The sequence below is a fragment of the Dicentrarchus labrax genome, unplaced genomic scaffold, assembly GCF_905237075.1.
Source record: "Dicentrarchus labrax unplaced genomic scaffold, dlabrax2021, whole genome shotgun sequence".
Classification (NCBI taxonomy): Eukaryota; Metazoa; Chordata; class Actinopteri; family Moronidae; genus Dicentrarchus; species Dicentrarchus labrax.
In genome coordinates, this window is record NW_026136709.1 from 8,302,614 (window position 1) to 8,374,702 (window position 72,089).

A 72,089-nucleotide genomic window follows, 5' to 3' on the forward strand; every position below is an offset into this window, starting at 1 on the left:
CTGGCTGGCTTTGCCTTTTTTTGATGCCTTCACAATTTGTAAACTCTGTACCATCATGACGTTTAAGTGAGCTCTGGCCTTATAAGGCAGAAGAAAGGCTCTTCAGAGGTGGGTGAGGAAAAAAAAAAAAGAAAAAGCAACAGGTTTTGTTTTGTTTGCTGCCATTCTGCCAGTATAGCCTCGGTGCCAAGGCAAGAAAGAGCTGAGCATAGTTTGCATCTGCAGGCACTTTGGTGTACCAAGCAGGAAACAGAGGCAGATTAAAGGGGGATGCTTAAAAAAAAATCATAAAGAAAAGATCAAAAAGCCACACAAATTGATATTTCAGGGATGAAGAGAGGGATTTTTAACATCTTTCTTTTCATGTGTGCTGTGATTCAGTTAAATAGGCCGGCTGTGATGTTCATTTGTGTCTGTCTTCCAAAAGCCTGCTTTCACCCCTACCAGGGGTATTGGCACACGAATAGATAGCATGTATAAATCAACGATGCTGTGCGCCACTTCAGGTGTCAGGAAAAAAATATGGAACTTTATGAGAGCTCTTTTGTCGAGACACACAATGGCTCCAAATGTGATCACACACTCACGTTGTTAGCAAAAGGCGAGCATGGATAGAAAGCAAAGAGAATAATGAGAGACCTGATGCACACTGCAGGCTCTCTGGCCATAGACTGATGGGCCAGGGAACTCATTGCATTAGGGAGAGAGGGTTGGAGGAGTGGAGCACTACACAGTGAAATAGTCACCACACACACACCAGTAGAAATGCATCCCACAAACACAAATTACCTGCCAGCATCAATCCCAGCTTCTGTATGTCACATTTATGTGAAAGGTTAAACAGAAACAAATGGTTGATTTGGCCCGGCGCTGAAGCTTGGCAGAAGGCAGACTCTATTTGGCCGGGAGTTCCCGGGACAGAGGTGACCACAGTCGCAAAGGGGCACGACTGTGTGTGCTTAAATTCTGATTTAAGAGCCACGTTAGAAAAAGGCATAGTTGTGGTTTATATGCAGATGGACTGAGTAATAAAGTAGTTTTGTTGCTAGATGCGGTTTACTGTGACACTACTGTCTCAGCTTGAGAAACACCTCAGTTAACCTCAACTGCTGCTGACAACTCACATCCATTAGATTAAGTGACTTTTCACACCCCCACAGCAACTATTTCTCTAAAATAGAAACAATGTGACACTTAAGGCATTAAGGTGACAAACTGGTGTGTTAGATGCTTATGCACTGTATATATAAATAAGAGCTCCAATCTAAAGAATTCGGCTCATTTCACTACACTGTAAAACCTGACAACACATTTTAGTAAAAGACGTCAGCTGACATAACTTAATCCTCCAAAAAATTGGAGTCACTCTTTCTCAAAAATGAATTGTTGAAACAATTACAACTAACTTCTTTTCAGTGCATTTAAATGTGTCCAGTATTTTAGGTACAGGCAATATAAATCCAGTTTATTTCATTGTTCCATTACTTCCAACATTTCCTTTATCACCAATAGTTAAATGAGAAGATTTATATTTAGGGTTGCCACCTAAAATTATATTGTTATTGTCAGACACTTCATTTTCTTCATTCTTGTGATTTTTTTACGCCCAAATTTGCAAATTTTCATGCATCAATTTCCATTTAATTTATGCAATAAAGTCCACTGCTACTCTCAACATGAATGCAAAGGAAATGAAGAGTCAACAGAAATAAAGCCAAGTTGCATCAGTTACATTATGGATTAAAACATCAGATCATAGACATAGGGAAAATGTTTGGTCTGGAAAAATAAACTATTAAGTATATTTGGAAGAAGCAATAACCCACTGCTAAACCAAAGACTACTACGGTGGATGACTGAACAATACATTTAATTCTTTTTTTCCTTTTTTATGTGAAAGCAATCACATTTCCTCTTGCTCATTATAACACTTCATTTTTAATTGCAGGTAAACAAGTGTGTTTAAAATGTTAATCAAAATGACATGAGCTTCTATCAGTGACTGAGTGACATGGCTCATGGCAAGGTGACTACACATCAGGTGTGACCTCCGTGGCTCTATAACATATGAACCTTGAGGCCTTTTACTAAACACATTTATATTCACTCTCGCTGTATCCTGGCACCTTATCAACCAATGAATTGCCCGACTGACTTTTATTCTTCTAGACTCTTTGAAAAATGAGACAAGAATGTGGGAGACAAACATGTTTTCTGCACATACTGTCACAAGTGAGTAGACTTGACAACCTTTCTTACAAGGTAAATATACAAGTGCTGGCAGCAACTTCATGAAGGGTCGACTGATGCTGAGGACGTACAGTGGGAATTGATGCACACAGCAGCACAGAAATGGAAATGATTCTCCTGGGAGGTCGATGTGAGGATGAGTAAGCGTTGCAGCTGGACCTGCTGTACTTTTTCCACCCTCAGATACGAAGCCTGACCTACCTACTTCTAAAACTACTACTGCAATGACTGCTGCTGATAACAAAACTAGCCTACTACTGCTTCTAGTGGTGCAAGACAACAACACTTTGCTGCGTGAATTACCGCCACCTACTTTAAATCAGTAGAATAGTATACAATTAGGGATGTACGATAACTTTTTTTTAAACCGATACCGATAACCGATAACACACACACATATACATATATATTTGATCATGACCTAAGATCATGACATTAATACTATGAACAAACCCAAAAATACTTTTGTCATTCAAACTCTTATCAGGTTTGATGTATTGAAGCTCGTGCTACTTTTACCTCCTCGTGGAACTTGGAACATTTGTTACAAATAACAAGCGACCTGTCTTCTTCAGAAACTTTGAAGAAGTCCCACACAATCGACGCCATGTTGTCTGTTTTCAAACGTAAGCACGCTGTGCTGCATTCATGGTGTGACGGAAATTCCCTGTTCCCACGTTTGCTAGTCGTTCTTTCAGCCTTTTTAAGTTCATGTTTCTATTGTTTATGTGTAACTTGGAAAAATACTGTGGATATCAATTCAAGTCAGCAACTACCAAAATTATGACCGAGTTAACGAGTCCTTTTCGACATGAGGGGATATTCTTGAATTTTCCCAGTCAGAAAGAGTTTTTCTGATTATGCCAACGTCACTTGAACGCAGCATTCACTGCAGGACATTCAGGTCTCATAGTGGGAGCAGGGCGCTGCCGTGCTGACAAAATTATATATGTTATCAGGGCTATTCGTCATGATATCGGACTTATAGGAATGACGTAATAATTTCCTGTTATCGGCCCGATAACTATACAATATTTGGTAGGAATACATACAGTGTTGCCAGCTTACTCGTGTGGGTCCCTATGGTGTTTGTAAAAATCTAAATGGGGCCGACTCATAAGGACATTGCTGCACACCACAGACTACCTTTCAGTTCAAAACTGAGGTGCAATATTATAAGGTTAAATGACAGATAAATGATAACACATGAAGGTATTAGTAATAATAATACATTAATATAACGTTATAAAGTATAATACATAGAGGCCTTTTTTCTGCATTGAGCACTCTTCGGGTTAAACATGTGGCAGTTAGTTTGTGGGAACTGGTTTAGTGATAGTGTGCACACAACTAAAGCCTATAAACCAAAATAATAGTAGCTTTAGGATGACACCTGGGGACAGATGTATAAACGATGTGTAAGTACAAAAACCATACATATGTGTTTTCCCAAACACAAAATTGTATTTGTAAAATTAGAATGTGCGGTAATGTGCTCACTGCATGCATACTTCAAACCAAGCGAACACACAGTTTCAAGAAATAACTGCGGGTTACAGAATGAGTTGGACATGAAATATAAGTTGAAAGCTGTAACCTTCTAGTAAAATAATGCTAATTTCACTGAGTGTTTATTAATTTGCAGTCTACACAGCGTTCTTAATTTTAAAATCACTTGTGAGCAGTGTTGGGCAAGTTATTTTTAAAAAGTAATTAGTTACAGTTACTAGTTACGTCTTCCAAAAAGTAACTAAATTAGTTACTCAGTTACAAATTATTAGTTATCACTAGTTACTTCAGAAAGTAACTATTGTGTTACTTTCAAGTAAATTTTTAAATGCCCAAATGTGACCCCACCTCCACCCCTCTTTAACGGAACTTAAAATACATGTACATATTCAATTATTTATGATAAATCTGAATATTATAATGAAATGGACACTTAATACAATACATTATTAACAGAAACAATGTACACAAATCTAAACTACTTTAATGTTGCTGTGGGACAAAGTGAGACTAGCCTCCAATCAAATGCCATGTATGTAGATATTATGTTTAAATAGTGGATCAATACAAATAACACAATAGATGTTTTGGAACTTTTGATATTTATTGCCCCTTAACAGGCCACAACCGGGCAAAATTAAATTATGCTTGTTAAGCACTATACCAAAAATAAATAACAAATATAAACACTCTTTGTAGTGCAAATAAAACAAAAAAAAAAACTTCAGACAATTGGTAGATATATACTGTACTTCAAGTATTTTCTTCCTCGAAAAAGTAGAACGGTGTAACAATATGAGGTGCTTTCAATCATAACTGAAAAGTACAATGTATAGCAAAACCAAGGAATCCAAATACAAACAGGTAATACAAACAAAATAAAAAATACATCTCCATAAAAATAAATTTCTTTCTCTGACCATTGAAAATCTCACTTCAAGAGGCTGCAGCCAGCCAACAAATAAATCTAAATGAAATGATGCTCTTTAACTAATGTACCAAAAATGTATTCAAACAATATATACACTCTTTTTAGTGCAAATGTAATAAGATGCAACACAACTCGCCATACCTGTCTCTCGTTGACTGACTCGCTTGTGTTGTTCATTGTGTGTCCGACTAGGCGTGCTTTCGAACACCCGCCCAAGTCTACCTCTGATTGGTTTACCAGGAAATTTTACTCAACCTCAGCCAATCATCAGCATTTATGCGCTTGTCTCATGCACTGCCCACTAACCAAGGAAGAACAGTAAAAAAGTCTTTGCCTCTCGGCTCAGAGATCTAGTTGGTCTGATGAAAAAAACAGCTTCAATTATAGTAACGCACCGCATTTTCTGGCAGTAATGGTAACAGCGTTATTAAGATGGGAAGAGTAATCAATTAGATTACTCGTTACTGAAAAAAGTAACGCCGTTATATATAACGCCATTATTCCTATCACTGCTTATGAGCAATAAAATATTTAATAATAATAATGATTGAATGATGGTTTATAGGTACATGTGATGAATTATTGGTATGGGTACTATAAATAACCACAGCTGTGCGCAGTGGTAGCGCCTAATGACAGCTGTTATCAAACTGTTGGAGAACCTCCCAGATGCAACACAATCCCTTTTTCTTCTTTGCCGTTCATTTCAGTGACAGGTGCAATGAGTCGGGGGGGCGGGCACAAGTATCAATATGCAAACGGATGTTAAGGGCGTTTCTACATCCATTTATGGATAATCATGGGAGTGGGAATGCAGCTTGTGCCTGTGCGCCTGTTTCCACAGTGACTGAGGTGTATAAAACAGGGTACAGCGCTGCTTTATAAATGCATATTTCTGTCTTTGTGCGTACACACAGTTTTAGTCGTGAATCTAAACAGAGTTAATGCATCTGGCCCCTTGCAGTACAAGCTTGGGTTCCTGAGTTAAAATCTTCTTCTTCACTTACATGGAGCATATTATAAATACATAGATGTGTGCAATCAAGTTACAAACTAATTTCTAATTTCTATTAATATACTGCTACCACTACTACTAAAGCTACTATTGTTGCTACTTCTAATGATTATTATTACAACGATACTGCAGCTGCTTCCACTACTGCCTCTGCAACTGCAAACAGTTGCCATTTGAATTGTAAATTATATTATAAATTCATTAAAGCAGGATTATCAGTTACAGTTGTAACCATAGTTTTAAATCTACTAATACAATTGTAAAGCCTCACTGTGCTAAAGGTGATTGATTTGTGCTCAAGGAATTGTAATAATCAAATCAGCCCTGTAGTTAAACTTTTCGCCTCCGCAGATACAGGAACATGATGGCATTTCCAGCGTGCTGGCTCATCCCATTCCCCTTTTCATTTAGACGTATTTTTTTCAGCTCAGCCAGATTAGATGTACTGATGCACTGTCTCAAAATGTTGTTATTGACGTCTTTGATGAGTTAATTACACATTTGCATAAAGGTCAGAGCAACAACAGACGTGATTCACTAAAGTGTGCAGTAGGGGGTCTAGTCCCGCCTCCCTTCCACGACGCACATCTCTCCCCTTCAGACTTCATGCTGGAGTTTATCTTCACATACACGTCATCAGGAATGGCAGATTGTTCCTTTTATAGATGTTGACAGTGTTCAATGTTGCACGTTGTTGAAGGTGTCGCACACAAAGAGGAGTGACGCTGAAGGAGAAGGCTCATGGTGACAAGCAAATCAGTTATGCAACAACAGTAGACTATTTCTGATGCTACTTAATGTGTCAATAAACCGAACAAAACATTAGTACCCCACCATCGAACAACAATTAGCAACCGTACCTAGTTATGGTGGCAGGCCTGTCAAGCTTTGGATGTGTCCAAATGTGACACACCATCATGGATCATCAGATGGTTAGAATTTTGCTTGTAACCTGTGGTTTTAGCCCCAATAGTTAAGCAGAATTTAACGCATGTAGCCATTATTTGCATATTTAGGACCCTTTTAACAGGATTGTTTCAAAATAAGTCCGGTTGAAACATTTGAGTCAGCTGGACAAAGAGTTTTCAACCAACTCACAGAGTTTGGCATTAGCTTATCTGCTCATTCAGCCTGCTTTTGCTAACTTTTGTGTGAAATTGAAGACCAACTGTTTAAAATATTACTTCTAATTCCTTTATAACTGTAAACTGCACTGGCCTATGCAGGAACAGAAAACTTGTTTTGGGATCAAAATGAAGGTCATTGCAGCCTTAGGAATATTTATGATGTGTTTTTATAGAAGGGGTTATGATGGCAGAAAGAGACAAAATTCAAAGAATTGTCCCAGCTGAGCTCTTTACAGTGTGGGCCGGTGTAAAATTAAGTTAGGACGGTCTACAGGGCCTGGAGAGATGGTGAGTTTTGGGAAGACTTCAGAGCAAGAATACGATAAGAATAACAGCTCACTACCCACAGCTAGCCAAAGGGGGACAAACACAGAAACCATACCTGTAAGGAGTAATGAGAAAAAAAGAACAGAGAAAAAGAGATCACTGCATGCTGGAGACACAGGGAAACGCAACAAATCTGGAGTATGCGGCGAGGATGCAGAAGCAGCATTGATTCAAATGGGAGTGACAAATCATTAAACCCTAGCTGTGCTTTTGCACTTTGAGAAACACGATCAACAATTCACAGGAAGTTCATTAATTTCCTACAAAGCCGATCGAGGGACTGGGGGAAACGAGCGGGCGATGTCAACAAGCCTGTCAGCCAAGATTTTTGCCTCAACTGAACTTTACACAGCAACTGGCAGTCAGACTTTGAACAATAATTATGCCCGGTTACTGGATGTTATTTAGAGACTTAAGGAAAGCACATCTTGCTGTTTATTGCAGTAATAGGCAGTAAGGGCAGTAGATGATTCAGTTCAGATTTGCACATGCCAAGTTATCATGTGACACATTTCACCCTGCTCAGTTAATGTTCATGAATGTGAACCACACAACGTTTCTGATCAAAGGAGGCTATTTTGTCTTTATTCCATGTTACAATTATTTTGTTGTTTATGTTCTTAAACAGGAAATTGTTGCATTATGCACTGTAGTACCTGCAACTTGTATATATATATATATATATATATATATATATATATATATATATATATATATATACTATATAGACAGTATATATACCGTATATATGATATAATTTTATATATACAGTTTTACATTATTCATGTAAATTTGAACATGGGAGTGTTTTTGCAGTTTCCCTGTGGAGATTTAACCACTAGTAGCGATATGATATGGAGCAATATTTTTATGAGTGTGTCCCTGTCATGTTTGTTTGTATCTTGGGCAATATTGAAAATAAACATTGTAAAAGTTATAAACATAACTTTGTTTACAGGAAAACTCCACAGGGTGCCTTTAATTTGACTCATACCGCCATTAAACCAACTGTACAGATATAAGCTGGCTACAGCTAAGATCTGTGCCAGTGCTGAGTTTGTGTGAAGTTGAAGTGAGAGTGCTGTGAATTATGTGTTTCATGTAGAAGTAGTACTGTCAAGCACATTTTACCCATGGTACACCAGTACATCACACTCACGTTTTTCAGTCTGCCTAACTTTGAAGGGGGGCTTAAAACACAGCAGTAGTACTTAATATACTGTATTTAGCCAAAGTGAAGTACTTCACGGTGGCAAAGCCTCCATCACATCACATCAGGAAGTCAGCTTCATGCAGGGTGTGACACAGAAGCAGACTGATGACTTTTTAATACAATTTACAGTCTTGCATTCACCTCCAGCAACGGTCTCTGAGTTATATTCACATATTAAAGGCAATCAATGAAATTACGGAAAGTGCTGCTCATTTTAGCACTTTCGCTCTTGGCATGTAAAGGCTCGTTTTAATAAAGGAGCTGACGTTAATATCAGTGTTAATCAGTCTATAATCAGTGAAGGGTCCATACACTCAGAGCTGAGCTGTTCACTAGAGCTGCCAACGTCTTCCTGATAGGCCCAGTTAAGGAAACACAATGAATGACTCTGCAGTATACGCAACAGATGCCTCATATATGTGGACTCCCACAGACAATTATCATCATCATAAGAACATTGGGCGCATCTGACCACCGACCCCAGAGTTCTTAGACAACTCAAGGCAGATGCAGTGACTGAGTTGTATTCAAATGGTTGCAAACCACAACTTCACCACTAGATGCCACTGAATCCTACACACTGGTCCTTTAAATGTTTGTTTTATGGATATGACGCTGTTCACACAAATGTTCATATGATCACACACCCTACTACATTTTCTCTAAAAGTGTTTATTTATTCAGCCAGAGCAGCTCCAAGTAAATTAAATTACCAAATACAGAATGTTCAACATATTTTCTAGTTTCCACAGTAAAAAATCTACTGATTACATTTACATTACAAATAGAAAAGAATTATATTAACAAGAATAATTTAGTGTCTTCTTGATTTAATTTCCATATTTATGTGAACTGACAAGGAGCATATTTGAGATGTATTCCTGCAGTGGAAATTGTGATCTAATGTATCAATGGCTAAGTGAGGGAATTATAATCTGATTCATATAAACTTTTTACGGTATGTGAGCAGGAATGACTGTAGTTAAAAGTGAATCATGTTGTGAGTATACTGCAATCTTCTGGTAATCATATACTTATGAATCATCCCTTGAGTTCACAGCATGCAGTACATACTGATTAGTATGCTGAGTGGGTTAATCTAAACATACGGCAAGGCTGGACACAAGAGTTAGGATACTGGAAGAAAAGACTATTGAGTTCAATCGGCTGGCCTTGAGGGAGTTACAATTTAACTCTAACATGATAAATAGATGTTTAGATTCTCTGCAGGGAACAGTCTTGTTCCTTATTTTTACTCTAATAATAGCGTCAGCCATAACAGCGTAGGAAGCCTCATGCAGAAATGTTCCAATGACAAAGTAATTGTGCTTTAGGTGCTTTAGCAGAGGGAATAACTATTAATAGAGTAATAACTGGATTCTTTTTTAAAGTGGTGAAGGAACATATATTTTCACCACCATGAACAAATGACCAGTACAAGCCAGAGTGTCCTTAAAGAAAAACATGTTTCATTCAATGTATGAGACAATATGTTAATTTTATGACGGCGTGTTGGCAGCAGTCCCGAGCTGTGCTTTGTTGTCTATCTGTATTAAATTTGTGAAATGAGGACAATGTCAGGTTGAGCTCATCGGATGCTGTATTGAAATACGGCATCTCAAGAAATAATGGCCAAAACACTGACAGCTCGGAAAAGGAAAATCATACTCTTGTTATCAGCTTTATTCAGTGCAGAAGCAGCTTCAGCAACGAGTCTCTGGAAGCTTTTTTGGCTTCTAAAAAAAAGCTTCTTAGGCTTCTTAAACCTTGTCTTCTAAAAGTTAAACATTTTGAGAATTTTTAAATATAGCAAACAAAACAGGAGATTAAACACATGCAAGAACACACTGGTACAGAGTTCTCTGCAGGAAAAACTAAGCATTGCTTACATGTAAGAAGACATTTCATGTCATCCATTATCATCCATAACAATGACAAAATAACTTCCATGTTTGAGCTCCATAATAATGCTTCTACCAGTCCGGAACAGACCACACCAGTACCTGGAGGGCCATTAAATCCAACTGGAACTAGAACTGACATGCCCATAAGCAATTGAATGTACATATATTCTTTAGTTTTGCACAGTGGAAGTGTTTACAGGCACAAAATCTAAGAGCTTCATTACCCGAATGTGTTGACAACCCAGCCAGTGATGGTTTAGGATTTTAGGTGGCTGCTTCTTATATAATGAGGACAATGTCATAATTATATATATTTTCATAGACAGAATGGCATAATCTTGATATCAGGTCTCATATCTCAGCCTGCATCGGAACATGTAATAGAAATGTACCTGAATACCCAATAAATGTCATCTTGTTTACTGCTGTTTGGTTTCTCTTTGACATGGGTCACAGAATTGTGTTGTCTGAGAAGAGAACATAATACTTTACTGGATGTATTACACCTATACATGTGTTATGGGGTGACCTGTAAGAAAATTGGAAGAGTTCTGCAGACACACAACTCACAGTGTAACACGTCATTTTCAAAATGTGAAAGCCTGCAGGGAGGTGGTGGGACTGCCTTCTCTGACTGTGATAAAAGTTCTTCCTTGCCAACAAACCTCCTACGATCTCGTGTGGATACCAGTTCTATCTGAAGGACAGAAGCAGAGGGGAGCCCAGGCTGGGGGTCCAGGTACACGTCTCCTGCTGCGACCTAAAAATGTTAGTCCTAGTCAAGTCAAAAGCTCTTCCCTCGGGAATCTACGATTTCAGAAACACAGGTCAAGGCTCAAGGTAAACCTCTATACAAGAAACCATTGTTTTATCCTGGTATTTATGATTTTACAGTACAATCTGTGTGTGTCGTATTGGAAGGCATTCAACGTTAATAGGAAAACCATGCAGCAAAAACAAAAAAACAACAACAAAAAGCAGTAGAGGCAGGGACATGCAGTTCATGAAGGCAATAAAGATACTTTGAAACTCTTATGGCCTGGACACACAGCAGGTGTGAGCAGTGCGTGACGGTTGCCTCGCTGACCTGCTGCGGCTCACAAGCCTGTGGCGTCCACACTGAGTGTTTCTACTGCTGCGTCGCTACTGCCAGCCCGATCTTTCTTTGCCTTCGATAACGTTTTGTTAACAGATGAAAGGGTCGGCAGAAACACTAGAGAGCTTCTAATGTGAAACAGATACAGGGGGTGTGGAGGAGGCTTTATATGTTGCTGGCATGATGTCCATATGACTATGACTTCTTGCTTGGAACAGTGTGAGGCTCGCAGACAGAATAAGCAAGACCTCAACTCTCTATTGAAGCGCGTGGCTCACGTGGGCAGTGCGGCTGCTCTAACCTGTTACGTTACATGGGCGCCAAAATAAAAAGCAAGACTTTCCGTGACACACACACACACACACCACACACACACACACAGTCAGACGTGTGCAATGTGTCCAGGACATGAGCCTCCGATTTCCAAAGTTTCTGCCAAAACTTGCGGTTCTCATAACTCCAAACATACAAATACACAAATGAACTTCCATCAATCCACTTACAAATATATAGAACAAAGATCCTTGCATCTCCAGAACATGAGAGTCATTCTGTTTTTAAGTCTTCTCCAGTATCAACGTAACCTAGTGATAGTTATCTGTACATCAATGGGATCATTGCAAACTGCTTATAGCTACTTCAGCTAGCTTTCATGGCACCAATTTACCAAAATAGAGGCTGTTAAGGAGCCAGTGTGTCAGACTTTGAAAACCTCTGATCTATATATGATGGATAAGATGCAGGTGTTTATTGTATCATTTTTTTTTTTATTGTAGTGTTACAAGATGTTTTAAATGTTAAATACTTCTAAATAATGCCAAAAAGGCTCTGTTATTAAAATGTCAAAGACAAATCCGCACAGATCAGAATAAAGTTGCTTGGATCCCTGGTGAACCTTTAAACTTCCTCAAAACTGAACACACTCCCAACAAAACACGATATATCAAGGACTGCTGTGTTCAACAGCACTTTTTTCCCCCCGTGTGTTTATGACCTATCGCATTCACTGTGATTTGCGGAGCTGCATTTATGTGAGGTGGGTAGTAAAGAGAATAAGTAAAAAGTTTCTCCAAACAAGTGCTGTGCCTCGGAGGAATTCTCCTTGTGTCCTTGAGAGGCATCATGGAGTGTGACTTAAAGACTTTTTATTCCTCCTCCGCTCCCTCATTTCACCCCTCCTCCTTCCCTCTATGCCTCTCTATGTGATTCTGTCCCTCCTGTCTTCTCTCTTCCTCCCACCATCTCTTGGTCGCCGGAGGGGGCTGTCTCCACGCTCTGATTGGTTTTATTGGCAGTAGTTCAGTTGTGGAGGATGCCGGCGTGGCTCTCGATGCCGTGCTAGATAAAGATGGATCAGCACATAACATTAGGCAAAGCAGTTCTCTTTTCCATCTCATTAAAAAGACAACATTTGATGAGAATAGGAACATCCTCCAGTGTCAGAGATATTCATGTTATGTTATTCATCTCCTCGCTGTGTTTTATATGTACTCAGGGGACGTGCTTTTTAAAAGCACCGGACTCACCGCACTACTGCTGCCCCAGATGAATTTCTGAGTGTATATTTTATTAAAGGACACTTGACTGTGGCCAACATCAACGTGTCTCCTTTTCAAGTGTTAAAAGAGCCAGCAAGTGCAGCAGAGCCATATCTGTCATGATAAATAAACAAGCCTTTACAGCGCTACTTAAAATGGTTTGCATGTTGCAACTGTCATACTTAATAAATATAGTGCAAGAAGATGTGGGATGCAGAGGCTCATAAAACAGTAGCCTAGCTTCTTTCTTTTCGTTTTTTTTTACATTTTTAAATAAAGAGCTATTCATTCTTACTAATGAAGATATCAATACAACAGAAGCAGTAAGGTTTAAAGGAAAGGTGTGATTTTACAAGAAAATTATAATTTTTCTTCTTTTTTAAGAGTTTGTTTTAAAAGACAAACTTTATTTTAACTATTAACTACTACTCACTATTTATATTGAAACCAATATAAACAATTATTTAGCTCAACCTCAATTCAATTATAACAAACTGAGATTTAAACTATGCTAAGATTTAGCAGGAAATTAGCTGTTATCATTTAGATATGTGGGGTTACTAACTAAATTATCAGAAGTTAGTTCATCAAAATTTCAAAAATATTCTTTTTAGATATAGATAACTGGTACAGATAAAATGAGTAAGTTTCGCTTTAGCTGAGGCTAAACGTGGATATCTTATAAACGTTAGCTACAACCTGATACAGCTCTATTGCTTCAGCTGTGTAACATTAGTCTCTGTGTCTCTGTGATGGAAGTTCATTCGTGGCATATTATTTTGTATGTGATAAACACGCAGCAACCTTCGCTGCCAAAAACTGCAGATCCTGGAATGGCCACTTGAGGCTGGATACTGAAGTGAGTCAATCTCCATAAGTCCTAATATTAAAATGACTTCACTGCAGAAATAAACGTTTTTGATCTCTATAGCTAATTTTCCCATTGATGACAACTGTAAACGGGGTTGAATTTTATATAACTCGCCCATTCAAATTATATCAAGGCTTAAAGTTGCATAATTAAGGGAATGGCCACTTTGAGTAATAGGCGGGTGCCGTCGCAGGTGGCTGGTTTCAACAACCAGGGTTCAGTTGGCCATTTTTGGATTAGCTGGGAGACGGTGGAGTCAGGACTGCCAAGATGGTGACAGCCAGAGCAGACCACACTGAGCTCCACAATGACTCTTCAGAAACATATGGTTGACGTCATGGAGACTACATCCATTTTCAATTATACTACGGTCTATGGCGATAACGGATGCTGAAAAGTTAACCCTTTTTACTCTTTTTGACCAAATATGTATTTACTTTGTGAGGCATAATGCAACTCAGCTTCTTCCACTGTTGTTTGTGACTTGGTCTTGACCCACTTTTGACCAGGTGTGGAAAAAATAGGACCTGTCTGACAAGGTAAAGAGAGAAAGAAAAAACAAAACAAAAGTAAAGGTGGGGCAGGTGAGAGACAAATAGCATGACATTTTGTCTATCTGCGAGATATGGTCAAAGTGTTTTCAGCAGCAGAAGGAAGCAGCGTGGAAGCCAAAGCAAGGCTGCGAGGGTGTCTGACATTTGATGATGGGGGGGGGGGGGCAGGTTTGTCCTTTACAAGGTGTAGGATGCAGGTTCAAATTGAGTTACTGCACTGCGATTGATGGAGAGATGTCCAGTGGGAGAAATGAAGAGAGAGAAGGAGGGAGAGTTTACCTCCCACAACAAACTGATGTTCGGCGGCGCACCATCGGTCAAAATCCAGGAAGTTGTCTGTTTTGACTGTGCACATCATACTGTATATGCCTTGACACATAATTATCATTCCAAAGCATCTACACTGTAGCTTATGTTTTTCTGCTTATTGACACTTTGATTTAAGAGTTTCAGCATAGTCGAAAACTCAAGCAGCTTTTATATCATCAAATTGCCCTAAAGGAGGAGGAAAAAAGCCTCCAGTTTTCCTGTCAGTGGGTGCTGCTGAGGCGCAGACCGTCAACAAAGAGGCTGACAGAGCCAGAGAGGAGAATAGCATCCACCACCCACTGAGGCTCCGCAGGAACGCAGCTATTTGAGTGCAACAGCTCCAATCAACATCTATTTAAAGACTGTAGTGTGGGTTCAAGTCCGCAAGTATCCTCTGCATGGGAACTTGTGAAACTAGACAGTTGAAACAAACATTTGATTGTTGTTTGGACACTGGACTGAGCAGGCATGTCATGGAATATAAAAAGGAGGTTAACGTGGGATTATTAGGCACAGATATAAATTAAAATGTTGGCGTTTTTTTTATTTATTCATAATTGAAAGAGAGGGATATGGTAGACTGTTAAAAAGGTGTCCATTAATGTGGCTGTATCAAGTGAAATGCATGCGCGTTGGCTGATCATTAACATTAATTAAGACTAATCTCATTCTCAGCAAGTTGAAGTGCATCTGTGGCCATGGCAACCCACTCCCAAATGGTAAGTGTCAGCGTGGCCTGCTGTCTCTCCCCTTCTTCCGGCAGTCATTGTGATTTGTGGAGCAATTACCACACAGCTAGAGGAGAAGGAGCACTTCAGCGAGACGAGTCAGTGTCCCACCTAATGCGTGACATCCTTACCGTGTCTGCTGGCATGCACACTCTCTAGTGATGGCAAGGACCTGAGTCTGGAGTAGAAATTAAACCACATGTTATGTGTCAGTTGAAGCTGGAGAGAGGTGGAAGAGTTTACTTTAGGTTAGAAGATATTGCTTCACGAGTGTCGAGAAAAGAGGAGCACGCAAAGCTGAGATATGAAATGAAAGTCAAGCCGAGAGTTTGTTGGTTTACTAACTGGGAGTTAAAAATAGCACTGTAGCTCAGTGAACGTTTTCCCGGAACAATAGCTAAATCAGAGTGGCAGTGTGTGGGAAATCTCTCAACAAAAGACACCCTCCCAACTACCAAGGTTTATTTTTGCTCTCTGAACACACTCTGTTTTAATTGAAACAGTAAAAAATGTATTATCATTTCATCAAACATCTTATGTTTTAACTGCACTTCTTTATTGTCATGTTCTTTCACAGCAGGGGGATGGTGTGTCATTGGATGAGGTGGATTACTCATACTGGGGAAAATATACTCACACTGTAGATTTTGGATCCAATGCTCATGATCATTGTCCACCTCCATAGTTTAATTTGGTGGTATGCTAACATTTGCTAATTAGTAACACAAACTACAGCTAAGGCTAATGGGAGTTGAGTTTTGTACTTCCATCATCCCAAATGTTTCCAACAATGTTAAAACCCAGAGAAATATTTATTCCTGTAGTCGCCGGTCAATGGCGTCATATGCACTTTTGACTTTTATCCACTTTCAGGGCACATTTTTACAACACACTTTTTAGATCTTGGTCGTTGTTAACTATATATTTTAACTGGAAGGATTTTAGTCATCAGATGTGGGATTCTTAAGTTATCAGGGAAACAAGCTGAGAAACTGCTTTATTCTGTGTTTAACCGGTTTATATCCATTTGTTTTGAAGAGGAGGAAACCTCTGCAGATAATTCAGCTCCCGCTAAAAAAGCCCCGAACAATGAACACTGAAGGAATCCTAACTGGGAGAAGCTTACTGCAATGACGGCTATGGTGGTGAAGACAACAACTTCCATGATCCGACGCTACTCATGACGCCATGACATGTCGTTTCTTGTTCTGGTTTTGATGTGACAAACTCCCTAGCACCAGAAATGAATCACCAAAGTTATTAAAATTCCTCCTGAGGGAAACACGAGTGTGTCGGAAATGTAACAGCAATCTATCCAACAGTTGTCGAGACATTTCACTAAAAGACAAAAATGTCCACCCAAAGTCTATAGGATTCATCTTGTTGGGGCTGTGAGTGTCTGGACCTCATATCCCTGCAATCCATTCAAAAGTTGTGGAGATGATGATGACTTGGACCAACGTGGTGAACCAACCGTCCATCATCCCTCGAGCCATGCCACTAGGGTGGCTAAAAGGCCACTCTGGGAAGTAGTGCAACATCTTATACTTAAAGATAAACACATAGTCTGAGCCACAGAGAAAGGTTTGTACCAAGCTCAGTTTGAAAGTGTAACAATAGCAATCAAAAGAATAATGTTTGACTGCAGTTTCAGTGTACATCCCTACAGTAAATAGCTACAGGATCTCTTGGGCACACTCCAAATCCTGAAAAACAAAGTGAGGTATGTTTGCAGTCTGCTGACTACACTAGAAAGGTTCTTTTAACTCCATTGGAATACAAAGGAGCACTCTGCAGGACTTTTGTTTATGACTTGATGAATTCCTTCTTCTGCCAGCAGTCAAGAACAGATGTGCTGGGAGGTGGGGTGGGGGGTTTTATGAACACTCCCACAATACAGATCAGACCAGATCAGCAAATTCAGAATGTGATTAAAAGGTTTTTATTGTTTTATACATGCAGGTGATATTCAGAGTTTACATAATAACTGCATTAATAAGGGTAAAATGTCTCTTTAATGGTCCTTGTAAGGATATTCATTGTGCATGTTCTTTATACATATCCTGTAGGTGTATAGAAACATAAATAGGTAATGAAGATCTTTGCATAAACAACAGTCTCTTGATAACAATGAATCAAATACACATTCTTTAATGTCTTCATCCATTTAGTAAATAAACAACATATGAATCATTCAGAAGAATCACCTCAGTTGACTTCTCTTCGCCCACAAGCTCTGAACTACTTCTAATTACTCAGTAGAAGTCTGGAAACTGTATTCATTAACACACAACAATGGTAGTTAGTAAAACACACTGTGTTAATGACTTCTCTGCTTCAGAAGTTCTGTTTTTAAATGTTGTGTCGTACTTCATTTTCTTGTCACTGTCACTGGACCAGTGCACCGTTTTAACTCAAGCATCATGCGTGTTGTGTACTCAGGCATTTTTATTACATTCACACGCCATATGATCTGAAGTCAGTGGGGATTGGACATGTGGGTGCTAACAGATCTAATGTTTTACAGTATGTATTATGGAAACCAGCTGCCCTGAGCTGACCCACAGGGAGTGTTATTTGTTGACGAAGACAGCAAACTGAGCTTTTAACAGCCTCTGGGCTAAGCTGCTTTCCAGCCATGTATGAAAAGTGACATCGGCTGAGTCCCCTACGGCACTAGGACTAAATGTCCATAGCTGTGTTGTTACCAACACAGGACCGGTTTAACTAGCGTGCTGGATCAGAAAGTGGGTTAGCAGTGAACTGGAGGCCAATGTGAGCAGTTCAGTGTGGATTTATACTGCCATCTTGTGGTTGAAGAGCAGATGTGAACAGTACTGACAATATTAGTGTGAGTGTTTTTGTTTCAATCCACTGATTTTATACATGAAGTTCAGTTTACTCTTTATAATCAGTCGTGTGAAAAGAGACAACGACCCTAATGATGTCATAGTGAGGTCACCAGGATTATCAGGCCACTACAAAAGTTTAAGCAGAAAGCATATGTTGCAAGGTGGAGGGATGGAGTTTGAAAGACATGGGGAGGAAGGCTTTAATGGAAGATGCTCCTGTGTTGCATTATGGGAAACTTATGAAGCAGTGTTTTTGGAGGATATCTGGGCCTGATCAACAAAACTAATATGAAGCATAAGAAATATTACACAGTCCACATAATAATCTGTTGGTGAAACCCTCTGCAGGCTGTCTACTGACATGATCAAAGTAGCTTTAAAGTGTGAGTTGTTTATGTTGGGGAAATACTCATTCAGCGTTTCCAAAAGGAGTGCATTATATGATTTTTTATCAGTGGGGAAGTTTCACATATATTCTGGAAAACAAGAACCAAAACAAATCACATCCCAGTTGATGAAGCTCCTGTATAGACGTTCCATTTCATCAGATGTGACAGAATTGCATCAGGAAACAGTCTGACCTCAAATGGATCTGTTACTGGTTCATCATTAAACGTGTTAAAGCAATAGAGCTTGTTATGGAAGACTGAGAAATCCACAGGGATGGACAGGTAAGGAGGGTGGACAGGGGTCACGTGGCAGGTATTTTATATCGGCCTATATATATATCAGATAGGCTGTAGCATGTATGTAGTAACATAAACTGCATTTGTAATAATTATTACATAATTATCTCTTGGGAAAGCTTCAAAATCAAGTGTATTTCTATGTTTGAGACTTGTTATACATAAATTATAATAAGGCTAATCAATATATATGTGTATATATATATATACACATATATATGTATATTCCTTTCTTTTTTTTACTCCTTTGCTGATGAATGAAATATGTCTGTATGATAAAGACCCCCTTTCGCCTTGTCAAACCTAAATAACACCAATAACTTTGTCTTTAAAACAATGAAACCGTATAATGAGGGTGTGCACCACTGACATTATATATAATATAATAATGTAATATATGTGCACGTTGAAAGAGAGAGAAAGAGAGAGATGGAAATCGGACCAGTAGACAAAACATCTTATTTAGCCGCTAATAGTGCAAGAAATCATGAAACATACTATCAGAAATGTTGTTTTAGAGTACTTATTTTGATTATTGCTCACAGTTTATTGTGGAAGTAATTATGTACAGCATATTATCATATTATAAAGTATTTCTGATTCTAACAAGTTCCGGCTTTAAAATCGTTCCCTTGCGCATGCGTATTATAGCCGCCGGTTTGCAGACGTCCAGTGCTTTGCTTCAGTGTGAGAGGTTTGTGAGCTGTATTCAGAAGGATTTCTCTCTTGACACTGAAATCTTCTTTGATATCCAGTCAGCCATGACAGCGTCAGAATGAACGTTTTTATCGTCAGTAGATTTTAGTATCGTATTTTATTGTATTTAAACCACAGTTTAGACTGCAGTGTATGCTTTGTTATAAATACTAGACCAATACTTGCTCCCAGTAGCAGATATGATTTGTTTAAGCGTAACTCCTCCCGCGTGGCGTGACGTACATATCCCAGTATGCTCCGCGGCCCAGGATATGTGTTAAACTTTGACAAATTCAGGCTTATAAACAGCAAATAAACACGCTGTATTACCATGGATATTATCTTAAGATGGTCAAACTGTGTACATTCGTTTGTTGGCAGTAACGTTAATGTGTCTGACACCGTGACTGAGACCGTGACACCGAGGCGGAGCTATAAATACTGGGAGGCTCCCGTTGCTCTCTCGGTTGGTCCGATGGCGGTGAGATTTCAATTGATTGCTACAGTGAGTTACAGAACCTCTACGTTTCTTCTCTCCCCTCCCTCACCGCCGACCTTGACCAGCCTTTTGACCATTTCACCTTCATAGTTTTAATGTTTTTAAAGGGCAAACAGTAATTCATTGAAATATGGATTTTACAAGTAAATTGCTCAAGCCTCTCTAAAGGGAAAAGACTTTACCAGGGCAGGAAGCCATGGATATACTGTATAATAGTCACACAGCATACACAATGCAAAACAACAACAAACTACATGTGTGCAAGCAGCAATGTTATTCAACTTTATTATATAGTATAGATTTGATATATTCTAGATTTCTATTATTTTATTTTTTGTTATATTTTTATTTTATTATATTTGGCTATACTGGCAATAGCCCTTTTGTAAATATATTACGCTTTCTTACATGCCTTAAAATCAAGCACTTATGAACTTGTGAGAGAAACGAGACAGGCTGCAAACTTGTTCAAATGGAGCTCAGATACACTCAGAGTGGCATTGGGCCTATTAAAGGGGGGAAACTAACGACAACACAACCGGGCCACAGTGCCCCCGTTGGTGCCGTTTGCTGCATTTAAACTCCCTGGTCCCTGCCTAGTACTTACTTGTAATTATTTGACGTGCCTCCCCCTGTTTTGAGCCCCCCCCCCTCCCCTCTCATAAAAAACAAACAGTCCCTAACTGCCTATTTAACAGTATAACTAACACTGATATACTGTATGTGCTGGCCAAATGATACAACTCAAACTGGATCAGAGTGGGTTTCCATATTGAAACAGTTGAACTGTGTCTGTGCTGTTAAAATGTAGCCTGGTCGTTTAAAAATGACATTAATTAGCTATTTTGTTACTTAACATATATTGTGAGGTTGTGATCAAGAAATGATTATGGGCAGAAACTCATTCATCCTCTAGCGTCCTTATTACAGCAGTGTGAACACCGTAACCTAACTTTACATCATTTTCAGGGCTGTCAACATATTCACACAGACAGCAGAACGTGACAGCTGTTCTTGATGCCATGAAACATTTTTGTTTGGGATTCTTATGCACCAGCGTACCGAGGCAAATTCCTCATATGTGAAAACTTACTTGGCAGTAAACCTGATTCTGGTATTGTAAAAGACAACATGACAATATGAGCGCAACAACAGTTAAATCACTCGTCAAACGAACCCACATCATGAAGAAGGTTATGATGTTTATTAGAAATACCAACCAGACTGGAATCATACAAAAGCAGCAACTGATATTTGTCTGAATAACTGTTTTAACACTCCAGATCTACGTCCTTTAGGTTACCCCCCCACACTTCCCATCGAGCCCCTTACTTTCCCAAAACATTATCAACTCAATCCTCCAGAACCTGAATTTTTATCTCTGAGCCAATAAACAAATGTATACAGACAAACAATAAAGCTAAATCTATGTGTGTAGGTGTGTATTGTGTGCGTCCGTCTTCTTTCACAACAGTCCCAGTTTGTATTCCACCATCATGTGTGGCTCGCCCATCATTTCACACTGGGCTGGATCTGCAAGAGAGACATAAACACGGTGTGCTGTTCAGATATCACATTCACACAGTTGTGTTAATGATTGCGTGAAGGCGAAGGGGGGGCGAGGTTCTCACCGCTGAGGACGTCCTCGAAGCCGATGGCCTCGTCACTGCCACGCAGCGTATCCAGAGCCAGGTTTGAACTCTGTAAGAACGGCAGGCGCTGGATCTGGAAGGAGGAGGGACAGACAACAGGAGTTATGAAGGAGAAGAATAAAAAGCAAGCTAAAAGGGAGAGGGGGGGAAAGGAAAACGGTTGCTAGGGCTAGGGATTGGGATTAAGAGAGACATGCCGTTACCTGTCTAGCTGCCCTGTACTCCATCTGCAGTTTGAGTGGAGCATGAAGACCCTGGATGTTTCTGAGTGTAGAGAAATTCATCTTGTCCTTGTTCAGCTGGAACTGCACACCACAGAAACACAGAACAACATTCAGTACCACAGAGACAACAGTGTCATCAAACAGAAGAAACAGGGCTGTCTGTCTGCAGTCAGGAGAACGTCCACTTTAATGTACAGGTAATTTGGTTTTATGGTTAAAACACAAAGATGATGTGTTTGGCAGACATTTTTTTTTGCATCGAAGGAGAGTCGGGACAATCTTTAGATAATCACTCAGTCCTGAGAAGACGTCTAATCTATGTAAACTTTGTGGGAGCTTTAACTAATGGTACTTTATTCTCTTACAGTTCCAATTACTCACATTCTTCTCTGACAGCTCCAGTGGGTGGCTTGGGAGGAGCTCATTCTTTACACTAGAAAAGCTGTGGAGCAAAAGAAAGTGAGATCAGCATAATAAATAATAATAAATAACAATAAATAGTAATTTGGGTTCAAGTTAGGACCAAGCACCACCTGTTACAGCAACCCCCCCTTGACAAAGATAGTTTAGTCACATAAAATCACACCATAAATATTCAAACTATCCATTGTATCCGGTCATTCTCAAATCAAATAAGTTTAACACTGCGCAGGGAGGAATTTGTAAAGTAGCACCACAATGTGTATTTACTGTACAGCTCATATAAAAGCACAGCCTGACATTCATATCAAGCTGTGTGATGAGCAGAAAGTTTTACACTTCATAAAGAAACTGATAAACCTCTCTGGTTGACAAACTGTGAAAAGTTAATGCTGTTTCTAAATTACAGTAAATATATCTACGGGGTTTTTTTGACCTGCGATTATTTTGTTACTGAAATGGTCAACACACATTAACACTGATCCATCTGCCATCATCTAACATCGGCCTGGAGGAATTATCCGTCCTGTTTTACAACTGACTGGATTTCTAGTTGTAATGGATAATCAGGAGCACAAGTGAAGTGTTGCTATAATTTGATTTAAAAAAAAAGTGAATAAAGACCAGAACATAAAGTGAAAAGCGGATATTAAAATATGATTTAACGCAATGTGTAAATAAAGTGCCACAAATCCAACTAAAAAAATGCAATAAAAATAAAAATATTTAAACGAGAGACACAACCACCTGTCTCCACCCGCACATCAGCACAGTTTATTAGTCATATATATATATATATATACACACAGTACAGAGGTTAGCACTGGGTGGTGTATTCACTGTCTCACCCGCTCCTCAGGGAGTCCCGCACTCCGTACGCTCCCTGCGGACATAAGCCTGCCACAGGTACACTGTCCTTCAGCTGAGAGCGGAGTCCTCGGGTGTCCTGTACAAACACCAACAACACATATTCACCGTTTACAAGTGCTAATATCCAGTTAGCATAGCTCACTTTACAAACACTGAGAGCTAAACATCACCTAGCCAACCCTGAGCGCTAACTAGCATTAGCTCGAGTGACTAATCAAATTCCCGACCAGCCGGGTTTTAAAGGACACAAAGACAGAAGACAAAGTTGCGAGAGGTTAAATAAATATGCGTATAAGTACAGAAAACAACAGTGTGGTAATCTCTGTGGTTCCGATGGGATAAATGATAATAAATCATTTTACAGCCATACCATTGTGATTCCGCTTCTTCTACTTTCTTTTCGACACACTGAAATATCCGGTCGAGTTGAGTCGCGTTTTCATGACGACACATCCTGTATGAGCCGGTGTTGTGAACAATTGATCAATAAAATAGGTTGTAGTCTGGTGAAAGCATAACATATGTACCCTGAATATGTACTTTCTATGTTTTTTAATCACGTAAATAATGTACATCGCGACTCCACCACATTTTAAAATAACTTCAACACCAACACTGGTCAGAGTAATGTTCAAGAACTGCGCATGTCAGCTGTTTGATATCAGGGGGTATAGCTCAGTGGTAGAGCATTTGACTGCAGATCAAGAGGTCCCCGGTTCAAATCCGGGTGCCCCCTCTTTTCCACTGTGATATGCCGATTGGACCATCGTTATTTCCTCTGTTATCATGAGCACCTCGCTATGCTTTTACTCCAGTGAGTGAACCTCACATATTTGATAACATTCAGTTTATGTCTCACTCATGAGGGTTGAAGCTGATGAAAGTTGTTAATTCCAGTATCTCTGGCACAAGATCACGTCAACATATCCAACATTTGAAGACACAAGCCTTTTCAGGGTATACGCCTTCCTTTAATATACACAACTGAGACAAAAGTCAAGGAAACACATGCTGAAGTACTTTCTATGTTTCCTGCAGGGTGTCACAAAGACTGAACAGTGCTCATCACTTTATACATGTGCAAGTCTTCTAAATGTTATACTTAATGGCATATCACATATATTTATGTATTATTTATATGGTTAAGAATATATTGTCACATGTATTTAAATATATTTAAAGCATACATTTTAGATGTCAAGAATCTCTTGTTGCCTTTGGTTTAATATAACTTTGTTAACAGAGAATGAACTGAAGTGTTGTTAATTCTGTAAGTGGAGAGATCAGAGAACAGTTTTGACAGTGAAATCTCTAATTGGGAAAAAGCTGACTGAAGGAATGGGAATGATGAATAACACTACTCCAGGACATACACTATATGAAGGCCGTTATGAACTTGATCAGTTTCTCTTTGGAACGTTCTTCAGGTACTCAGCCCTCCGTGACAGTGGAAGCAGCTCCTCCAGTGTCATCATGGTGGTGTAGGATCCATCCACCTTGGTCATGAAGACGGCATATCACCAAACTGAGAGAAAATGAATAAATCTCTGTTATAGAAAACATCAAAATGAGATGAGTAGTCAACAGAACTGTCCCGATGCTGAATCATTTTTAGACCTGCATTACCTCTCTGTTGACCCGTGGCAGGCGCCACAGGAAGGGATCACCCGGTCCTCCAGGTCACTGTAGAAAGACACTTTTTAATCAAAGTCTGGTCTTTCTCTCAGCAGCAACTTGACATACAGTAGATGCCACTGTATTGACGCCATCCATGGGAAATTTCAATTAAAATCGGAGAAGTGTTTTCTCTATATCCACACAGAAAACATACATGTAGTACCTAGAAACAGCTATAGTCTTAAATTTCTTGTATCCCTCAGAAACAGCCTCGTTTATAGCAGTCCTTTCTGCACACAGACCCAGGTAGAAGCATGCATGTTCAACAGTGCAACCTGTTAAAAAACAAAGAAATAATTTATTTGAATTGATAAAGGTGTGTTTCTGTCAGGAAAATATGGTAGTTTAAATACAGAACTTATATTTCTTATGTTTAAACAGAATAAATGCATGCTTACTGTACATGTTGCTCCTATGACTATTTAAAAATGTTTCACGTGTGAAGAGCTTTCCATCTTCTGTCAGAGGGCTGACCCCATTCTGAGTTGGGTGTAAGGGCAGTGAGAGAACTCTTTGGCCTTGTGGGACTCATGAATAAGAGATTTGATCCAGTCATCTGCATCACCAGTCTTCAGGTTTGCCATTTCAGCTGCTTTGGTTCAGTGCTACACACATATATACACTTACTGTACAGCACAGTACAGAAAACAACGTCTTTAAAGGAAAACAATTAAGTTAGTTAAGCTATTAGAAGTTCCAATCGAAGAGCTAACATGTAAATCATGACTGCAGAATGGTATAAAGGTGCTGCAGAGAGAAAGACATCCTTTAACACACTTAAACTGACCTGTGCAGGTGTGAGAGGAGGGAAGTCAGTTGCAGATTGATTTCTTCGAGCTTTGTGTTGAGATCCTTCTTTAAGTAGTGTCTTTCATTAAAATTACCATAGACTCACTCAAACTGATGGCGATACTTCAAATTCAAATTTAAGTGTCTTTCGTTGGCGTCCAGGACACATGTTGATGCCTTTACTCTAATCTATATATTTGGCTATCAAACAGTCAAAACATTCAAATGACACCCGTCGGTCTTCTGATATTCAGAGCCATTTTTGTTTGAAACATAAATCAGCTCTGTGTGCTGTAATAACACACATCACCATAAGAAAATCACATGGATCACTTTATTATTTTAGAATGATTATTGCATTGATAATAACTTGATTGCATAGCTAGATTCTTTGGAAGTGCACAATTAGCACATTAGCACTGACATGGTTTTAACAGCAGTTCATTTATTCCGTTTTACCTAACGGTCTTCATCAGACACAACAGCACGTGCATCTAACCTGGGTGGATAGGAATGAATATCTGTAAGAGGAAGACGAAGACAAAAGAAAAGGGAGAAGAAAACGGACAAGAAGGGAGAGAAAGGGAAACAGAATCTGTTAGACCCATGCTGATGGAAATACAGCCTTGTTAGTCCTAAACTTAAACAGCAGATGGCAGTACAGCAGACACTATGAAGCATTCAGTAATAACAATAAGGGATATTTTTACCTTTACTGGGCTCAGAGGAGTGACTGCATGCCAAACGTCTCCACTCCTCCGTATAACTGCACAGGCAAAAAGAGCAAAAGATTAAAAAATATTACAAAACGATGAAGATGAATTTACTTTTACCCAGTTCTGATTACAACTAGTCTATTCAAGACTGTCCCAAACTTTGAGGATCTTACTCCTGAAAGCTGAGAGTGTTGGTCCAGGCCAGGAGCTCATCCAGCTCCCACTCCAGTATCTCATCATCTCCCTTCTCTGCAATGGTGTCCATCACTTCCTGAGCCGAATTCCCCACCATCGTCGCCATGTGTCGATGCGCTGGGTGAGCCTGCTGACGACCCTGGTTGTACCTGTAGGTAAGGGAGAGAGGACGTACACACAGGACTGTGCATAACGCTGCCACAGATGTTTATTGACCACATTTTGTAATAGAACGAGGGGAATATTTGTAGAAGAAGCTCATGGTGGCTCATGTTAGCTAACTTTACTGTAAATACACATTGTCAAACTCACATCTGCTTCAGCCATTCAATCTTCCTCCTTTTCCTCCACTGGTCCACATCCTGTTGCCGCTGCAACCTGGAATGGTGGAAGTCTTTTTTTTTGTTAGCCCCGATCTCTGTGGGCTCACCCATGGGAACCATCTATCAGAGAGAAGAAGCAGCGCATTAACACAGACTTCCATTCTCATTTTGTTTCATTAAATACATTCAGCTCACACAAAGTCCCTAAGATAAATGTTTATCAGACTATTTGGTATGATCAAGGCAACCAGCTGCCATAAACTGCTGTAGCTGTTCTTTTGTATTATCTTTGGACAAATAACAGGCAGAACAGAAAATGATCTCCGACATGTTACTGACCCTGCAACAGAAGAGCCTCCAGCTGTTGTTCTCCATACGCTGGTACCATCCTGAGTTTTCCACCTGCACAAGAGGCCGGCCATTGTTGGTGGGCCGGGCCGCAGGCTTCTTGAGGCTTCGCTGTGTGTAGTTCTTTGGGCTGTTGGCACACACGTCGGTGATGGGTCGATGGGTGAAGATCTTGTAATAGATGTTGGGAGGAAAGGTAATCTGAAGGCAAAGGGTTAAGTGAGAATTTAGCAGGTTATCATACTCACATAGTTGTTGGAGTAGTTTATCACTATTTCCAATTTGGCTCTCACCCCTCCGAGACGAAATCTGATGTACGCCCCAGCAGCAGCGTCCAGCAACTCTGCCTGCCACAGGAAAATCTAATCTCACCATTTATTTTATTTGTTGTTTTTATTCTACAGAGAGCGTGGTTTCTGTTACCTCTCTAGGGTTGACAGTTTTGAGGATCGTCCGTGGATCCCCCTGGTTGCAGTGGCTGATAAGCTCTTTGAAATACCTGAAGACCTCTCTGTGCTACAGTTTGGGTTGGAAAAATAGTTTTTAGTTTATACCTGTGCACGTTTTCCTTTAATTTCTGCATGTACAAGAGTGGGCGTGGCCTCAGCAGCAGCACCCACCACATAACTTTTCCAGGCTCTTTGAATTATTCTAACTGCTATCTGCTGGGGGCCCTCTTCCTGTGAGCTGGAGCTGTGTAGAGAAATGAGAAGATAGAACAGGATGAGGAGGAGAAGAGAAGATAGTCAGGTGCAGTAAGATTTTCATTTTTTTCGTTTTACAGTCATTTATTGGAAGCAGCAACAAGAAACTTCTGTTTGATTTCTGTTGATTCTGGACAAAAGCAGTAATGTTTCCACCATCTTGTTTAATTGATTTCAAGGGGAATCTGACTGAATCCAACCCTGTGGCAGGCATCAAGAATAACTATATAGAAATAGCCAGTCTTCTCTCTGATGGGCTGGTGTATTTATAGATAGAAACGTCTCATTCTAAGGTGATAACGCACCAATGATGAAATTACTAAAAACACACTAATGAAAATTACATTTAATTTCGCCGATATAGCCTGCTAAATGTTACAAACTGGACCTTTATGTGTTTAAATATTCTGCACTGTAATACTTCTATTCCATCACATTTTAGAAGGAAACATTGTACTTTTTATTCAGAAAAATATATGATAATAATTATTATTAATAAAGTACATTATATATTAATGATTTATATAATATAATATTATTTTATTAATTAAAAATATATTAAACAGCTATAGGAAGTAGCTCCACATTGCATTAATAATAATAAATAATACAATATCTGATATGACTCTTAAAGGAGTCATATTGTTACTCTGCTGCATAATAAGTTGATGCTATCAGTACAGTTTGCTGATACTAATATGGTGCTTTTACTTTTTTAATTTGAGCATATATCATAGAGGTCCGTCGGTGTCCTGGAGTGTCATATTCAAAGTCAATGTAATGAGTTATGGTATCATTATAATGAGGTCCCAAAAAGGTTGAGGAACCCTGGACTAACATTGTCAAAGTGTCAGCAGTGTAACTGTAACGTTAGTAACAGTGAAGCTAACTCCATGTTGGGAGTTAACGTTCATTTAGCTTAATTAACTATTAGCTAAACAAAACACAGGCCACACACAGTATTTAATAAACAGCTTACAAAAAAGACCTTGTTTTTATACATACACACTCAAATAGACACACAGCCAGACAACAACAAAAATTACCTCATGACTTCCTCTGAATTTAAGTTCATGTTCATGAGTTGACCGACTATTTCAATAGGTTACCTGGCAACGTAGTGCGTCAGTGTTACAACAATAAAGCACACGTTGTCCACAATAGACTTTCAAAACAAAAGCTCATCCCATACCTGTACCTATTACAAACATCATAAACATAGGCTACTTACTTTGTGATATTTACTTCACTGACTTCAGCAGCGGGTGCGGCCCAATCTGAAAAAGACTGACAATGCATTTGTGTTGTGGTTACGTTAGTTGAATATTTTGAATACAGTTGGTTTGTGTTTCTTGAAAACATTAAAAAGTCAAGGCAGAGACGAGTCCTCACTCCTCACCACTGCCAAGGGGTTATCGACGGTACGCAGTAGCCAGGCACCGGGGGGCAGAGTGGCCTGTCTGTATTGTCGCTGATTCCGCCCCTTCAGTACCCCCTTAATAGGGCCCCCACCAGCCGCTCTGGATGCACACAGGCTCAACAGCGGGAGTTTTAAAAGCTAGCAGCCTGTCTGCTGTATCTCTGTTTAACTACCCAAGTTAACTATAAAAGTGTAAAATATATATATATATATATTCAGAGGAAGAATTTTGTGGCCTCATGTGCTTCCAAACATATTCTCATTCAACAACTCAGTCTCAACCCTCCATGTCTGACAGAGTGCCGCTGTTAGCTCTACCATGTTATCTAGCAGCAGGTAGCTCCGTGCAGGTAGCTGAGAGCGACCGATGGTGGACTATGTGGATTTGGATAGTTAACGTAACGCTACTGTGGATTCAGACTGACTATGAAAACATCACTGGTAAGTTGTTTAATATATTCATTATTTGAGATGACGGACTCATAGATGCTGACTGTCTGTCCTGTTGTTTGTTGTTGCTTGTGTTGTTGACCGCCGTGTCTGTTTGTTGTTGTTTTATTATTGTAGTATCATAATAATGGCATGACACACATTGCTTGCATACTTGAAGCCTTTGTTTTCATAAGTGGGTTGATTATGTGGTTTGATTGTGTAGGCCACTGGTTCCCAACCTAGGGCTCGGGACTCCCACTAGGGGTCGCCAAAGCTTCATAGCGGGTCTAATTTTAAGGTTTGCTAGAACACTTAAACGGTATACAGTAGGGGTCTATCTCAGCATTTGGTTCACTTCTGTGAAGAAAAGTAAATGTAAAGTACATTGTTAAGTAAATTGTCTGATAGAATAATGGCCAAATGTCAGGGACAGGACTGAATTTGTCAAAAAAAATAAGCCTATGAAGTCTGTATGAATCTTAAACAAGTTTAAAAAAATACATAATACAGACAGAGAAATATATAGAAAGTTCCTTAAAGAGGAAATAATCTGCTCAAAATTCATTCAAATCACTCACAACATCTGGAAGTTTCTGAGTTCACTTCTTGGGTTCATTGTACAGTTATAATATGAAATATCCATAATAAATATATCTATGAAATATGTCACTTAGTCAGGGGTTGTCAATTTAATACATGCTAGAAAAGTGGTCCTTTTTAATAAAAAAGGTTGGGAACCACAGGCGTAGGCTGTATGGGTTGTATGTTGTTGTGATTCTTAAATATCGGCAACCTGTTGGCCATGAGATGGAGCTCTTTAACAAGTAACTTCTCTTTGGCTTCACCACCGTTCACATGTTACACATTGCTGTCAAACTTGCTCATGCATGCACCACACACCCCAAATCACTAAGAATCTTTTGCACATGTGTAATGAGTAATGTTCTTTCCTCTAAACCTCCTGACTTGAACAGCCAAGCCTTCTGCCTCCCAATCCATTTACTCAATTAGTCGGTCAGACAATGTCACGCAGTGTCATCAGGATGTGAGTGATCTCTCTCTGGTTATAAGCAAAGCAGACCTATTGGGGTTGTTTAAGTGACTTTATGCGACTGACTGTATTTAAACATATACTGGGAGTCTTACATCACAGAAAGGCACACATATGCAGTAGCCTAAAGCCTGTACACAACACCCAATTACAATCAGTTTTTACGGCAGTGAAATTTAATGTATTTACAGTTTTAAGATGTCTGGTTGTTATGTAGTGAAGTAAATAAAAACCACACAGGATCATTTTCACGGCAGCAGTCTGAGGCCAGCCCAAGCCACATATGCAGAGTTTCTTGGCAATATAAAGTTTCTCCATTTTATTAAGGCCTGTCACTAACTTGTGACCAACCAAACGTGCACCGAACCCAACTGAATCAATTACAGCTGAATCCAGTCACACCACAAAAAAAAAATATTCAGGTCCAATTCCTGCCATTTCAGCTGTGACAGTTTCAGACTGAACGTTTCAATCAGTGGAAAGTGAATTCACAATGAGAGTCGAACTGTGTATTTATTAGCCGCTAGATAGTAAAAACTTAAATTTCTGTGGCTCACAGGAAACGGAGGCGATAGTCCTGTTTGCTCTCCAGAACAAACAGTGCTCATAATCCAGAACCAGAGCGGTGGCTGATATGACTTGCTAACTAGACAGATGTCCATTATGCAAATGCGTTTCCTCTCCAAAGCCTGTGGGCATGTAGCAGAACTCAGTTCACGTTTATTCCAAGCAGAAGTCTTCCACTTATTTCAGTCAGTTTATTTCTCTCCAGGGGCAATTCTCTGTCATCTTGACTCCTACAAGAATAGACATTTATATCAGCCCTATTTCCACACTTTCAACCCGTAGAGAAAAAACATTTTATTGGCTCAGACTCCTGAAATATAACTCTAGGACACATATATTTTACTTAAATTTATATATTTAAATATTTTGTAGACCTCTGCGTTGATGGGGTGACTGATAATGTGTGTTGTAAAGGAAGAAGAGGGGGAAAAAAAAGTTTTTATCAGACCCAATTACCCACAGTACGTTTGGAAAAGTGTGTGAAATTAGTGTGAAATTAGATAAGGTTTTGCATATTAGGTTTCCTGTTGATAAAGCCGCCATAATTATGACAAAACGCAAATCTCTCAGTTTGTTGATGGCTTGGTATTTTAATTAGTTTAGAGTTTGGCTGCCAAGACCAACAGCAAGACAGAAACACAAATATCGAGGACTGAAAGAGAGCGAGGGTGCGAGTCACAGGGTCCTTATGAAGAGAAAAAGAAAGCTGAATCCAAAGTGGTACTTAATTCACCTTCAACGCCTCATTGTGCGTCAGTGAGGGGTTTGTAGAAGAATGAAAATGGTGGAATAACATAGATTCTGATTGATTTAAGGATGTAATTGTCTTGTGCATCCTTTTGCTGATCTCGACCCGTCACTGCCACACCCGCTCTGAAGAGAGGACAGGGAAATGAGTGGCGTCCTTGTATAATAACACACAAGGACACATTATATATTCACACCATTTCCATGGGTGTTCCCATCTTCATACCAACCCTGCATTTTAACGAGGTGTGCCAAATTTAGACAGTCATTGTGTCACCGAACGATGTGTCTCCCCTCCTCACTCATCAGCCACACGCTGAGGCTGTGTTATTTCTTCCTTTTCAGTTTCTGATGAGTATTTCTGTTCCAGTGTAAATGGCTTTTACCTCAGGGTCCAGGAGAGACGGCAGCCATGTTGATGGTTTCTCTCAAATGGAAATGCTTTGTCTTTCCAGACCCTCATCAGTGTGGGAAAAACACAAACGCATCAGTCACTTTTTATGGAGTTCACAGGGAGAATGTGCGTCACATTAGCTTCAACAGTTCAACCCCGAGAGCAGTCCTCAGGGCAGTTTGTTCCTTCTGCATTTCAACTTGATCCAATCACAGAGGGGGCAAACAGTTCACGGCTTCAACAGTAGGGGGCAGTATGACACTAAATACACATGTTGCATAGGTGTAACACATCTGGGGAACACAGCATTGTTATAGGGTGATATTTGAGTCGCCCTCCACTAAAAAATATATCTTGGGCCAGTTTTCAACTCATACAAGTGTGATGTCCACATCCACATCGGTTTCTGTAGATTGCCACATTGCAAATGACTTACTGGAAGTCAACAGAGAAGTCAGATCTCTCAAAATAATGGATAAATGGTTGAAACCTCCATATTCTGCAAGAGCTAGTACAAACGAAAGGGAGACTAACACAATTCCAGGATCACTATCTCTCGTATGAAACATATTGTTACTATCATATCCACTTTGGTATAATTAATAGTGTACATCCAGTAACACATGTAGCATATGATGGGTGATGCTTGAGCTCATTGAGTTACATCAGACATAAAAGCCTTATGGCCCCTGGACTATTACAGCAAATCAATAAATATACTGAAATATCAGCCTTTAATTGGTTAAACTGAGTATGACATAGAATCAGGGTCACTCATAATCAATAATCCTGTTTGACAGAGAGAGAGCCCATGCGTTGATATGAACAAAGCAGATCTGGGGAGGTCCCATTCACTGGTCTTTTTCAGGGGCCCTGTCATGTCTGTTGGTGGGCCTGCACAGAATGAATCACAGACTCTTGTTTAGTGGTTGCAGGACTGATCCCCCACATCCTCTCCCTTAATTCATTCATGCAGACAATAAATAGATAGGAAATATGCAGAGGATGCTCAGAGCAGCCAAGTGGTCCTTAAGGTTAAACTGAGCCTCTCAAATTTCACAAATGTGATCCAGTATCAAAGAGCAACACACCGAAACCCTTTTGTGCACCCTCATTGTAACTCCACGTAGATACAAGCACTGTGTAAACACTGTGGAGGACTTTGACTCAGTGCTGCAGGTGATGGAGCTATAGTGAGTAGTAATAGAGTGCTCAGATCTGCCTCAGGGTGTGACAGAAAATCCCAGTGGGCTAAGCTTGAATGATGATAATTTATAAAGGCTTACACATGGAAATATGTCACACTTGCCCACACACAGGCACGCATAAACAAATGCCCACACACATACAAGATCACAGAGGCTGGCAGGTTACATTACATATGGACCAGCAGGAGCGGTCACACAAATTCAAAATTCCCCTTTCAATTCTAGCTGTGTCACTCACATTGGGCCTCATGCGGGAACCACTTGTATGAACAGATTCGTCCTTAGGTGGCACGTACGAGTGACCTAAGAGAATTTGTATTAATTGTGTACATTGTGTTAGCTCACACAACACGTTTTTCACTGGCACTTTCTGCACGGCCAGAACCTGCGACTGTTACGCTCACACTGTACGGATCAATGCTGTGACCTTCAACAAACTTGCATGTTAAAACGACAACGAGTTCGGTGAATCCAAATGGCAACGCTTGCAGCACTAGTAAGAGAGATTTAGGATAGGAATATGAAAATGTGCTTGCGTGAGACCCCTACCTGAGAACGTGTCACATACCAAACATAAGTTGGAATCAATTCTAGGGAATCAATTGCAGGAAAACTCTGAAGGATATGAAATAGTGTGCTCGGAAACGAGAAGATATTCAATAATACATCTGAAGGCTGAATAATGCAGAAAACATATAACTACTGTAAGTGCATAGGGGTTTGTGGGATTACGTGTGATGTTTAGATGACACGTTCGCGTATGTACAGTGACCCATTTCTTATGATTGTATCCGTGCAGACTGTCGTACACTGTATACGCTCATACTGTACATGAGCATAAGGCAGCAACTTGTTTTTCAGTCGTCTTGCCATGTTTGTACTTTATGATTAAACTGAACCGACTCCAGACAAAAGGTTTAGATTTCAGCCAGCATCGCCATGGCAACATCCTTCACTTCATCATTCAGTAGCTACTTTCACATTCAACAGGATAGAAAACTGCTAAAATGACCTTTTACTTTTCATTTATTCTGTCTGCTGGATCCTGTGAAACCGGTGGCCTGGCTCCGTCCGGTTTTCTATGGACTTCACATATAATGTCTTAAACAGTGAGTTTAGTTAAGATATATATATCTTGTTTAGCCCATACAAAAATGGAAGGTATAAAACAGGTTGTGGCTCGCAGCAGTAACTTAGACACACAGTAGCACACTAGGGCGGCAACGGTTAGTCGATTCATCGACTCATAGTCAGCTTTTTGATTAATCAGCAATTTTTTGTCAATCAATCGTTTTGAGTCATTTTTTAAGAGAAAATGTCTAAATTGTCTGATTTCAGCTTCTCAAATGTGAATATTTTCTGGTTTCTTTATTCCTCTATGGCAGTAAACTGAATATCTTTGGGTTGTGGACAAAAGTCATCTGAGGACATCAGCTTGGGCTAAGGGAAATGGTGATTTTCACTATTTTCTAGCTTTTTGTGGCCCAAACAACAAATTATGAATTCATATTTCATTGCTGTCTAATTGATAGACTAATTGATCGTTAGTTGCAGTCATGCAACATGTTGCACATGCAGCAGATACAGAGCTACATTAACATTCATGTGGAGTCGTGTTTTTGACCACCTTGCAGATATAAGTTTACTATTCACTCCCTCTCGGGTCTGTTTTTGGTCTACACCATCTCCTGAGGAGAACGTATGACACTTTTTGCAGCTAAATTATGTCGATGATAGCAGTGAGAGTGAACCGAAACAACAGAAATGCGGGCCAGAAAAACCAAAACCAAAAGCTGAAAGACGTTCTAAAGCTCCGTAGAGCTGCAGACTCGGGTGGTAACTCTACTGGGGTTCATCACTATGAGTGACTCCTTTCATAGACAAGCCATGTGTTTCATTGTTAATATAAAAAAGATGGATTATAGCAGCTTTAAAGAATGCCATTTACATTCCAGCGTCAGTAAAATCTCAGCATTTCCACATTTGTCAGCTTTGTTATTTTCAGTGGCACATCAACAGTAATATCTGCAGTTGCTAAAAGGCATTTGAGGGATGAACACAGCTATTCTTTCTATTGAGAAAACCCTGTATGCATCAAATACTGACTGTGAAACAGTTTCAGCAAAGCAGAAGGTATTTCTTTTCTTATTGCCTTTAACTGGTAATGACAACTGAAAAGTGATAGGAAAGTGGGGAGAGAGAGGGGATGATGCACAGTAAAGGGCCACAGGTTGGACTCAAACCCATGGCTTCTGCAGCAAGGACTCAGCCTTGGTAAATGGGCCAGCTCTAACAGGGAAAAACCCCGGCCCTCCTGAAGGTATTTATTTTCTTTAAGAAGTGTTTACAACGTGCCATATCTTCCCCTAGATCAGAACTAGTTTTGTGTTCTCCTTTGGATCTCTTTAAAGAAGAGAAAATTACAGTTTTAGAAAACACAATAAAGACACAGTGCCTACAGACAGTATAAATGAGCTTGTTTAGTATTCATAAGTTGGGACGTTTCCTTCTGACTAGTTTGTTTACAGCCCAAGGTCATTATTCCTCATACTTTCACAAGTTAAAGAATGATTTTTAAACATTTATTCATTAGGTTTGAGTGCTTTACATCAACCCACACACCCACACAGAGGTTTATGTGCAGAGCGGCTCAAGTACACGCACACACTCACCCACACACACCTCAGACTGTAAGAAGTCATTGCAGTGACCAACCTTGAGACTTTGCTGCAGCAAATGTTATTGGTGGTAGGAAAATTGATTTTGTGTGTTGCACAAACTTCATCATTTCCAGCCAGCAATGAATCAGCTCATGTCAGACTTGGTTAGTTTTGATCTTGTAACTGATATATTTATTTTATTTCTTATTATTTGTTTTTAATGAACAAATGCAGCGTTTCTATTAGACGTCATTAAAGAACCCAAAAGGCACAAGAACTGGGTTTGCTGGGAAGTCCTCCGGTGGCAGACTGTACATCAAATTGACAAGAAATAGATGAGATGCTGCTCTACTGACCTTTTAAGATGTAGCAGAGATACGGGGAATGAAGCCGTGTACTTTATCAGAGCAACTCGGCACGCACACACTTAAATCAATAAGTGGAACAATAGACAAAGCTCCCTCTAATAAAACTAATAATAGACTCAGCAGGGGCGGAGGCGGGGGACACACAGGAGTATCAGTGAGCTCATACTTTGTCCTTCCTCAGACTCTGTTGTTTGCTCTTTTTATCTTCTGTTTTCTCTTCATCATTGTTGTCTCTGCTGCCTCTGTGATATCTCACATCCCAGCACAGTCGGCTCATTTTCTCTTCTTCTTCGCGTGCCTTCATCCGCCTCGCTTCCCCCGTCATATGAAAGCAATAGCACTGTGTGGTCGTCTGTGGTTTGAGGCAACATGTAGCTCTCTTTCATCCTGGTGGAGAGCTTTCATTAATGACATTGTTTTTCTTGTTTCTTCACCCAGCTGATTACACTTTTGCATACATAGAGATGATTAGTGTTCAAATTGAACACTAATTTTCCTTTTTTCAATTACCCTTTCTTTTCCCTTCTTTCATTTTCAAACATGCCAAGCCAACAGCTCCTCTAGGCTTTCAGCCTTTACCCACTGTACCCACACTTCCTCCATCTGTCTGTTTGCTCTCTGCCTAGCTCTTATCTGTCCTCTTTGCCTGTTATCCAGCTCACTCTGTCTGCCTGTTTCCCTTCTCTGCCACTCTCTGACCCGCCTGGCGACCCAGTAATTCTGGTTTTCATCCCAGCTGTGTTTCCGTTGCCTCTCTACAAAGACTTAAGCTCCTTGAGAATGGTGCCTATTATTCTCTGACACTTCCAAGTGCTGAAAGCGAGCAGGATGGTGGTTAAAGCCACTGACAAATTCTCAATAAAAGATCAAATGTTGTTCTCAGAATCCGCCTGAACTGCCCTGTTCGTGCTCAGTATCTGCTCACTCATTCATTTCTCACATAGAACCCAGCTTGATGTCTTGCTATGACGACCAGAGTAGTTCACTTCTGACACTTAAGAACAAGTACTACTAAACACTGACATTAGGTTTTGGGAGTATTACAGCTGAAGGTGCTCAGAATGAATGCAAAGTAAATGTCTCACTCGCATATTTGCACAAATGTAACGTTTGGAGTCGCAGTCAATGCACTGATTATACAGATGTTAGCCAGCCAGCTAAAGAAAGCATTATAATCCAGCCACAAAGGTCTATTGCATGTCCAACAAACCTAGTGCTGACGCATTTAGGAATTCATCCCTTTTTTTCGAAGTGCTATACTTCCCCAGCTTGCTAGCGCATGTGTTCATGTTCATGTTCATGTTTATGTTCATGTGACTCCAAACTGATCACAAAACCTACCAGGACTACCAGGCTTTTGTCTCTCCTTTCCTTCTAATTGCTCTATGAGCTGTGGTTATAAAGCCTTAGAATAAATGTTAAATTGAAACATTTTCATTGAAATGTATCTTCAAATCAATGTGTCACTTTGTCTCATAACAGTTGCTGCTGATCACACACTCACGTCTTCCTGTTGTCTTCATAGGCAGTCGCACTGCTTCTAAAATTGAATTCTTGTTAAGTCTGAACACACCTTGGTTCCCTGTGGAGTTTTCTTGTAAACAAACAAAAGTTAAATACTGCATTGTTTGCAGCCACGTGTACTTTGAGTAGTCTTGCTAACTAGTAGGTTTACTTAAAGCTTTTTATTTCCTACCGCAGCAGGGGACATGGGAGCCTGCTCAGTTGCTGTGGAGGAGAACCTCTCTCTCCTGCAGATGTGTGTAGGGGTAGCAGGTGCTAGCGGTTTGGATCCAGTATGGTGGAATTCGTCTTGCCCCAAACAGGCGTCTCTGCTGTCTGGGGAACAGGCCGCTGCGGATGGGAAGAATGCTGTTAAAAAAGGTTGTTAAAAACAGCTGTGTGGCTTTGCTTTTGAATTTGCTGAATTTCCTTTTGCTGCCTTTAAACACTGTCCACAGAGCTAACATCCATCTGCTTCCCACCTCTGGCATCATTCCTCCATGTGTTTTGTGCTCTGATTGTCTTATCAGTGCCTTTTTCCAGGTCTAGGTCTTCTTCCATTTGCATGTGTTGTGAGAGCCGTGTGTCAGCCAGCCCTACCACAACCCTGTCCCTGATAAGCTCGTCATGGAACGTCCCATAATTGCAGTGCTCTGCTTAATGCATAGGCCAGTGACAGTGGCGTTTGCTTCTTGCTTGCACATTAAATCTGCTCTGCTTTGTTCATTTACATCTCCCTCTTTCTCACTGGATTACTGTTTCTCTGTGGATTAGAAAAATGACTCTGATTTACAGGACATTATGCGACATTACGTGCAATATCTGATTTGATAATGTACATGCATAAATAAACCCCACTCCTCATACATATCCCTGATCCCTACTACTGTTAACCTGTTTATATTTCTGGCATTGTGTATGTTTGGATTGCACCTTTTTCATTATTGTCTAATATTTTGTTCTATGTAAGCACTCTTCCCACTTTGTACTGCATCTGCTGCACACCAAATTCCCTCGGGATAAATAAAAGTTCTAAATTATATTATCTTACTTTATATGGACACAGAACTCCAGCGTTATGTCTCAGCTTTTCAGAAAGACTGATAAAAGATGCTATCTGCTGCAAAATAGCCTCCACTGAGAACCCAAAGTTCAGCAGAAGCTACTCTGAAAATGAGGCACGGCTTTGGCTTTGAAGGTATACAATACTTTCATTGCTGTCTCCTTAAAAGTATACTGAATGTGCGTATAGGTGTAATCCGAGCTTGTAAAGCAATTTCAGGCTAATCATACTTGAATGTGCCTGTGTAGAAGTGTATGCAATCAGGATCTGAGTTAGTTTTGAGTTGCACACATGAATACTGACTAGAGGCTGATTGCACAACCACATAGTCAGACACTCAAACACACAAACATTATCACAAACCACAAGAAGCCTGTCTGAGACTGCTGCCTTTTTGTCCCGTTATTATAATTCATTTAAGCAGAAGCCCAACAGGATTCAAGGCTTCATTAGGCAAAGCCTTCCTGTTTTTCCACCAGAATGTAATTGAATGTAAACAAATATCCGGAAGTAAACAAAGTAGCCGCCAAGGGGCTCCGTTACTACTTCCTTTAGTAGGTAATTACAATTCATTATGTTTTTAGAATGACTCACTGATCGTATTAGCTTTTCGGTTGTTAAGTAAATGTCGAAATAGCAGCTATATGTTGAGGTGAACGCATACATTTCAATTTATTTGAAATCGGGCTGTTTAATCTAAGTCTCAGTCAGATTAATGCTATCACCTGTGTCTGTTTAATGACAACAGCTTGTATGTACATTATCAGCTTGGTGTGTTTGGTGCTTACAGTGTTCAGTATGGTTTGCACCGAACCCAAGCCGATTCCATCCTTCCCACCACTCTATTGCCAGCACACAAGCAATAAACAAACTCAAATTGGCTGACAATAGCCTGTTGCAGACACTTTCAATGGCAGTGGCAGGCTGAGTGCTTATTTAGTGAGCCTGGGCGTCTCATTTGCCATGAAAAAAAAGCTGTGTCAATTCCTTAAGATGGGTGGAAATTGTTTCCTTCGGGGGGTGAGCACAAAGGAAGCCAATCCCAATGAGGATGAGTAATAACTATGTGTTTCTTTATTGGGCCCTGAAAGGAAATAGGAAGATTAGAGCATCAGCAGCTGTGTAACAACACTTCCAAGGCTGGGAGGGATTTGCTGGATTTCACTAGAGCACTTGAGCTTTGCAAATATTTGACCAAAACCTGCATCCTGCGCTTGAAAGACGGTACCTTGATTTCCCTGGGTCACCCAAATACCACTGAAAAGCTTTTGTCAAAACAGCTTCCTCAATGTGAAACAGCAGGGGAGAACCACTAATTTACACATTTCTCCCAAAATGTGAAACCCTCCTAAACAGAACTGTTATGGTGGCAGCAACAAATCGAACAGAAGTACTACTTTGAGCAGCATTCTGTGGTTTGTTGCCTTTTGAAATGATATGTTTTATACATTTATAAATCTGAATGCACCCTTTGATGTTGATTGTTTGGTTGTTATTCCTGACACCATAGTGAATACGTTCACTCTAATTAACTGGTAATAAAGAACACAGTAAATTCTCTGGGCTTTACATAAAACAAAGATACTCTGTGACAGGTAGGAGGAAATGATCAGAAAACAACCCCCACAGGCCAAAAAGACACCAAGTAACTATAACCTTTCAACCTTTTCCCAGCCACCTTCATGTTATCACTGTTTTTATAGTTTGTTTGTAGTGTAGTTTGTAGATTATCTCAACCTGCAGAAGGTTCCTAGGACATAAGCAGGATGGCAGTGTTGGTTGGCAGTTTGTCGGTCCACCACTTTGGTCCAGACTGCAATATCTCAGCAACTACTGGATGGATTGCATGCATGTTGGTGAGCATTGTGAGCCAGTAAGCATGCTGACATTAACATTTAGCTCAAGGCACAGCTGTGCCAATGTGCAGCCTCACAGAGCTGCTAGCATTGATATAGACTCTTTTAAACTACAGGCCTATAACATGGTGCACATTGTGTGTGTGTGTGTGTGTGTGCACGTGCACGTGCACGTGTGTGTGAGTGTCGGGAAAGAGAACAGGTGCTTCCTCCTTTTGCAGCTTTTCTCCACTGACCTTTTCCCCTTAAGAAAATGACTTGTACGTGATATCAATAGCACACACACCCACACACACACGTTCAGATTGTGTCCAGATTTTTTTTTCTTATTATTTTTAGCAGCTTGAGCCATGGCTTTTCCCCATTGTTCAAGATTAACACACTTGTTCAAAGCTGTTCACGAGAGGTTTGATAAAGCCTGAAAAAGCAGACGTAGCCTCAGTCTATATTGTTATTCCTGGGTCGCATATTTTGTGCTATTTTAACATGGCCTTAACTGGGACAATAAACAATGTTTTCTTTCCCTCTGTGACCATTGTAAAGGTTTGAATAGAGACACTGATTGTATTGCACTTTCCCACTGTGCTAATTGTCGAATCAGTGGAAATCGTTTCATTAGCAGACGTCTCGGGTTGTTCAGGACAAACAGAAATGATTTTTTATCTAATGCAATCAGCAAAACCCAAGGCACCTGGTAACTCTTAATTCCAATCAAATAACATGAGTTGAGTGTAAATAGGGTCTGAGGTGCAATACTGGTATATTATTACTTGTTGTATAACACCTCTGCAACATCTTGTGTCCTGATTTTGGCCCAATTAATCCCATGCAAATCATTCTATTGTCATATAGAATAGAGTTAGAAAGTTAAAAGGGTGCAGATTAATACTTTATGAAGTGAAGAATCTGAAGCTGGATGGCAATGTGGGCCAACATCAACATTCCCCTCTCTCAGCCATCACTCTTGACACAGATACAGTAGGAGTTTCCACAGGATGGCTGACTCAGTGCGGGCACGTGCAGGACAGCCCTTTTTGGAAAGGCTATAAATGGCTATCCAGTCTGTCCAGAACTTCCCAAAGAGCTCCTCCAGCCAGCACAGAGAGGTTTGCTCTGGCTGTAGGTGGAGGCAGGAAGGCAAGTCCGAGCTGCAGGAGACTAATATTAAAGGAAACAGGAACATATCTGTGTAAAGCTCCAGCTGCTGCTGGCTTGATAATGGTTTTACAGTCTGTAGTCTGACTAACTTTACTCTTAACAAAGTTCACAGACTGAGCCATATCCTCTATATGAAGGAAGAGGAAACTTTTAAGTGGTACTAAGTAATTTATGACCTCTATAGGACCAGTAGGAATTACAAACAACTTCAGTGGCTTGATCATTATTGCATATACATTGAATGATGAATGATTCTTTTGCTGTATTATTACCTTGCGTCAGAGGCCTATGCAATTATGTAGTACAAAATGGGATCATATTGAGGTATCCTCCATCATGTTAACGTAATCAGCTGCTTTCTCTACTGCTGTCCTTTGTAGCTGTGGGTGACTGAAGCTAGCTTTCTAGCATCTATCCAGATGTATTGCAAACTTTAACCAAATTCATAGTCACTGTGTACAGTGGCTTTATGAAAGCTTTTCTGGTTAAAACAGATGCCTGCTGCAACTGGAAATGACATTGATGAGAGCGGTGAGACTAAATCAAAACAGGTTGTGGGCCGGAAAACCACTAGAGCTGAGTGGAGCTGGTGAGTTGAGTGATAATTCTCTCTGTGGGTTTGTCAATACGAGCTATGTCATTTAATCTGTTACTGTAATATGGAAATATATTATTTGGAACAGCTGATCCCCTCCAGGCACACATTAAGACATACAGTCTGCTTGGATTAATAATGTTTTCACCTCAAAAAGAGTACATTAAAGTCCTAAAAAGGCATCTACTCCTTCTGCCTCATTAAAATTTCCAGCTCTATGAATATGGACATTTTGTTCATTTCTTACATTTTCCTGCTGAACACAAGATGTCTCCTACTTCACTGTAAAGTCCATTCTCAGTGGATGAGGCTTAAGGTTTCTACATCACACTTGTATATGTTGCATACTGGACCAGAGATGACTTCCAAAGTATTTATGATGTCACAAATAATGTTCGTATGCCCCGCCCCTTAAAATCTGATTTTCAATGAGCACAGAGAAACTGTCCACTTTCCGCAGGACTGTGAAAACATCCTTCTACTGTCACACTGTGAACACACATTATTCTACACAGTGAGCTCAAACATTTAGCTGTAGGGGCAAGAAGAAAAATATATTTTTGAGTGGAGGGGGACTTTCAAAGTTTAAACAACTTTGCAAGGAAGGGGTAAAATAATTGTGCAATTTACTTCTTATCTTGGTACTCTAGATTAGAATGCCTCTTATTACTCCTGGTCCACAGCCACGTAAATGCTACTCAATCCACTCCTAATGACTGTGTGGCCTCATTAAATTGGGGCAGTACACAGACAAATTAGAGACTGACAACACAACAAAATGAGCTCTCTCAGAAGTTCAGAGACCAAACACTCAGATGAAGTCTTCTACCTGCAAGTGAAGTGTGCCTTTTTCATCCTGCAGATCTCAGAATACACAAATAATGTTAATTTAAGCTGTTTATCAACCTTCTTTCATTCAAGAATGAAGCTTAACGTTGCTCGTACAATCAGGCTTCTTAGTGTGCTGATAGTGATTGTGCTTTTACAGGGAGAATCCATTAGCAATGCCTTCTTTCCTTCTTTCCTACCTTTTAACCTTTTGGGTCTTGATTCAGTTGTGATTTACTTATACAGTCATTAAACACAACCACATAATTCCATTACATTTGAGTTATAGGACCTGTACTGATTTAGATGCAGTGTGTTACTGAACATATGCCTCTCATTCTATGTTCAACAAGAGTAAGAGTCTACAGCACGCTGGAAGCTCTGTTTGACGAATGCTAATGTCCACAATATAATATGCTCACAATGACAATGTTAACAGGATGAAGTTGAGCAGGTATAATGTCAGCCTTGTTAACCATCTTAATGTAGCATTTATCCCCAGTATTGGACACAATAAAAGTTTGACCTGATGGTGGCCCTAGTTGGGAGATTACCAAAGTTGTGTACCAAATGTAATGGCCATCCAATAGTTGACCGATTGACAGTGACAGTTCACTCAAGACCTTGAAAGACCATTCAGGAAGACTCAGGTGGTCACTAAAGTAATAAGGATTTGTCCACATGCAACCAATATCTGTACCAAATTTTGTGCCAGTCCATCACGTAGATGTTGTGGTGTTTGATAGGACAAATTAAAACTTTAACCTGCAAATAGCCCTACTGACGTCATCAGGACTCATCCACTTGGGACCATGAATGTCTGCACGAAATTTAATTGCAATCCATCCAAGGGTTGTTTAGATACTGACAATGCCATCCCTCGAGCCATGTTGTTAGCATGACTAAAAATGGCTGTAAGAAATAACACAAACACAAAATAGTTCAAAGTGAATTGAAGTCAAATCAGGCACTGAAATCCTGTTGGGAATAGAAGGGAAGAAGGACATTCAAATGAGGTTTTAACTGCTAATTAGTTCCTCAGATCTTTGTGTGTCTACATCTGTTCTATGATAGAAAATCTAACTGCTCTTTTCATGTCAGCCTGAAAGTAGTTCATGGAATAGAAACAACAAGGGCACGGTCCAGTTTGTCTGTATGTCCATTTCAGTTAAAAATTAATAGGCCACTCTTGAAGCAAGTGCTTTCTTTTTCACTTTGTAGTTCTCCATCTCTATAGAAATCCACAGCAAATATATCGATAGCCTTTCATCAGAGTGTGGAGGCAGAAGTGCTGCACAGATGGAAATCAGCTTGTTAGAATAATTACTCTTTTCTTTCTTTCAAGATCTCATATTGGATTTGACCTTCTGATCTTAATATTAAAACCCATTTATATACAACCTCACATAACCTTTCATTATATGCTCATTTCATGTTCCTCTGTTGGATAAAGTTTGATCCAAATTCAGTGTATGTCTATTAAGATATCATTAGAAACTAGCTTGGACTGAATTAGTAAATTTTTGGCTTCTGAGCTAGAGGTTCACCTCACTTAAAGTGCCTATAATTGTCTGCAAACTATATGACCTACAATTAGCAATGGTTGTATTAGGTGTCAAGGAATAGGATCAGAGGGCATAGAAAATGTGTATAGTCACTTATATTACCTTACTTGTGATAACACTTTAAAACCATAGACTGTATATGAAAATGGACGTCACCCATAGGTCTCTGAGGAGCTGCTGAGAAGCACAGTGTGGTGGCTCTGGTCGTCACCATCTAGGCAGTCCGGATTCCGCCGGCTCCCGGCTGATCCCAAAATGGGCAAAGACGAAGAGCGTGGGTGGAGCTGAGAGCTCAATGATGCCTTATTACAGAAAACTGATAGATAGATAGATAGATAGATAGATAGATAGATAGATAGATAGATACTTAATTTATCCCGAGGGAAATTCAAGTATCCAGTAGCATACAAAATACAAAACATACATTAAACATACATTAGACTAAAATTAAAATCCCTAACCTTAAGAATAGAATTAAAAATAAAATAGAAGATAAAATATAAAGTATACATTGAACATACATTAGACTAAAATTTAAATCCCTAACCTTAAGAATAGAATTAAAAATAAAATAGAAGATAATATATAAAGTATTTTATATATATATATATATATATATATATATATATATATATATATATATATATATATAAGCTTAACAGTAGCCACAGTAAACAGTGCAAATGGAAGTAAAACAATGCAAATGGATGTGCAATACAGGTAGAAATTGTCCATTGTCTATTATCTATTGTCTATTGTCCTCCCTGCCTTTACTGAGAGCTGTTTTACAGTTTTTGAGTCTGTTGGTGGAGCTGGACTGGGACAGCAGTCTGCCACTGAACGCACTCCTCTGCCTGGTGAAGGTGTTGTGCAGAGGGTGGTGGGTGTTGTCCAGTATGGACAGCAGTTTGTCCAGGGTCCTTCTCTCTGCCACTGTCACCAGAGTCCAGCTCTGTGCCCACTACTGAGCCAGCTCTCCTCACCAGTCTGTCCAGTCGACCGGCGTCTTTCTTCTTGTTGCTTCCTCCCCAGCAAACCACAGCATAAAAGAGCACGCTGGCCACCACAGACTGGTAAAACATCTGCAGTAGATGTTGAAGGACCCCAGCCTTCTCAGGAAAGTGTCCATATTTGCTGTCCAGTCCAGCTTGTTGTCGAGCTGCAGCCCCAAAGATTTATAGGTCCTGACCACCTCCACATCGACCCCCTCTATGGACACGGGTTGGAGATGTGGTTTCTTCCTTCTGAAGTCAACCACCATCTCCTTGGTCTTGGAGGTGTTCAGCTGCAGATGGTTGGACCTGCACCACCTCACGAAGTCCTTGACCAGGCTCCTGTACTCCCCCTCCCGTCCATCCTTGATACAGCCAACTATCGCAGTATCGTCCGAGTATTTCTGCATGTGGCAGAGCCCGGAGTTGTGCTGGAAGTCAGATGTGTACACGGTGAAAAGGACGGGAGAGACCATGGTCCCCTGTGGTGCTCCGGGGCTGCTGACCACAGTGTCTGAGGTGCAGCCCTTCAGTCTGACATACTGTGGTCTCTCCGTGGGATAGTCTGTAATCCATGTCACCAGGAGTGGGTCCACCCTCATCTCTGTCAGCTTGTCTCTCAGCAGGAGCGGCCGGATGGAGTTGAAGGCACTGGAGAAATGAAAAAACGCGATTCTCACAGCGCTGCTCTCCTTGTCCAGATGAGAGTGGGCCCTATGGAGCAGATAGAGGATGGCATCCTCCACGCCCACCTTCTCCTGGTATTCAAACTGCAGTGGATCTTGTGCGTGGTGGACCTGTCGCTCAAAGCGGCCATGTTCTTAACTTGACCCCCCGCAACATGAACGGGGAACCTAGCCATGGAGACCAAAACCGTTTTCTGTACCAGGATGTAAACATGTTTATTTCTGCTTTAAAGTTGGGCATTTAAATATGTGACCTTATTAAGATTGACTCACTTCTGTAGCCAGCCTCAAGTGGCCGTTGAAGGAACTGCAGTATTTGTTGCAGCTTGTATAGTAGTGCATTTGTGCATGTTGCAAGTTGGCTTTTCAGCTCTTAAGCAACATTTAAAAAATGAGCCTACCATCTGTCCTCTTGACCTTTCCTCAGCAAACCATTTTTCAACCTGGTGCTTTGAAAAATTTCAAAAAGATATACAGTATGCCTCAGGCTTTGGTCAGTGGTAAATCCATTTTACTGCTCACCTTGAAAAAACGAGCTATAGCAGGGAGAGAGAGGAGTGAGATTATTAATGTTTGCCCTGCTGAAGTGGCTCCAGCTGACCTGAGATTAAAAATATGAGCTGCAGTCGAATCAGGAGAAGGAGAAGGTGGAGGCGACAGCGGTGCTGTTACTTTGTATTTGCTGTGGAGCTCATTTAGTTGACTGAAGACAGATATTTAATGTAACAACTATCCGTAATAATAGACTGTACTGTAAATACTGCTGTAGAATGTGATTTTGGTTTGATTGGCTCATTTGTCAGTTTAAGAGATGAAAACAAATACACAATTACCTTGTTAACACGTTGCATTAATCTTGCAAAGCGCATTAATGTGCTGTGTAAATGCAATATGATCAGCTCTCAGTCACGGAACGTCATGTCGCTCTGCTTCCTGTGAGCTTAAATAACCCTGGCAAAAGCTGTAAGTCTTCCCTCACAAAAAGTGATTTTAAAAATGAATGATGCCTGTCCATGACATTGCTTCTCTTGACCTGGGAAGTGCCATGTTTGACAAATTTGCATATTGACATCTGATCATAATGCAGGCAGAAGCAAAATAATCAGCACTATTGTAAATACCACTGCCAGTCCACCTGATTGCATTATCCGGATACAGGTCACACGTTAAAACCAGCTGTAAATGGGGAAGCGTCACTGCTAGATCATTGCCAATATATTCTATCCTTTTCTCCCTAGTGTGCAATGTCTTGAATCATTTAGGCCACTTGAATTATCAGTGGGAAGAATGACCTTTCAGAAATGTAAAGCTTTGATATGCTTCGTGTCCTGAATGTTACCAAAAAAAACATAAAAACTGCTTCCCGCAATAGTTGCAGATACCCCTTAAAGGACAATCGGTGCCAAGGAAGATTTGCTACTTATTCATACTACATGTTGTATTATGTCTCACGTGTGTATGGCCTCAGTTTACCAACACTCTATTTACAGGACTGTTAGGGCGTTTTCACACCTAAAAGTCTGGACCAACGTTCGTGTTTAATTACATTGTATACATTTGATCCCGTGCGTGTGTCTCCCTGTGATTGGTGAGTAGACAGGCGTGCAACTGACGTTGGCGTGTTGTAAGTTTGGCGGGTAGTCTTTTCCGTATGAATGAAAATGAATGAGCAAATCCCAATTGCGTTATTATGGTATTTCTACCAACATAAACACATAATCTCGTCCTCTCCCCACGTACTTCCACGACTCATTTTAGCTTGTTCTGGCGGGGGTTTTCTTACAATTTTTTTCTTCTTCTTCTATGGCACGTATGCCTAACTTCCTGTAATTGGTCCAAAAGTCCGAACCATCCAAAAAGTGTTTTCATACTGTAAACAAACCTAACCATGGTTCAGTTTGATCCGGACCGAGACCACCTCTTTAGTTCGGACCAAATTTTGGTCTTTTGATCCGGACCGTGGTCCGTGGCACCTTTCTCACCTACAATTTTGGTTTGGACCAAACTGAAAAGTCCGACCAAATGAGGTATGTGTGAAAACGCCCTTAGATCAATACAAGCTAATGTCGATATTACCAAGAGACGATACCATACAGTCGTCTGGTCTCTCCAGTGCTCAGTGTAGTCAATGTATTTCCTAACGTGGGGAATGCATATGCGTGCTAGCTTGTCGGAGTCAATTTCCACGCCTTGCTTTTCTAGCTCTCACCAACTTCCCAGAAATTAAACACCGCTTTCCTGTCTTCCTCCCTTGTGTTGACTTCAAAGTTACATTGTACTGCTGCTTTGATGGTAGTTGGAACATGTTCATTGATGTACAGAGCTGGATGTGGCGGCTCAGGTGCACCCTCAGTTTTCTTCACAAGCTGCTTTCTCAATCCTTTTATGAGATTCTTTCTTCACTGACACGCCAAAGAAATGGACATTATGCGTTAAACATTCCTTCAAGGAGAGAGTAGCTCGGTACATAGAAAAGACAACTGATTAGCACTAGCATGTGCCTGGCTGTTGTTGAAGCAAGCATCTAGCACCGCGCAGATGAATTTTGTGGCGTGAGTAGCGCTGCACGATATGGTAAAGACATCATATTGCAATATTTTGACAGATATTGTGATTAGTGGGAGACAGGATTATGTGGGAATTATCTTTTTTGCATCACAAATTTAATTAGCACCAGAAAAAACCCCATTAAAATCACACTGATGTGAAATCTTTAGGGGGTCTGTACCAAACAAAATCTGGAAAACAAGATTTATAGACCAGGGCATCTCTGCAGCACTACCGTACTTCATTATAATGCTGTTTTGTCACACATTTTACCTTTAACAAAACATCACAGCTACTGTGATTTGCATATTGCTTCCGCGATTTGCATATTGCACTTGGCCATATTGCGATTTCGATTAATTGTGGAGCCCAGGGTGTGATGAAGCCTTTACTCTCATGCCTGCCAATCAATAACTCTCCTAACATTTCCAACGCTGCCTTTCCTTTTAACCTTATTTGCTTCTACTCCTGCCTGTTCTGTCTGGGAGTTCTGCTTTTGAGTGTGCGCCGATTTGTCAGACACATAGCCTGCAAAGCCTCCCCTCTGTCCATCCTTGTCTCCAAAGTATGGTAGGTCCAGAAAAGCACCCTAGATTAATGTGTGTGTGTGTGTGTGTGTGTGTGTGTGTGTGTTGTGTATGTATGTATATATACATATATATACATATATACATATATACATACATACATATATGTGTATTTGTGAGTCGAGAATTATTGCCAAAGAATAAGATAAGATTAACACTGAGAAATAGGCATCAATGTCCCTTGAAGTTATGTTGTTCTAATTAGTTCTTCTGAGATGTGTCATGCATATTAAACAGCCTACTTTGGGACACTGAGGTAAATGAGCTAAAAAAGAAAAGACAATTTTCCATCAGGATTGCTTCATTTTTAGAAAAAAACAAAGCATATGCCATCATAAAAACTTGAATATTCAGCACATTGAGCTTTAAATGAGCAGTGTGGGAATTGGAAGTTGCCAATTATAACCAACTAAATTCACCTCGCCCTTTCAAGAGTGTAGGAGAGACTATGGTGGCTGCAATACTCGTGAAAAAAGGCCCTATCTACAGCCAGTGTTTGTTTTGTCCACTCTGGGCTACTGTAGAAACATGGCCCAGTCCATGGAAGAGGACCCACTTCCTCTGTGGTTGTAAACGGCTCATTCTAAGGCAAGGAAAACACAAAGCTTTTTATTTTCAGGTGATTATACACTAATGAAAACATATCTATGAATATTATATTCAATTTCTGACAATAGATCCTCCTAAAGTGTTACACACTGCAACTTTTAAATCAAATTAGTGTTTCAGGGGACACAACGCTGATGGAGTTAGGCCACCCAAAATCCTCTCCACCTGTCAATACTTGTCTCCCTCTCTGACAAGGCAAAGAGATCATTGTCTGTGTGTAAGGGGCTATAAATTGCCTGTCCTTGTCCATCAAACTGTTTACAATCTCTGCAGCGTGTCAGCTTAGTCAACTCTTAAATAATTGATTATTTGTCAGAGGATGAAATCAGCGTATCTAGAGAGCTGATCGATAATAACTGCTGCAATTAAATCCAAAGTCATTTGAGTGGACGCCTTCCTGGAGGAACAACATAGAAACTGCTGATATGCAAAACATTTCTAAGTTTAACGGAAGTTCAGGAGTCATGAAGTTGCCCTTGGCAGTAGGTTTACGTACAAAAATACCCCTGGAGTTATAAATCCAGATAACCTGCTTCCTTTGCACATCTTGCAGATGCAGAAGTCAAAAGGAATTTGTGAACACACTGGATATGGATCCAACAAGCTTGGTTTTGCTCTTCTTAAATCTCTTGAAAATTCGAAATGACAAGGGAGCACTGTTGTATGACTGCTGTCCAGACAGCAAGGGAATGGCTGTCATCACTCATAACCACGAGGAGAGGAAGCTATTGACATACTGAGTCAATAGAGAATAATTGCAGCTGGAAAGATGGGAAGAAAAACAAGCACTGACTGGAGTTTTCCTGTTCCCTACACAAACAAACAGCCAATATTACATAATATTATATTCATTTCTGTATGCACAATGAGAGAATCATAAGTACAATGAAAACCTACTTCATCTTGAGCTCAAGAAAGTTTATTTTTGCCATGTTTTATTCTGCCATGTTCATGTCTTGTAGTTGTTTGACTTTATACAGTATTTTGTGAACAATTGTCAACCATGCAGTGCTGTTGGGTTTTGAAATAATTGTGTTACAGCATGTGCCCGTGGCTTTTTTACAGTGTATGCACGTGCTCTCGTCTGTACAACACATGACTGTATATAGACTGTTGATATAGTCATTGCACAGTTCCTATTTTGTAAAGAAATGAGATTACATTTTATTATAGATTTCAACATTTCAAATGAAGTTACGCAACAATGGTCACTGGTGTAGAGATGCACAGATATAGGATTATTTAATGGTTGCCGAACATTTATTAATAATGTATGTCTGGACAGTATAATGGGATTTTATGCATTCTTCTTCTGACTGAGCCTCATAATATATCTACTGTGCATGTCACCTTTAACATTCATGCCTGTGGAATCTTTCTTTTTGAGGAGGATTAACAGGAGCTGAGCATTTAAATTCAGGTACATTTGCCCAAAACTGCTGATCCAGCACTTTTTATTACAGGCAAACAGGGCTATGTTGGATAATGCATGCTGGGAGATACTGTGTTAAAATGGCATCTTCACTGTCCTCCTGTCATCTGCCACAATTTAATTTGAATGCAGAAATAACTTAGTGGCAATAAATGAGCAGCAAAAAATGAAAAGCAACATGGAGAGAGAGAAAGAGTATCTTAATATATTCTTGTTAAGTCAGACCATGAAACATCAAAGCCCTCAGGTGAAGCTGGGGGTAAAGATAATAAATCCTTGTGTAATTGTGTAACGTAATGTTAGAGACAATGTTTGAGGCAAAAAGTATGTTTTTAATTAGGTGTTATAGTCTGAAAATTATGATAATGCATCTGTCTGCAGCAGGTATGAACTGATTTTACCTTACATGTCAGAGCCAGTTTACGAGGAGCACTGTGAAAACAGTTCTCTGGAGGAGCTTTGTCAATTCTGAGAAAATTACTCAACTGATCTCACTTCAGTGATCTCCCTTTTAGGCTTGGAGAACACAATTTTTCAGCAGAGAGGCTGCGTTACAAACTGTGGAGATTGAACAATGTGTGCATTTTCCAGGCTGGAGAAGGCTAACAACGTTTGCTGTCAAGCTGTGTTAGGGCAAGTGTAGGAGGATTTGTAGCCTGACCCACGCTAGAGACTTAAAGTGAGGCTGTGTCGACCTCTGGTGCTTCAGTTTTAACCACGTAGTCTCACTAACCCTCAAACTATGCAAGTGCAATGCTAAGCTAGAGAGTACTAAAAGTTTAATCACATCCAGTGCTCATCTTACGTTGCATCTTGCTTCTCGTCTTGTCCTTTCAACGCAACCTTAATGATGATGGAACATATATTCAGTCTAATGGATGAAGTGTAGGCCAGTTGTCCAGCTGCCATTGACAGCTGTGGTTGCAGCACAGGACCTGGATGAACTAAGTTTCAGCCGTCTGAGGCTCATTAAGAGCTAGTTCCGTTCGTGCAGGGATGAGGCCAGAGTATCCAACCTCACTTTGCTGTACGTTGAGCGGGACATAAACACTGAGGAAGACAAATTGGTTGGCAGGTTTGCCACCAGGAAGGAGAGGAGGATAATTAGTCTTTATTAACCTCAATTTTGGTTACCAAGAAATCAGTCAGAATGAATCTGTTTAACTCCATGTTTGCCAACTCACTATAGTATAGTTATATCATCAGTTATAGCATCATACAAAAACATGTAGAGTTGATAGTATAGTGACTATACTATCAACTCTACATGTTTTTGTATGATGCGCAGCAGTTCAGTTTGAGTGCATCATCCTCTTCCTCCCACCAACTGTCTGTACCCTCTCTCTCATTTCTGTCCCTCCCCCCATGGTCTCCTTCATTCCCATAATTACCTTTCCACCCACTCTTCTGTCTTTCTCTTTTCTTTCACGGCTTTGTGGCACATCAGTCCCCTTATCTGCCCTGCTGCTTCTTCCACCTAACCTCGCATTTTCCTCCTGTACTTCCGTGTCTCTTCTCTGCTTCCCTCGTCTCTAATCCTCTCCTCTGATGCCTCTTGTTTTTAACTGAGTAACGCGCAGCAGTGGTCTCTATGGATCCAACTAGAATCCCTTTTAATCCAATTACTTCTCTTCAAAACATCCTCTGAGGCCAACACCAAGATCTATCAGTGGAAAATCACCCAAATGAAGATTGGGAGCAGTGAAGGCCATTTAAGATAACCTGACATGAACTGTTATATTGGCGGCTGGTGTGTGTGTGAGAGAGAGCGACAAGAGCTTGTATACAGCAGTGTCCTTGCAGACAAATAGCGCCGTGCTTACAGGAAGCGCAGAAGGTAAAAATCAAAAATGGCTCTCATCGTGATATGCGTTACTGTTGATGCCTCTGGGCAGCCTGTGTGCATTAATCACAAAGCATTTGCATTGTGCTTGTGTGTGTGTGAGTGGAGGCAACGCGAGGCTGGCCGCCGCATAGCGCTTTAGGTTGCCAGGCATCTATCATAATTATGTCGAGCTTCAGTGAATGTTACACTCCCACAGGTGATTGTTCTCTGGAGGCTGAAATGTGTTGATGTGTTTCAATCACGCATAGAAAGTGAATACCATAAACCCTGACAGGTTTATGAGCGGTGTGGCGCTGATGAAAGTGATCTAAAAGTGTTAGGAATAAGTTCTTCATATTTCAGAAAAAATCATTATGGATGTGTTTTGTGATTGCAAAACGAGGTTCTATTGCCAGCTCCCATTGACCATGAAACTGTAAGGAGTTGCAAGACTTACAAACGAGGTCCATTATTACTCTTTCTTTCTTCTTTCTGGAATTTTTTAACCACGAAGGACTTATATTTGCAAAACCTTTTCAGAACCTAGAGAGGCGTCATCCCAATGTAAAGCCTGTGGGCTGTAGGATGTAAAGATATTGCGAGACAGTTCACTTGCGGTGCGAATATGTGAAGATTCAAATCGGTGAGATAACAAATGACTCCCGATATCAGTCACGGTTTCAAGGCGCAAAGACTACAAAGAAACAAGGAAAAGAGGACATTTGCATTGTTTTGCACAGTTTATACCCTACCTCGAAAAACCCAGTAACCATCATCAACCCAGCTCTATAATCACTCCAGGATTTAAATTTATCCAACACTGTTTAATGTCATGTTGCCACGCACATGTAGATGCAGCAGCTAGAAGCTCCTTCAAACCTGCTACGTTTTTATTTTAAGATGTTTACAAATGGGACTGAGGCTGGCCAAACAATGGGAAATCAGACTGTTCCTGCTGACCTTGCTTTATCATCAAGTAAAAGTGGATGGACATTGTTTCCTTTTATGTGAAGATGAAACCATGTTATCATCACTATGTTGTTGCTGCTGTTTACATTCCCCTCCACGCAATTTCAAATAACGCCCTGCAGAATTATTTACGGTGAAGCTATACTAATATGTAGTAAAATAAAATGTAATGCTACTTTTTATTTATTTTCTACGTAATTCTATAAATTCTATACATCTATATTATCTTTTTCTGTGTTTGTAGCATGAAGGGACTGCACATTTTTATATCATTATACAACCTTGTGTGTACATTTCCTTGAGTCCTTGATTCCTTTGTGACCAAATGTCTCTAAAACTGATGACATTCCCATCAGCCTCAGCTGTACTTTGTGTGGAGGGCTACTTAATTAAATGTTAGCATGCTGACACACTAAACTAAGATGGTGAACATGCTGATCGAAACCTACAAAACATCAGCATGTTAAAATTGCTATTGTGAGCATGTTGGGATGCTGGCATGTAGCCCACAGCACTGTTGTGCCTCAGTGTGACCTCACTGTGATGCTAGTGTGGCTGTGGACTCTTGTACTGTACGATTAGAAGTTGATTTCAGATACCACTTTTGACAAGTTTTGTCTTGCTCATTTATTTTGGTTTCTGCAAGCAGGAAGAATCTGAGAGAGGTAACACGTGTGTTAGCATGAACACGAACATTAGATTTCATGACATTATAATATATTATATTATATATATATATATATATATTTGCATAAATAACTACATACATATTTAGCTTTTTATGTTCTTCATCATTTTTATTTTTGAATAAGATGCAGCATCATGTTTTCAAGTGTTCAAGGCCATGTTTACAATAAATGTTAAGTTGTTTTCTGCAACACCCCGATATAAATGGAGCATCATTAACATGTGTTATGATAAATATGATAATAGAGCTGTTGGAGGCTCAGTCAGTGTAAGGGAAGCATCCTGACAGTGAGACACGCTATGGAACATGTGCTGCTTATTAACATGTGTGACCTTCTGTGTCTATTTCATGCTTCAGAATAAACATTGCCAAAGCTCCATGCCTCTGTGCTTGTTATGTGCAGTTGAATACCATGACATGAATGTATCCACAGCAGTAAACAAGGTGATGCAAGGCATCCAGCATCACTTGACCTCTTAGGTCAATCTCTCCTGACATGCTGAACACACGTGTGTCCAGCTTTTTATCCACCTGAGCCGGGCGACCATAATGGAATTCATGCTTTCCCTCATCCTGAATGATGCTGCTGACTTCTGAAATACACTTGTGCAAAAAGATGAACATTGGGATGTGAGAATAGCAACAAAGAAAGAGGCACTCTTTGAAGACTGGGCCTGAGATTTGTATGGAAGCCCATTTTCACCAGCAAAATAAATGGAATGGATAGAAATGTAAAAAAATAAAAATGTTCTTGAGTCACTATTTGAATGTTTGACTTGGTGAGTAATTTTGACTTACCTAGTTAAATTATTAATTTCTATCTGACATAATGAGACAACATTTAGACTTTTTATCTCGTAATTTTGACTTTGTTCATTCTGATCTTTATAACTGTCGTCATTTAATTTTTCCTTTCTTGGTGGAAATAGGCTTCCATGGGCTCTTTTTTTTCCCTTTTTTTTAACAAGTTTGAATTTCTTTTACTCCCAGAGTGTTATTGTTGTGAGGCAAAAGAGCCTCTGAAACAGCAGAAACGGGTCCCCATGGGAGGTTTAAAATCTCCTTTGATAGTCACACTAATGAATTTAAATAAATTAAAGTGGGTGAGTAGCTCCCCGAGGCAGGGTGAGGCATCACAGGTTTTACAGACTGTTGATTAAAATCCTCCCACACAACACAGGATGGATTTTCTGTGCAAATTTCGAGTTACCATGGCTGTTAGATACACCTGGACAATCTAACACAATCCATATGTATTACACAACACATCCATGCATTATTATTATTAACAGCTCAAGCAACTTTTAAAGCTTTATAATCTTCAGTTGTTCCTTTTTTCATACAATGAGTCAGGTAGGACACCTTTAAGAAAATATGGATTGTAAAAGCATGCCTCTACCTGTTTTATAGTCTCAGCTGTTTCCTTGTGCAGTCAGGCCAATAAGCTCCTTCATGCAGTTTCCACAAAGCCCAAGTTGCAGTTTGTTTTTAAATGTGTTATCCTGGCAAAGCCTATGAGTACTAGTACTAATAGTAAGTTGAGGCACAGCGGTATATTTGTTTTGTTCTAGTTTACAGATTTAGCTTTGTCAGGGCTGTAATAACTGGCCTTTACTCCCAACACTCCCTCAGGCAAAGCCAAGGCTAGCTGTGGTGAGTCTGCTTCACATTAGCATTTTCATTTGCAGCATCCCCTCTCCTGTGATATTGTTGTATATTCATAATCATGAGTTTTGAATGGCATTTGACAGTGAACCTGCCAAATGGGTAAAGGTGTTAGACTGAGACACAGTAGGAACAGTGTCAGTGAATTGCAATTTTGGAGTCAGGATTGCTAACAACTCATGCTCCATGCTCAGGCCACATTAGTACAACCTTGTTAGCTGCAATAGTAAATGCTCAATTTTAAGCTTAAGTGGTGATACGATGGGCATCCTAAAAAAGGCAGAGTGGTTTGCCACGGCACACAACACAGCTGCTGCAAAGCAACCATTAATGCACATGCTGGGTAGTAAAATATGTTCCACTCTGGCTGCTGCACATTGACACAAATCCCAGAACAGATACAAGGTGAACAAAAGGTTATAATGAGATAACAGATAACATTTGGGGACTAGCCCCAAAAACAAGGTACAGCTGACACTGAAGGGAGTGTTATTAGTTATTCAGACATTTAGTCAAATTCAAATCTTGACTTGATGATGGCGCTAGACGACGAGATGGGATGACCAAAGTTATTACAGTTCATCCAGAGAGGGATGTCATTAATGTATATACCAGATTTCACTAGTATGAATTATTAAGCATGTGAAGATTAATACAGTTTTTACAATGCTAACAACCTATTCTGGACAGCTAACCTAGGACCTAACCTATAGAGTGGATCTGTTCATCTTGTACAAACACCATTTTGATTATTCCATGAGCTTCCCACTGTTACATAGGATTGGACAGTTTGAGCTCGATTTGTTTTCATCTAAACAAGATGAGCAATAAGTGAGTATTCTCCTGAGGCATCTCAGCTAGTGCATATTAAAAACACAGAGAACAGCACAAAGATTTAAAGTATTATTTAACCATTCTGACTCAAGGCTGTGGAAAAAAATGACATTCCCATGATTTATATTAAGCTAAACATTTACTGCCTGCAACCAAATTTGAAAGGTTTTTCTAATGAGGACGACATATTTTGGCACTATGACAACACAGCTCATTTCCTCTGTGTTTTAACAATGGGACTAAAATAGAAACGGAGACAAGTAAATGTTAAGGCAGAATAAAGACCTGTAATCTCCATGCTGTTGTAGGAGATAACTTTGTGGAGCATTTGCATTTTCTAGTCCTTAGAGTGTGTTAAATATATACCTTATTTAATCAGTACTTAATCCATACTCTTGAAGTAGTCTGAATGTGGGAAAACCATTTGAAGTAGGGCTGCACGATATGCTAAAAACATCATATTGTGATTATTTTGATAGATATTGCAATTGTGATCCACGATCATGTGGGAATGATCATTTTTCCATCACAAATTGAATTTTCACCAAAAAAAAACAACTATTAAAATCATGATGATGTGACATTTCTGGGGGTCTGTACCAAACAAACATGTTTTTTTTAATCTGGAGAACAAGATTTGTAGACCAGGGCACCTCTGCAGCGCTACAGTACTTCATTATAATGCTGTTTTGCCACACATTTAACCTTTATCAAACCATTACAGCTCTTGCAATTTGCATATTGCACTGCGATTAATTGTGCTGCCCTAATTTAAAGAGATTGTCCAATCATAGCTCAGCAACCGTAATTAGTCAGGGCAAGCCTGTTAAGCTTCGGATCTCCACACATGCTGAAAGGGTGTGCAAGAGGTTATAATAAAAGTAACAGGCCTACTTGATACCTCAAGAGTTTCCAAACACAAGATCAAAAGACTTAAGGAACGGATTAAACGGTGTGTTTGTCTGCTTTAATGTAAGCGGCTATTGTTAGCATGTTCAGCTAATTATCTTACCTAAAGGAATTACTGTAGGGCCAGGGAGGGATTTCAACCACAAAATCAATGGTTGCTAGCCAGAAATGAGAAGCCGGCTTTTGTCTACTGCTTTCTATCATCAGGAAAAAAAATGTCAAAAAGGGTCATGGTTTTCTTTAATTTATGTTTAATAAATCTCCATGTCCTTAAGACACGTGCTGTACCTTTTGTATTGCAGCGTAGCTACAAAGCTTTCTTTCTTTCTTTCTTCATAGATTTTGAGGACAAACTATATACTTGGAGTGTTTTCTTGCAGGTTGTCAGTATGCATTCATAATCATTTATGAGAGAGAGAGAGAGAGAGAGAGAGAGAGAGAGAGAGAGAGAGAGAGAGAGAGAGAGAGAGAGAGAGAGAGAGAGAGAGAGAGAGAGAGAGAGAGAGAGAGAGAGAGAGAGAGAGAGAGAGAGAGAGAGAGAGAGAGAGAGAGAGAGAGAGAGAGAGAGAGAGAAGATTTATAGATGCTAAGAAAAGGACAAAGAGTCAGAGAAGAGGAATCAAGGATGACAGAGGGGCCCTGCACGGCTAGCAGCATTGTTGGGTTGTCATACCTCTACATATCACATTACTCTGTGCGTAACAGAGAAAATCTACTGCACTTACCCCATTAAGAGATTATATTCATCTTCGCTAAGAGTGTATGGATGAAGAGATATTTGATGTGACTTCTTTATACACCTTGTCAAACAAAAGGATAAAAGCTGAAGACAGTTTCAATTAAAGAGAGCAAACCTACACCAGGATTTAAAAAAAGAAAAAAGACTGAGAGGGAAAACTAACACCCTGATCCAATACTGAAAATGTTTGACAACTCTAGTTCAATCTATTTCACAGAAGCATTATTTAAAAAGTAGTTTAGTTTTTGGGTTGGCAGGATTGCCCACCAGCTGCATCTTCTTTCAGTCTGAAATTGGGTACCTTAATGTAATACTATGTCATTTTTCCCCCCTAACTGAAGCCATTGTAGGTTCCCATAACCCTCTGGCTGAATACCCATGGGTACATCTTGGATCATTTGTCACAACGGTATTCATAAGTCCTACTCTGCTTGGGGATAATGACTGAATAATGCAAGCTGTGTTGAGAAAAATGTTAGGAGGTGTCCAAGAGGATGAATGGTTATTGAAAAAATGGGGGAGAAAGGCTGGCTGGATGGAGGCCTTTATGTAATCACTGCTCCTCCTGCTGCTGCTCACACTTTCTTTGCTCTTTCTAGCTTTCATTTTACCTCCCCACAATGTATCCTTGCAACGTATCTACTCAGACCTTTCATTAATTTCCCTTTATGTCGTATTGTCCCCCCACTATCCAGTCACACCCTATTCTTATATGCATCTTTCGTCTTGCTGGGTCATTTTCTGTTAAGCACAGAGCAGCTTGCACTGAGTCAGCAAGGATGGGGGGGGGGGGATCAGCATGTTCAATTCTCTACCATCCATCTTCTCTCACCAAATCAAATACTGTATCCCAGACAGTAACTGGTACCTTTGCAGCGGAAGCTTCTCCTTGCTGTGTGGATTAAATAGCTCTGAAAATGGCAGAACACAGCTACGTACAATGGTGTATTAGGGCCATTGTGGGTTTAAAAAAAAGAATTATGGAGCCTGGGGAGGGGGGTAATATTTCAAGATTAAAGTTGTAAATTAGCTAGACAAAAAAACGTAGATATTGTCTGAGATTATAAAGTTGTAACTCTTTTTTAAAACATTTTTTATGGAGGCTGGAAGTTAGTCGGGGGTTGCTGAGAGAAAGTCAGTCTCTATAATGATGTCATAATAAAGGCTGTACAACATTCAGGACTTGTTCACATTAACAGAGACATCTGCAGTGTAGTTCTTTCAACAGGATGTTGCGTAGTTGTTTTTTTCTCCTGATGTTGCATATTAATTGTTGCAAAACTGAAGCTAGACAGGTACCTATAGCAACAGTCTGAAGCATAGGGCCACTGACCAAGCGGCTTTATTTGATAGGTTGGACGTGAGAACGTGTTGCAAAATCTTTTATTTGGTTTTGGCTAATACGCTTCTACTTTTTTACCTCACCACGTTAAAGGTAACTACTTCCTGCATCGGCACTGAATGTTGACATTGGACAGAACTTTGCAGATTTCCTTGGAAGACTGGGTTGTTGAGTGAGTGTTGGTTTTAAAAAAAAGTATTATAAATAGAGTATTTCAAGAATTTGTCACTATGCAGACTAGTTTCTAATGTTCTTTCATATTAGCTAACAGCTATGTGATGCTCCCCGAAGACAAGTCAAAATACATTATGCTTCAAATGAAAAATGCAAACATGTTTCATTAAAGTCAAATTAGATGACGAGTAATGAGGTAAAAATATAAGTGGGGCTGTTAAATGAAGCGAAGGAACTGTAGGGATGTACAAATACATGAATGTGATGGATGTTCACATACACCAACACATTCAGCCGTGCATATCACTTCCGTGTGTTTGTGTGTTTGTGTGTGTGTTTGTGTGTGTGTGTGTGTGTGTGTGTGTGTGTTCAGTCATGCACATTGCGGGCTTATCTGAACCCAGCAGGTGCATAACCAGAGGTAAACTTTGACTCATTATTTTACCTCCTTCCACACACACACACACACACACACACACACACACACACACACACACACACACACACACACACACACACACAATGCCTTAACAGCATGAGGTGATGGTAGCGGTCACAACCAGTGTAAACTAAGACTCATTACTGTACCTTCCCATCAGCACACATCTGACCGGAGATGAATAAGAAAGGGCGATCCGCTGCGAGGACACCATTTCCAGTTATACACAGGTCAGCAGGTTCTGACCCCGTCCATCTGCACCAGCACATGGGAACTGTGACAGGACAAGACGCTGCAGTAAAGAAGCTTAAAGCAGGTCGGGACTTTGGCTTTTAAAGGAACTCTGTGTTTAGGTTTGTGTGACGCTTTTCCAAGAAATAGGCTTAGCAGGACAATAGAGAGTAACAAAGCAGAGGAGAGATGTAGTGCAGTGGAGCAGTGTACATTGTAAGACTCTCAGTGGCTACATGCTAGGGTAGGGCTGGATACAACATACATACCAAATCTTCTTTAATGAGCGTTGTATTCGGCTGCTGTTTCTCCGGTTGATCTGGTTCAGTAGGTTGCCATAGCAATCTTTTATGCACTGGAGTCCTCTGGGTGAGTTCATGTTGCCATCGTTATGCAAGCTCTATTTACTTAAGTAAACTGTTATAGACAGGCGAAGTGAAACCGTAATTTCCGGGCTCTGTTCCAGGAATGACAAAACCTCATTCAAAATCATATTTACATTTGTGACATTGCTAATAACTAAACACCCAGCCTCGGAACAGAGCCATTCTCAACAGTATTTCCTGGACAGTATTAAAAAAAACGAAAAAAACCATCATTGTTTATTTTTTATTTCAGTTTTTAACAGAAACCATTTCTCATAAGGCCTAGCACTTCGCGGCCTGAATGTCACAGGTTATCTATAATAATGGAGGGGATTGAACGCTTTAGATGTTTTTAGACAGAAAAAATGGCAGCTAAAAAAAACTTACTTAATAAGAGGGCTTTGGTTGAGTTTTTTTGGGATATGGATCAAACTGTGCTTGTAGCTTTTTCATCGGAGCTGTAGTTTCTTCTGTGCTCACAAAATAAGTTTTGTTTAACTTGTTTAAACGTGGTTCAGGTTTCAGTTTCTAAGACCACCTGTGGCATCCTGCAGTAGATCCTCCGGTGCTGCTCACTCCTCTAAATGTACGGATAGGTGACATTTTAAAGAAAAAAGAAAAAACACATTTCAACACATCAACAACCATTCTCATCGAACCGTTCATCCACTGAGCCCTTGTGTCCTGTATGAAAACATCTGCATTTGATACGTTTCTCCACTCATTTGTTCAGGTTTTTCCTTCAATTTGTCACCCGTCTGTATATATCCAGGAGAAATGTGTCTGGCTACATGGTTTTCCTTATGAAGTGATCAGTAAGGAGGGAAACCAGCATTAAATTGGATGAATTCTGCCACTATTCTTTTTAGTTTTTTGGCTAAAAATTTTGAATTGGCAGCTACAGAGGAAATGAAAAAGAGCTGCATGAGGCTGGTAAGAAATGCCATTAACAATAATAAAGAAAAAAAACTAAAAAGAAACTGCACAGACTAAAGTTATGGTAATATGTTGTCTGTTTCCCTTCTTTGAAACCTTTTAGATGATATTTAAGAAGCACTGAGGAGGACTGGGTCGAGTCAGAGATTATACGGCATAGCTTGAGTGGTCTTCCCCTCGTGTGAGGACAAGAAAAGCCAATTTGACAGATTGTCACTGACCTCCTCCATGGACTCACCCATGGCATTTGGTCCTCCCCCAGACACACACACACACACTCACACACTCACACACAGACTTTGTGTGGGCTGAGGCCGCTGGTGTTGAGCTGCTCATAAAAAGAGCACAACCTGTCTAATGTCATTGAGCTGGTGGATGTGTAATTGCATAATAAAAAATGGAGGCCCTCACAGATGTAGCTGCCATGTGAGGTGAGGTGTTCAGACAGAGCAGTCGGGGAGATAAGGTGATGAGTCAGACACGGAGGCATGGGAGGTTTAAAATGTCTTTTATCAGCACAACACTTCACTGCTATCTACATTCTTGAGATTTCTTTCTCTTACTATTTGTGTTGTGTGTGTGTGTGTGTGTGTGTGTGTGTGTGTGTGTGTTTTCTGAATACTCTAAAACCTTGGTATCAACAATATCCAGCCAGGCATTAAAAAGCACAGAGATATACACCATCAACAAACTCAGCCTGTCAGATTGACTGTTATGATGGAATACAGCAATATGAGTCGCTGCGTAAATGTGAGAATTTGCATTTGTAACTCAAAGCCTTTTCTGTTTCCTCAAGGCGTCCATTTTTCTTGTCTGCATCTCGAAATAAACAAACCACAGATTTACACTGTTGAGATTGATATCTTTCATAACATACACAGCAGATACAATGATGACAAATATTACAGCAAGCTGTATGTCTACAACAACCATTACACAGCATCTGTAATCTATCTCCACCATCAAAGCCAGTGTGTTTAAGTAAGCGGGGGACATTTTCAGACTGTCGAGGAGCAGCGTTGCATCACTTCACTTGTCACAAATAAACTTTTCGTAAGCACACAGACGCAAACAAATAGCCTACACATACCGACGGACTCAACGTCTGTTACTTCAGCGAGAAGCAGCGAGCAGTAAATTACTGTAATTTGTTTTGGTTTTTCCCCGTAGAGCAGCGAGAGCTCTGAGCTTGTCCAGAGGGAGAAAATTAAATTGGCAAAATAAAGTTTTTCACATCAGAGCCACGAAATATGCAGCATGTCTGCATAAGTTACTGCTTCAATTTAAATGACTTTCTCACTCTGTCTTCCTATTGTGATGACTTAACATTGACGTTTCAGAATATATAGAAAATGTAGGATTTTCAGGAAACAATTTAGATTGCAGCCTAAATTGGGTACCTACTGGTGGGTAGAAAATAAGAAGTTTGGGAAATAAGGGGTTAACAAATTTACTGTGTAGGACGGGCTTAATTTACTCTAATACTTCTTTACTACCTGGTACATATTAGATAATTACAGGGTCGATAATGGGGACCAAAAGGCATCAATGCCAATATATTAACTTTCACTATGCACACTACCAAATGGAGATAAAATAGAAATCACAGTGTCCCTTTCTAATAAGGCTACCAACTTCAGATCAACAAACAAATGTTATGTTTTTTTAATTGAAATGGACTTTTTTTTTTTGTATTTATTGTGGTGATTGACGGTTTGGGAGCAATGGTACACGTTATAGCCTGTTTATCCTGTCATTGCACTGTAATTATACAAAAGGGGTGAACAAGGGATGAATTTATTGTACAGGCCACATTCCTCAGACTCCTCCTGTACTAATGAAAAACGTCACATATCTCAATGTTTGCTGATGACTCCACACTATATTTAGCAGAAGCAACAATAAAGAGGGCATTACTTAAGAAAAAACTTTAGTAATTAATAATGAAAGTTATTTGGTGTGTAACGGTTCCATGGGCAATCCGTGTGATTTATCTGTTAGATCATGATATATTTATTTGTTATTGTTTTATTTATAGTAGACTTATATTGCTATGTGTTGTGTATTTGTATTTGTATTGCGCAAACTGTGTGGACCCCAGGAAGAATAGCTGCTGTTATGCAGAAGCTAATGGGACTAAACAAACAAACAAACAAACAAACAAACCTGCTGTTTGTGACAACACAGACCTATATGTCATACAGATATGCCCACACACACACTATAATTCTCAGTGGGGTCCTCAGCATGTAGCTTCCAGTCAAATTCCTGTTTCCCAAGAGATTGAACAGGCTCACAAAGTGTAAAACTGCCAGTTTATGTCGAACAAACGTGCATGTTTGGTTATGTTTGTGTGTTTGTGTTTTCATCATGCAGGTCAGTGCTCTTTTGTCAAAGAGCAAGTGAGGATAGGGGAATGTTTATCTGCCCAGGGAAAAGATTATGCAAGACACATTTTAAGGCCACTAGCAGGGAAGACAGAGAGGGTGATAGCAGTGTGAGTAAAGGGAGGAGAGTTAGAAGGAGGGAGTGAGTGAAGGGAGAGATAGGAAAGGAAGGAAGAGTTAATTAGGCTGTTTTGCAAATTAGGTCTAGACGAGCCTCCTAAAGCCCAGCAAGGATGTCAGTAAGAATATAGCCAATAATGAGTCTGTGGAATTGTTATTTGTCTTTCTTAACTCTCCTTGCTCTTCATGAAGCTCTGCAGTATGGTTTAACATAAACAGGGGATGCAGTTCGTCGTCCGTTTACATAAAATGACAGTGATTTAAAGCTCCTCTATGCATACTTTTTTTTAAAAACACACCCATGGTATTATCGTAAATCAGGAAGTATCGTTGCAGCAGAAGAGAGCGCTCACTCCTCATTTAATGACCCCCTGTAAATCCACCCTGTTTGCCCATTGAAATTGTAGTGCTGGCATGAAAAGCTGTCCAAACACAGAAACTGAAAAACTGAAACTTAGGAGGGAAATGCACAACTTTCTAAACATTGCTTCAACAAAGGGAATGTCACGTTATATAATTTCTGGGTAATTAAGTACCTTAAACCTCTGTGAACATGTTATATTACAGACAGAGCTGAAATGCCAGAACCTTAGAGGGACGATATAAATGGAAAACATTACATATATCGATATCGGCCATGAGAAGCAGGTCATTTGTATCATATTGTAAATCCCTGGTGTTTGATAAAAAAATTACTGTATGAACTTACATAAAAAGTGATAGTACAGTATGTCAGTGTTGTGTTTAACGCTGCTTTCAAGTGGACAAAAAATAAAGAACAGAAGCGTTGTCTTTTGACACTCCTGCAAATTCTTACCAAAATTTCATGACGTCTGCAATATTTAAATTCTGCACCATGGCGTGTTCTTGGTGGACACTGCAGGCGATGGCGCATACCAACTACTGGGGACACTGTGAATTCAAATCTGAGCTCCTTTATTCACAACTCATCTTCCTCTTTCTACTCTCTCTTTCTCTATTGAGTAGTGTCTCATTAAACAGGAATGCCTTGAATAATCTAAGCAGCAGATTTGTTTAGTATAAAACACTCTTGACGCTCATCCTAATCATAACACTGGAGCCCCAACCAGTTAATCTAGAGTAGCACCAAACAGTACATTAGGTCTGATAGAGTTCAGTGATCTGGCGGAATTCAGCGATTTTGTGTGTGTGTGTGTGTGTGTGTGTGTGTGTGTGTGTGTGTGTGTGTGTGTGTGTGTGTGTGTGTGTGTGTGTGTGTGTGTGTGTGTGTGTGTGTGTGTGTGTGTGTGTGTGTGTGTGTGTGTGTGTGTGTGTGACATGCAAGACTGTGCAGCTTCTGTATGTGTGTGTGTTGTCTCTCACACGCTTATAACAAAAGTTTCTTTCTAGTGGAGTGGGGAATAAACATGAACAAGAACAGACCTGAACAGCAGAAGTATTATTGAGAACCCACTGCCACAGTTATTTATGTGTAATGTTTGTTTTATAAACATGACTCACTGAAAGAAAGTGCGTTAGATTCAGTCTAATAAATAGTCCGTGTGATTCAGCCAATTTGTTGTTTTGCAGTTCTAATCCAAATGTACAGAGGTCTATTGGGTAAAGTCCAAAAAACAAATGTAAATAAAACATTGTCCATTTGCCAAAAAGACAAAAAAAACAAAATACAAGATTGGAACCTGCTGCCAAGCTGAGACTGGTTGACTGGTTGAGCTTCTAACACCAGATAATAACTACAGCTAAGTTTGTTTATTTCTGGATAAAAACACTTAGCCCTGCAGGATCTGCTTCCCTCTTTTTATTCTTCTTCTCACATGGCAGCAGAAAATTAACTTTACCAATGAAGGATCAAAGAAATCTCTCTCAAAGGCTCATTTTGAATGGCAAATCCTCCACCATTAAGAGTGCAAACTGCAGTGTGTGAAGTGCACGAATAGTAAGCTTGACAGGCATAGCAACAGTAGCTAAGGGGGACGGGCCTTAAACTATGAACCAGGCTACAAGAGATATAGGACACACGTACAGAAGCAACAAACACTGTAGATTTGCTCGCTTGATGGTTCAGCATTCCAATGTTTCCAAAGATTTTATAAAAAACACAATTTTCTCTTTTAAAAGACCCAGTTCTGATGCAAGTTTGTACTCAACTAAACGGAATATATAAAATATTCTGATGATAGATTTAAGTTTGCTTGACTTCATTTATTTATTCTGGAAATTACATTTTCTTCACCACGAAGTGACTGCTTAAAAGTGCGTTGACGCTATCATTTCATATGAAGTAAACATCCAATCCCTGTGATGTACATCAGTACCACAGTCGTGCTTGCTCAGTCCTACAAGTGACAACTTTCAGTTATTTTTCATAGCTTTCATGTCAACATATTGCTGACCTTTAATGCATCTTTGATTCCCAAACAAGCCATACGTCAACAGGAAAGCAGCACAGAGGACACTGACATTAAATGAATTATAAATGTCATGAGCTAATAGTGAAGAATTATGAATACAGCATCGGTCTGGTGCTGCTCGCAAACCAGCTTCGCTGTCAAGCTTGCTTGTTATTAAACCTTCCACAAATTCATTTAGGATAAAGTGGACAAACATTTTCTTATCAGGAAGAGAGGCTTTACAGGACTGAATGAGAGGGCCAGCTTTCTCAGATGAGATTCAAAGTGTTCATGTGGCAGCTACTATCTGTTATCTCCCCATTCCTCTGGTTATATGATATTTCATTATAGTGAAATCATTATGAGTAATGTTAGGCTATTAATGAGTTAATATAGACTCCAGCTCCCAGTGTCCCTGAACACAATATAAAGAAAATTGAGTTAATGCAATATCTCATATCTTCCCGTCACATTGATATCATTCTGATTATAGATAACTTTTCTATTATTATGATGAAATATTATACTTAATGCTGAATATTAGAGACGATGATGATATTAAGCAACACCTTTAGAACAAACAACGTCATATATTTCCTATTACCTAATACCATATTTATCTAATTACCAGTTTCTGACTTTTAAATAGCTTTCAAATGAATAACCAAGTATTAAATATGTCAGGAGAACTCCAAAATATCCAACACTTGCACATCAGAGCATAATTTTTCCAATCGCTGCCATTCCTCCCATGTGATGTTTGTAGCTTCACACGCAAAGACAGATAGATACATTAGCGCTTACATTTATACTTGTGGGTAATTTCCCATTCATTTCCTGCATGGTTAGCTAAGCCGTTGCCAGTACCATCATCTACCTGTATCAATAAGTGAATGAAAAATGCTAATATGGTTATATAAGTTATAATAATAATATCTGATCTGCTTTATCTGTTGCTGTGCGAGTATAACAATCAAGTTAGACCTACGTCCTATTTTAGGGCAACTTTTGCAATTGGCAAACTTTAATTAAAACCATTAGCACTGATTTTCATTTTTGGTGACTCGGGCTGAAGAGATGAGACGATAAACTACTCATAAATATATATGACCCATGAGTGTGATAGCATCATGTAAAATTTCCTGAGTGTCCACATGGCCTGTATTTGACCCTTTTGGTTAATTAAACCCACAATGACTGCAGATCTCTTCAGATACTCGCTCATTGATGGCCACACGACTGAAGGGCAACAGGATTTGTTTTGAGCACAAAACGAGGTACACCAACAGATCAGCCTGATGAAACGGTCTGTCTGTGCCATTCACATCCCACGGTGGTTCAGTGTAGTCTCTCAGTGGCTGGAACAAAGGCGTTTTTTGTGTAGGACGCTATAATTAAGCGTGTTGATCTGCGGGTCCTGAGTACTGACCCTCCCTCCCTTTTTTCTCCTCGGGGTTACACTGCGGTCAGGGCAGTTAATAGCTTGCAGCTTTAATGTAGTAGCGCTCTTCAAGCACTAAGTTGTTATTCTTGCCCAAACACTCCTCAACATGCTTACTAGCACAGCTTGGTATTTTACACAATAGAGTTAGATGAGCAGAAGAGACCAGTATCAGACCAGTAACTGTCTCGAATTAAAGGTCAGACACGGTTTTCCACTTATGACTTAGTTTCATAATGGATTTTTATGCAGTAGAGAAAATATGTTCACAGACAGCCCTAATTTTAAGATATGTTTCTTTTGAATAAACCTTGTGAACTCATTGTCCTGAAAACGCTGGAGTACAGAGAAAATAAAATAAGAAGCAGCAGTGGCCATCCGTCCGGTTTTAGGTTGGACAGTCAGGTTTTAAAATTCTGTCTTCTTTTAAGTCTGACAGTTTGACCCAGACAGAGGAGGTCGGAGAGCCCTGTTTTATCCTGGCCGATTTACCTTAGTTAATCTTTAGAGGGGCTGACCTCTAAAAGTCCCTTCACTTTACTAGGTGTTGGTGTTATAGCTGTACTGTAGTATTCAGCAGCCCACTGGCAATGTTGCACTTCGCGACTGTGTGAACTCCTCCATCTGCACAGGTGACTTTGTCTTGAGCCATGGTGTAGTTGATCAGATAAAATAGGATAAAAAAATATAATGATGAGGACTCTCCTTTTCTATCACTTGTGATGAGATAAAAACAATGAATCCCACAGACTGCAGCAGTGTTCAGACAATGATATACTCAGAGAGGGATCTAGGGATGGGAACAGACAATTTGACAATTTGCTCTAACCAGAAAGAAACCGTTACTATAGCTAGCTAAGATTGGTTCATGTGAAAACAAAATGTCAGACAATATGGCACGGCGTGATTCCAACGTTACATCTGCCCACTGTTCAGAAGTATATCCACATCTCATATATATATTTATTTATCTGTATTTCAAACCCTGCACACTAATGTAAAAGAAGGAAATACTACACAAACTCTACAGCACTGTAAGTGGCTTTATGTTTCCTCCATCTACAAACACTTCTTGTGAATCCAGTTTATGTGCCTTAGCTGGCCTCTGACAGACATTACATACTGATATCTAAATCAATAAACATCTCTGGAAATGACTGACAGGGGTATGTGCTGGGTCAGACTGGAACCAATACTTACATTCACAAGTATGCACACAACCAGACGCTTCAATGTGGGCTGGAGACCCTGTTGTGTTGTTTGGAGCAGGAACACATCTGCTGGCTTGGACCTAAAGCCAAATCAAGCTGAACAAACAGCACAGCGGTTCTCTACGCCACAGGCAGTGTGTGTGTGAGAGTGTGTGCTCCCATATCCTCAGTATCTATCTAAAGGTTACATTTTTAAAAATGCTAGATTTGTGCAGCTGAGCTCTTTAAAGGGCGAGTTCCATTTAGCCTTTAAAGACAAGAAAAGTAGAGCATTTGCAATTTGTATTTTACACTGATTATACAGTATAGCCTACTGTATACAGTATAACCAGTGTATAATGTGAACTTTATAACCAAAGCATGTATGCAGCCCCATTTCTCATACACAGCTGAGAGATTAACTATTTGTGCCCTGCGTTGCTTTTGAGTTAAAAGATGACATTTTTTGCTTATGTTCTCCTCGGTTCTGCGCAGTGTAGAAAATGCCTTATCATCTCCTTTCAGTGGCTTTCAGTCCCTCCCAGTTATTTCCCTCTGAGTGTAAGTAAAATCCTGACAAAGAATCAAACCCAGTGGGACACCAGGTCCTTTCAACAACACATCTGGCTCACATCCCAACATTAGGAACCAGAGGCTTTACACTACAAGTCAATGCATTATTGATATCGTACTGTGGAAATCAACCAAAATGCAACAACAACATCCTGAAGGTGTGAGAAAATGTCTTTTGTTTTCTCAAATCAGAGCTCTGCAGGCCAGGCCATAGCACAATGTGCTGTTCTACTGATAAAAGCAATCAGAAGCAAAGAATTATTACCCAGCCCAAGGGACAAATTCCAATGTGTCCCAGAAGAAAGTACAAAAAAGCAAACTGAGTAAGCTTCTTCTTAGAATATAACTGGCATTGTTTGGTGATTATTTTTCTTTTTATGTGGCAACAAGAGACAAAGAAGACAGAGAACTTTGTGAAAGCTAAAAGAAGGAGGCTCATGTAATTAGTTCTCTAGTTGTCTGGCCCAATTAAATCAACTTGGGCTGACTCTCCCAAACACTCAAACACTCTCTCTCTCTAACACACACAGTTACTGGACACAATATAGTTGTTTGTTAATATTGACCAAACACACAGACATCCAGTAGCTGCTGGGCTG

At 39.9% G+C, this 72,089-nt stretch overlaps 2 protein-coding genes and 1 non-coding gene across 4 annotated transcripts; 1 reads left to right on the forward strand and 2 right to left on the reverse strand.

Moving 5' to 3' along the window:
• Positions 1–21,287: 21,287 nt before the first annotated feature.
• On the reverse strand, positions 21,288–23,738 carry pomp (proteasome maturation protein). The gene is made up of 6 exons (XM_051411082.1): positions 23,642–23,738; positions 23,250–23,347; positions 22,363–22,423; positions 21,961–22,062; positions 21,737–21,830; positions 21,288–21,638 (listed from the first exon to the last, which is right to left on the reverse strand). The coding sequence occupies exons 1-6, from the start codon at positions 23,642–23,644 to the stop codon at positions 21,571–21,573; spliced, it is 426 nt and encodes a 141-aa protein (XP_051267042.1). The 5' UTR covers positions 23,645–23,738; the 3' UTR covers positions 21,288–21,570.
• Positions 23,739–23,935: 197 nt separating this feature from the next.
• Positions 23,936–24,007, forward strand: trnac-gca (transfer RNA cysteine (anticodon GCA)). Its single transcript has one exon. It is a non-coding gene; the product is annotated as a tRNA-Cys (tRNA).
• A 213-nt stretch (positions 24,008–24,220) lies between these two features.
• cunh11orf65 (chromosome unknown C11orf65 homolog) lies at positions 24,221–38,951 on the reverse strand. Of its 2 annotated transcripts, XM_051411078.1 has the most exons (14): positions 38,856–38,951; positions 38,567–38,724; positions 29,255–29,310; positions 27,940–28,012; positions 27,743–27,835; positions 27,613–27,666; positions 27,311–27,520; positions 26,961–27,091; positions 26,627–26,797; positions 26,448–26,503; positions 25,347–26,258; positions 25,112–25,223; positions 24,898–24,954; positions 24,221–24,796 (listed from the first exon to the last, which is right to left on the reverse strand). In XM_051411078.1, exons 1-11 carry the CDS (start codon positions 38,938–38,940, stop codon positions 26,197–26,199), a joined length of 1,149 nt encoding a protein of 382 aa, XP_051267038.1. In that variant the 5' UTR covers positions 38,941–38,951; the 3' UTR covers positions 24,221–24,796; positions 24,898–24,954; positions 25,112–25,223; positions 25,347–26,196. The 2 variants fall into 2 exon arrangements, with proteins under 2 accessions (XP_051267038.1, XP_051267039.1); XM_051411079.1 differs by lacking the exons at positions 29,255–29,310; positions 38,567–38,724; positions 38,856–38,951 and adding an exon at positions 29,070–29,209.
• Positions 38,952–72,089: the final 33,138 nt, after the last annotated feature.

Bases quoted from the DNA above. Each gene is read 5' to 3' on its own strand.
- cunh11orf65 (XM_051411078.1), bottom strand. From the start codon at position 38,940: ATGCAAATGGAAGAAGACCTAGACCTGGAAAAAGGCACTGATAAGACA. The intron at 38,725-38,855 runs GTGGGAAGCAGA...TCCCATCCGCAG, and splicing joins ATGGAGGAATGATGCCAGAG to CGGCCTGTTCCCCAGACAGC. The intron at 28,013-29,254 runs GTAAGTAGCCTA...TTCTCTACACAG, and splicing joins AGTGAAGTAAATATCACAAA to CTCCAGCTCACAGGAAGAGG.
- pomp (XM_051411082.1), bottom strand. The intron at 22,424-23,249 runs GTGAGACAGTGA...TTTGCTCCACAG, and splicing joins CGGGACTCCCTGAGGAGCGG to CTTTTCTAGTGTAAAGAATG. The intron at 22,063-22,362 runs GTGAGTAATTGG...TGTGGTGTGCAG, and splicing joins TGGAGCTGTCAGAGAAGAAT to TTCCAGCTGAACAAGGACAA.